Genomic DNA, 72,089 nt, shown 5'->3' with positions numbered 1-72,089 from the left:
GCCCAAGAATCTTATCGGTACCACACCCAAATTACTCTCTCAACGGCCCTAAGTACACGGCTTGTCTTGCATATTTGGTTACAACTGGTGGATTAAACAATTAAACTGCAAATTCATTTTCTGTTCGGATAACCATTCGCTTTTGTATAGGAAGAAGTAGCAAAAGATGTTTTAATGGTGCGTTTTAATGGATGGTGTGCGCAATTGAGGAACGTACACCGAGGACGTATCGATTGCTGCAGAAGCAAATGTAATACCACCACTAAGGGAATTAACAAGCATCACAAAAATGTGGACTCTGTCATTTCTGATGCTGCTAGAGCATTCAATATCGGAAAATAATCAAATATAAACACAGCAATGTTGCTGTGATACAACTCAATGTGCATAAAAACAATTTGTTCGCATGAAGCAATTAAGCGACCGTTGGATTAAATGTGTCATTGTCCTGTCAATCCATTCAGTGACTGAGGTTAGTTATTCAATTGGTAGGAGAATAGATTGTGCAAATATTCAATTCAATTTATGTTTCTTTGTAGGAATGCAATAGTAGGAAATCATGATTGCTAGAGTAGGCGCATGGGAACAAGACCAACAAAAGGAAAACGTGGCAAAACCACAAAAATCTTAACCACCGTAGAAATAACACCTTACAAAGAAATTATCATCATCATTAGGTTTCTTCCACTCGTCGAGGGTTGGAGGCAATGAAGCGCCCAGTTTCGCTGTTGTAAAATAGAAAAGAAATCACAAATGTGATAACGTTTAAGATTTCTTCCGCTCCGCCCGCATAGCTCAGTTGGTTAACGCTTCTGCAATTTTACATTATTTTACATTAATTTCTATGGCGTGAGCTGAGTGCCGGCTGCAAGCGTAGTAATATATAATTATCGCTTCTGCCCAATGACGACTGCAAATATGGAAGGAAAGGCAAGCCTTTGTAGTTCCAGATGCTAATTTCGTTGCTATTAAAATGGTGCCAGGCGACTTTTACGTTGGAATGTATTTCTATTTATTTGTTTTGTAACTGTTTACAAGTATATGTGAGAAGCTTTGGGAACATCGACGCCTTTTCTGCTTTTGATAGTGTGTCGGACAAAAGGAAAGATTTGAAACCAAAATCATAATATGTTACAGCGCAGCTTCTACAGTAGGTAAATTTAGAATTATTCAAAAAAGCGTTGTGGCCAAAACAGAACAATCTAAAAACAGTCCACAACGTTGAATGTCACGAGAAATGAGAGTGAAACAAAACAAGTCGATCACTTTCAATACTTATCTCATATTTTACATCAAATCTACTCCAAATGACGCTGAGTCATTGCAATAACGTTGTAGCCTATGCTTTGTTTGATTGAAAGGACATCATTGTCTGCGAAAAACAATTCTCGCTCTAGATGCATTCGCACCAAGTCTTATGTTTAATTTTACGCAATTTCAACCGCAAACGACAGTAACTCATCGTATCAAAGTTGAAGCTTTTCTTGTATCGACGTCGCTTATAAGCCGTGGTGAGAACAAAAGGTCCACGCATACTGTCAATTTCCTTCTCGCTGTGAAACAGTTAGGATTAACGAGACATGGGCAAAATTAATTACTTTTATTCAGCTGGTGGGAAAATTTTGAACAATAGAATATGAAATATTTCAGAGGATGTGCTGAGAAATGCCTTATATCTTTCAATTTATAACCTTTATTCGCTCAAAATTTCAGCTCAATAGAGGTGAATGAAAGTTAGGAAAAGTCAAGAAATCTCGTAGTCGCAGCCTCAGTGGTTTTAGAGATACAACTGTTGATGCAAAAAGTTGAATTGACAGCCCCCCCCAACCTTCAAAGAGTTAAGGTCCCACGACTGCACTATGAATGCTTTACAACAAAGCCAACTCATGAGATATCTGCGTCGCAGTTCCACGCACGGCGGCGCTCAGTAATCCTATTAATCCGTATAATTTGAAAACAAAAGGACTAGCTAGTAGCAAGCTAAAATATCAGAGTATGTTATGAAAATCATGTCATATCTCTTAAACTATAGACAATAGCAACGTCATTTAAAGCGGAATAAATTCTTGAATAATTTTTAGGAAAAGTCAAAAAATTTCAAGGTGTGGATTGCGTAGTTCTTTAGTAATATTGCTTTGAAAAGTACCAAATCCCCTCCGACCCCCCTCCACAGAACAAACGGTTAATATTATTAGAAGAAATCCCAGTGATAAACGAGTCACGTATAGCTTCCACTTTATGCGCAACTGCCGACGGCCCCAAAGTCAAAGGAGAGGCTCAATCGCTTTAGGGTCTGTATGAACTCGTCTAATGATTCATCTGGCTTCTGCTTCCTAGCTTTTAAAACAAATCGAGAAAACATGGGGTTAGAAACCTTTTCAAAAAGGCGCTTCAGCTGTTCGATAGCTTCATTATAATTTGTTGCCTCACACACCAGTTCATATATTGAAGCGTCTATGTGATTTAATAGCAAATTCAACTTGTCTTCAGCTAAAACTTCTCCAAGCTTTTCTACATAAATTGTAAAAGACTTGTACCAATGCACCCATTGTCGTTTAGCGTCTTCACTTTGCGGGTCTGCAGCTAAGAGTCTAGACTCTAGGGCGCAAGTCTTTTAGATCCATACTTTATTAGCGGAATAAAATGTAGTAAAACCATTTACAATTCCTCTATTAGAGAAGTTTATTCCGTTAAAATGCAGCTAGGTTACTCTGAAGACAGAAACTGCAAACTGAAATCAGACTCAAATAAACACCAATAAAAGCGACAAAGGAACTTAAGGCAACGTAGCAACAAGGCAATCAGCAACAACGTAAATTACAATGCGACTTAAAGCAATAACATGTCAGCCCTCTCATAGAAATTCATGTTAACCCCAGGGCGAAACCAATGGCCGTTCATACACCAGCGTCTAGTAGGGTTATTTGCTGACCAACCCAATAAAATTGCAAGAAAACTTTTTATGGTGTTTTCCAATAGTTTTCGGTTCAGAGGAACAACATATGAAAAGTTTACCAAAATTCGAGCGTCACAAAGGGTCTAAATATTACGTAATTCAAGATGGCCGCCATTTTACCGAAATCTTCGTAGGCCTACATATACCAAATCCAAAGGAAACACTGATTCTTAACCAATCAAATGGCAAATTTAACCATAAAGTGCATTAGCCTACCTCAGTAATCTTAATACTTCACACTACTCTAACGTTCACATTTGACGTCATCCATTACATCATCATGACGTTTTTACCTGTTTACCCAAACATTTACAATTTTAAAGTATGTGGATTGTGGAGATATTCTAAAAAACACCTTGTGCAAAAGATAGACTCACAGAAAACGTAATCAGTTTGCCTCATCACCGATGACATCAATATGCTAATGTCTTCATTCATACTTGTATTCACACTTCTCCATTACTACTGTAAATACGTTCAAAGAAGACTTTTATAATACCCAAAGTCACAAAACTGTCTTATCAGGTGTGAGTTATAAAGCAGTCATCAGTATCTTCTAGAATGGGTGTAGCCTGTTAATATTTGCACAGTTGCCGTCCTGGCAAGGACCACATGCCCTTGTACACTCATGTCCATACTTCTTACAAACCGCACCTGAGTGTATTGCACCCAGTTGAACAATTAGGCTACAGTGAACCATTTTTAGTAGCATTTCATGAACAGGATATTTGTCCGTCATCACTGGTATTAGCTTACCCCTTGAATTTCCCAACCCCATTTCTCAGCGTCCATTTGGGTACTTTAGGCGCATCCATGCCATCACGTGTAAGTAGCAGCGTAATGAGTGGTATTTCAATGCAGATTCCGTCGGAGGTAACTGCTCAGGTGTCATAAATGTGCTTGATGTTACAACTTTTTTGGAAAAGATTGACATAAAGTAATGATGCGCGCGAGTCAGATGTCCCATTGAATAATGACACTACAGCCTTATAACCAAAACTATCTACATCACATTGTTCAGAGTGTGGTGCATAAAAAATATTTAAGCATGATCGCAATACAGAGTCTCCCTTGATAACTTTTTGAAACACTGGTTTTTTTCCATCACCAAAAATTCTGGAAGATGTAGCCTATCACAGCCTGTAAATGCACGAACAAACAACAGGTCAGTGCAGACCTGGTTCCCAAGTAAATCTTTCAGAACTCTGATGTTGTAGATAGTTGGCTTCCCTTTGTCTGATCGTAAGTTATATTGTTTCAGTCGAGTTATATATTTTCAGTTATATTGTTTCAGTCGAGTTGCTATCATATCAACGAGTGACTGCTTGTTGGCATCATTTGACAGGAAGTCTTGCTTCTTCCCAACAAATCTGGTAGATTCGGTAACATTGACCTTTCTAGCAACAGATGTCTTCCGTCGTTGGTGTGCGTTATCCTTTGTACTGGGCCCTCCATATACATCGAGAAACGTTCTGAACTTAATGTTACTGCGTGCGTATTTGGCGAAAAGATAGTCTTTAATTGGGACTTTTGTCTCATATATGACTTTGGGATCACACAGTTTTTGTTTACCAATTGCGTAGCAGACCTACCTGCCAGGGATAGCAGCAGAAATCATTCCCACTTCATGGAACGTTCTCTTTCCATCTAAAGTCACTATGTTGTGGTCAACATTGTCAGCAGCAAACAGGAGCATTGTATCTTCTATGGTTTCCTGTCTACCAAGGACATCCGGAGAAACTGAGGATGTTGCATTTTCCTCAAAGCGTTAGACTTCAGAATAGGAAGATCAATAACCCATGACAGGGTGTCAATGAGGAACCTGGAGCGATAATGCTGGTGCATCTGTGCAGCAAGTCCCAGCTGTAAAGGAGCTACAACTGTTCTTGGGCGAACTGCTTGAATTATTGAGTGGCCAATACTTGCCTGCTTCTTGCGCGTGTCTCTTCCCACTAGAAGTTGCTGGAGCCTATATAGCAAGCTATGGGGAACATATTCGAGAGTTGACTCGGTTTGTAAGTTTGTGACCTTCGGATACTCGTTCAGGAAGGGTGTGACTAGAGTCTTAATATCTGAAATATATCTACACATTGCTTTACAGTATACTGTAGCCTACTTATACTGACTGCTACTAGATAACACTAACACTGTAACTAGCTTCTTATCTTCTTATCGGCAGTAGCACTTTGCGCATGTCAGTCACAGTGGAGAAAATATTGCGCAACGCTGTATGTCGTAACAATTGCTCAGTGAAACTGCTTGGTCCGAGATGGCTATCTCTTATAGGCAGACTTGGACAACTAGAATTTGTTTTGCTTTTTGAAGTTAGATTAGAATTAAAAATACAGCTATTCTAGTTTTTACAAATTAGACTAGACTTAAAATTAGAGCTAGCTAAGTTTTCGCAAACTAGAGTAGAATTTAAACTAGATTAGAATTAGTTTGACACAGTCGTCACATATATTTTTCTATTTGGATAAAAACGTTAATGCGGCACCTCTGGATCAAAGTGTCATTGCCCCATCACTGCACCAAAACCACTTACGTCATAATAGACATTGTGATGTAGGTGAATTGATGAGTTAATCGAGTTTTAATTACTTTACTACGCGATGAAATGACAGTATGACAGTTTGATCTTGATCGTTTTATTACATCTTCCTTGCATGAGGTTTCCTTTCATTTGCTGAAAATCACTGTAGGAAAAACTGGAATTTTTAGCAAATCTAAAGATTAGATTAGAACTAGAATTAGAGTAAACAAGTTTTTACCAAGTTAGGTTAGAATTTGAATTACTAACATTTTGCTCTAATTCATCGAATTAGACAACTAGAATTATCTAGTTGTCCAAGTCTGCTTATACGCATCATGACATAATAACGACGTCATAATATCAATTGCAGCACAAGCAAAATATAATGGAAAAATAAAAATACTGGACACTTATTTTATGAATTCATTATCAACAAATTATGGATAAACAGCTATGTTGGTTCTCAATTGACAGTCTAGAGAGATTTTTTACCGGAAATAGGCCATTTTTTGTGACGTCAGATTTCAGGCTTTGTGATACTCAAATCTTGGTAAACTTTTCATGTGTTGTTCTATTGAGGTTAAGCCAAAGGAAAAACCAACAAAACGTTTTCTTGCAATTTTTTTCGAGTTAGCCCATTTATTTCCTATTTTGACCCTACTAGTCTAGCCCCTTGCATTGGCAAGAAAAAGTACACGCTGATCTTCTCTGCAACGGAATCCTTGAAAAAGTCCCCCACGGAGAACCCACTTCATGGTGTCATCGCATGGTTAGCAAACGGAAACATGATGGCTCACCACGCCGTACAGTCGACTTATCTCCCTTTAATGAATTCTGCAAAAGAGAAACATTCGCACCCGAAGCTCCATTCCAGCTCTCTCATCGTGTCCCCAGAAACACTTGGAAATCGGTGACTGACGCATTGAACGGCTATCACAGTGTTCCACTGCGTCCTTCTGATCGGCACCTAACAACTTTCATTACTCCCTTTGGAAGATGGCGCTACACTAGGGCACCGCAAGGATTTCTGTCCTCTAGGGATGACTACAACCGCCGTTTCAATACCATACTAACTGATTTTGTTCGCAAAGTACGTTGTGTCGACGATACAGTGTTTTATGATAGGGAGCTGGAAGAACATTGGTAGCGAACCATAGATTTCCTCACTTTAGTGGGACGGCGGGCATTGCCCTCAACCCTGACAAGTTCCAGTTTGCCCAACGCAGTGTAGATTTTTTTGCATTCCGTATCTCAGAAGCAATGGTCGAGCCCCTCCCCAAATACTTGTACGCCAGCCAAGAATTTCCAGTCCCGAATAATATCACAAACATAAGCAGCTGGTTCGGATTAATCAACCAAGTAGGAATGGTCTCAGGAGCTGGATTCCGCATTTTCTGCCTCCAAATCGGCAATTGCTGACGCTATTCGCTATGGGGTAGAAATCTTCGACCCCAGCCGTCGAACATGTTTGCGCCCTGACTGGTCCAATAAAAGCATTAGATATTTTCTTCTTCAAAAACACTTTGCATGTGCCTCCACTATATCGGACTGCTGCTCATCAGGTTGAAAAGTGACTCTTGCAGGATCCTGATTTCTTTCATCGGCCGAACGACGTTATGCCCTTGTGGAAGGCGAAGCCCTAGCAGTTGCGTGGGGCCTGGAACAGACAAAGTATTTTACGCAAGGCTGTGATAATTTAGTTATTGTAACGGATCATAAGCCATTGGTAAAAATATTCGGAGACCGTACGTTGGACGAAATCACTAACACTCGCCTGTTTCGTTTAAAACAGCGTACACTAATGTGGCGCTTTGATATCGCACACTTACCCGGCACAACCAACTTCGCAGCCGATGCTGCCTCACGTCACCCAGTAACCTATCATGCGATCCCATTGCTGTAGCGTCGTGTGTAGAAAATAATGTAGCAAAAATGGCACTGGTTAATGCCATACAGGCAGACGCCGCCCATACCTTTGGCTTGTATGAAATCGTTCAGGAAACAGCCGCCGATCCAAACCCCAGCGAGCTAATGGTAGCTATTGATATGGGATTCACCTTTCCCAACACCGGCGACATTCGCCCCTATCGTGACGGGTTCTTTGTTGAAGACGACGTTATTCTATATCATGATCGTATTGTGGTGCCACCATCGCTTAGGCCTATAATACTCACGACGTTGCATGCTGGTCATTAAGGTGTGTCTGCCATGGAACGCCGAGGACCTGCTATAGTATTGTTGGCCGGTATGACCAATGATATCCATGCTATTCGTGATTCGTGCACATCCTGTAATGGTAACGCTTCATCCCAAGCTGCTCCTCCCCCGACGCCATGTGATCCCCAGCTACACCATTTGAGAAAATGTTTGCGGATTATTTTGACTATGGGGCCGTCACTTTTTGGTCATTGGGGACAGATTCTCGGGGTGGTCGGATGTATTTTCCACTCCATCAGGATCGAGTGCCACATGAGCAGATGCCTTCACTCAACTCTTGCGCTCGTACTTTGCCACGTTTGTTGTTCCTGAGGAAATATCTCTGCAGATGAGGGTCCCGAATGTACTGTTGCTGTCACTGAACTCTTCGGTTTTGTAAACCGCCTAGTCAGGGCCGGATTAAGGGTTTATGGGGCCCTGGGCTGAGCTGAAAGTGGGGGCCCTTATCAAGTGACATTTTTTGCTAAAAATTAATGGTAGAGTAGGGCTACGACACGGGCCCAGTTGCATGTATCTGTGGCACCGAGCCCCAAACAGCGGACCAGTGGCGTAGCCAGAAAAAAATTTTTGGGGAGGCCAAATATTTGATGAATTGAAGAGAAAAACAAAGTGTTTGATTTAAAGCCATCGCAACTTGATGTGCAGTGGCGTATCCTGGTGAGTTGAAACAATAAAAGTGGTAGGGGGGTTAGAGCGTGCCGAAAGCACACGTATTCTAGGGGGGTCCGGGGGCATACCCCCCTGGAAAATTTTTGAAAAATTACACTCAAATAATGGATTATAGCGCTTTCTGAAAACACTTTTAGGGTAATATTTGTATAACATTTATTAGCAGATAAACAGCTATTAACTTATTAAAGATAGCTCTTACACACGAACGGGCAAAAACTGCGGCTAAAATTAGAGAACACTAAAACTCAGCTACACAAAAACTCAATAACTACACAAAAACCCAACAGAGTAAGCCATTCTGAAATTGCTTCCACAAATTAGTTCAAAGAAACGTAAATCGCGTAAGTTTTGCGCAATTTACGATTTGCAAAATTTATTGGTGTCTTTCTGTGTGTCTAAAACAAGTCCTTGGTGGTGTTAATAGCCAGATGTCTTGGAAAACATGTAAATTTCTACAAATTTTATTATATTTTCAACAAAGGGCTCAACTTCGGAATCCAAACTTGGAAAGATTTTTTGGGGGAGGCATGGCCCCTTTCGCCCCCTTGGCTACGCCTATACAGCGGATCACCTTCTTGTTTGCCCTCGGCTTGCCACCCGGTGCAGTAGGTGGGACCTGTCAGTGTATAACTCCGTTGCGGAAGAATGTGTCAATCTGTGGTGTATCAACGAACTTTAGAAGACTCGATAGAAGAAGAAAAACTGCATCATATCTAACTGACCATCTTGTATCAGATAATGTCTTCAAAACAGGCAAACCATCTAGGAATTTTCGATGGACTTGCTAACGGTGAAAAGACGAGACGAGCCATGAATAAAGGCTTTGCAACAATTCACAAAGCTCAGCGGCAGAACGGCATGTTTCTACAGGACATTTACCGATTAAATTAAGTGAATGTGCTGTGCAAGGGACATAATGAGCTACACTACATTTCTCGCGCAGAAGAGCTTGAAGACCGTTTAACTTGTCACTCATATTGATAGCATTATCATAACTTTGACCCGTAATCCGTACCATTTTCAGATATGAAAGTATCAAATATGTTTTTTGTTAAAAAAAAACAAGAATAAATGAATAACTGGGGCTGGGCAGGGGTGCCGCAGCACCGCAGCACATATGAGTGAGGGTGAGCCGCCCTTGCTTGTTTGAGATACGAATTAAAGCAGTAATCTCCAGCTGTAGCCTACCACTAAAAAGATTAGTAGATTTTTTTCTTTGAGATGGGGCCCCAAAAGTGGGGGCCTTGGGCTTCAGCCCAGTCCGCCCCCCCCCTTAATCCGGCACTGCGCCTAGTCAAGTTCTCGAACCGTCACATTCGTCGTATATGGCATCACATTCGTCGATACATGGAAGACAAAGGAAGACGCCCTTCGCCTGCGAGCTGGTCGAACTGTTGAGACGCTGTCTCAGCATATTCGTTCTTTGCGTACTTTACAATGCGGCAACCGCGTATTTATCCAAAACTAAAACGGCAACTATTCTCGAAAATGGGACAAAGTGGGAATGGTTGTTGAAACGTTGCCGCATGACAAAGTGGCATTAATTTCTCCAAAGTGGCTACAGCCTAAGAGCGTGATGAAGCTGTTCAGAGTATGATCAACAATCCACAGGCATCGGGGCTGTCCTTAGAACAATATGCTATCCCAAGTGTTCAAGATAAACTCATATGATGTGACACTTCAACTGCTGTCGTTCGACCGGTAATCCCACTAAGATATAGAAAAATGTTCTTTGATCAGTTGCATTGATTTACCCTGCCCCGCACTGGTGACCCCAATCGTTCAGAACAACGCAGGGCACTCTAACTTTGCGTGTCTCGAGCAAATCCAGCCCTAAGACACTGGTGGGCTGTTATGTGGCACGAAAAGTTTGTTTCGCTTTCGGGATTTTGCTCTATTTCGGTACCACAAACCCAAGTTGTTTCTGGTAGAACGCAAGGGTCGACTACCCTTCGCTGAGCACCCCAACATCGGGAGCTGCCACTCTCGCATATAAGGCAACGTCGACCAACGGGTGTGAGGACTAGCGACCCTCCCCCGCAACGGGTCTGACAGAATCACAAAACGGAATCGACGTTTCTTGCAAGCAATTCCACATACTAAAGCATGTGCCGATCGTACCCCTTCTCAACTAAATAAGATGGCTCACCCACAGATCTTCCCATCATCCTCCTTTGCTCAACCTCCTGAAACGGACTACTGCCCTTCAAATCTCGAGCTAGGCCTTAGCCTAGAACATGAAGAATCACCGACGTTGCCTCTCGACGCAGATCACAGTTCGCTTGCACTCTCTTGCCCCACACCAGCCTCAAGCTCAAAGCTTTGTGATCCACAGCACTCAGCTGACCCTCCAAAGCAGCCGACACCTTTTGATTTAGTGGAACCAACCGAACCCATAAGTGGAGTCCTTCATATTGAAAATCGCTTGTTCTGTGCCGTTTTACGCGGTCCCGACGTCTGGCACTGGATCTAGACGCGCCTCTGGTCAATGGGTAATCAAGGGTTCGATCTCGTAAGTCTACAGATTCGATTACGAACTGGGGGGATGCACAGATGCCTGCAGTTATCATGCCTTCTTTATTACGACTCTCTCCTTTTGCCACGTAAAAGCGACTAAACGCGAACGTTTAAAGGTTCTTGGAACAGGCATAGGTTTGTTAAAAAAGTTGGCTCGATCGCAATACCTTAAGATGATAAAAAAAATATTTAAACAAATTTCTTGGAAATAAAACATTTGAATGGGATGGAATGGTTTGGATCTCAACAAAAGGTTCGATCGCTTCATTTACATGGATACAAGACCGTCGCCGTGGAAGTAGCATTCTTTGGATTGTTCAAATTTTATCACCTTATCATCAATCAGTAAAAAAGCGCTTGTTCAATTCTCACCTTATCAGGTTGGAGAAGGCTTGTTGTTCTTTATTTGTTCATCACGCTTTGTATAAGCACCCGCCCAAACGAGCAAACTTCTCAATGATTAACTTTGCACGTGTTTGGACAGAGCTCGTCGGTTAAAGTTGATGAAGCCCTCCACTTGTCTTGTCACAAACGTAGCAATGCCGCTTTGATGGAATCATTGTTGAAACCTGCGAAGCAGTGTGTTCAATGGTTCAATTTATTCACAAACAACGGAAACGATGTTTGCATTGTCTGTTTTCTTCGATTGCTTCATCTCGTAGCGGATTACATCGCCACGTCAACTAACTGGAAAATTCTGGCCTCCGCGAAATATGTTTAGTGTTGTTTGAAATGAATTGTTAGTTTTAAAAAAGAAATGTTGGTTGTTGCTGAAGGGCAGCGATCTTTTGAAAAGTAAACCTTAGAAGCATTTTTAATTGTTCGTTAACAAAATAGTCTATGCAACGCCTGTGGGTCTTAAACTAATAGTCACCCTCTAAATAGGCGGAGGGCCATGATCTAGGATAGAGCACAAAAAAGTGGATAGAGCACAAAGCCTTTAGTTGAAAGGAAATTACAAGGGCATCAAGAGAAATTGGGCCTCCAAGCATATTTTGTGCAAAAATAAGTGAGTTTTGAACAGTGGGAAAATAGAACTGAAGAACACTTTGGTTTAGGGTATGGCTTTGTTTCTGAAGGGCAAACATAGTCATAGAACGTTCCGATGAAATACTCGCAGCAGTTCTCTCATCAAATTAACTTGTGGTGTGGAAAGCCTCTCCACCCATCTCATGAGGATTCTATGCCAGGACTTTACATTGCCATGACAACTGAACAGTCGATTGCAGGTTTTAACTATTTATGACGTATGAGCCTAACCACACAATGAGCATTTGCTGGTACTTAGCATAGCTTACTAAACAAAGTTATTTATCAGTTCTGTTTTTTTTTGTACGTAATAGAGATATCATGGAATCAAAAAATATCTGCAGAATGTGGATTGCAACCATTGCGTAGTGGAGAAAATTAATGATGGTCTCGCAGCCATTCAACCTGGCTCTCCTTGTGCGTCCAGGTTGAACATTCTCTGGAGCAGAGTATTAAGGACATATTTTCCACTGCTCAATCAAGTAACCAACTTTAGAGCATCGCCAACTTGTTGGTAATTTCTCTGTGCCAATGTGGTGTCAGGTCAAGAGACATTCGCACATGACAGATGGTCTACACAACACGTTTGAGTGCTTGCAATTGCTGAGACATCTGAACAATACAGAGATAAACGTTGTAAAGGAGGTGATGCAAAAAATGTTTTTCTCATCCAGACGAACTTCTGCCTGTCATGTGTAGGCTACAGATACAGATGAAGCAGTCGGAAAAGAAATTGTTAATTAAATGAAGAAAGTTAAACGATCAGTGGTCTACAATCCAAAAATTGAAGATGGAGCTTATTTCAATGTTGAAGAGGATAGTGAGAGGCCCGACATTGATAAAACTATTTTGTATCAACAGATGATGAAGCAAAAGAAGATACAGAGGTGATAGGAAAGACATGTGACATGCCTTCCAAGAATATTAGGAAAGCAATTTTTACAAAGCCAAACTATCACGCAACGAATTACTATCATATGGTTGATTGGGAGATGGGAAACAGAACTGAAAACTGAGTCTTTGCTTTTGACATTCCTCACTGATGAGTGATGAAGAAGTATTAAACATCCTTAAAAACCCTTGGGCGTTTCGAAGTGCCAAACTACACTTAGTTAGTGGAGAGGGGAATTAAATTATGACTAAAACTTGCACAGAAGTGGCAAGTCACAAGAGGTGGTTACTAGGGTGGAGTGAAAACACTTTTTTCCTCATTTTGCTTAGCTTGGGGTTGGAAAACTTGCCAATTACTACTAAAAACAGTTGTGCAAAATTAGAATGTAATCTGACGACATCTTGATCTGCCACCAGCCACTTGAAAATTTACTATTTCCTTCTACATTAGGGTGGATCAACTTAGGGGGTATAAAACTTTTTTCCTCATTTTGCTTAGCTTGGGTAGCCAAAACTTGCCATTGGGCATATAGAACACTGTGCTAAAAGTATATTTCGATGGAGAAAATTTTTGATCTGCAACCAGGCCATTACTTATCGACCATAAACGCAAAAATACATGCAAATGTATTTGAATTTGACGTTAGCATAGAGATTTATTACAATGCAATGGAATTGGTAATATGTATCAAACTTCCTCACTTTCGATGAAATAGTCATGTTTCGATTCGAACTTGAGCATTTCTTGTCGTGATTCAATGCGTGAGCGTATAAATCCATCTCGTGAATTAACCCCGCACACCGCCGCTGAAGCTTCCGTCACCAACTTGACGCACCTTTCCACCGCCTGTGTGTGACACGGAAATCGAGGGAATAAAAGTTTTGGAGTGTCCTTAGCTGCAATCATATCTCGCAATTCTTTGTCCCCCATGTTTCTTGTCACAGTAGGCTCGGTGAGATTGAGAGCCTGCCAGTCAACCATATCGTAGTTTTCGTTGGCGTCAAACTTTAAGGGCGGAATACAGAATCGTCGCATTGTTCTCTATTCGTGATGGCTTGATCGAGCTTTTTGAATTCGCTCACGCTTTTTGAAGTCCAAGCTCACGGATATCACTACCAATGGCAAATTTAAAGTGGTAAATAAGAAGCATGCCCATGCGGTGAAGCAGGAATGCAGGTGGCTCTGGAACGCCCCAAGCGTAGATAGTCATTTTTAGCCCCCTTCAGCAACAGAGAACTTGCATTTGTCATTAAACAAGTTAAAAGTGGGAAAGCACAGGGGCCCGATAATACCCCTCCAGAATTCTTAAGGCACTGTGATCTCAAATATTCGGCATGGTTGAAAAGCTTCTATTCTGCTTGCCTGACCCTCCAGGCCATACCTAAAATCTGGCGAAAAGCAACTGTAGTAGCACTAGCCTACTTAAACCAAACAAGCCAGCTGATGATCCTAAGAGCTATAGTCTAATATCACTACTCTGCGTTCCATATAAGATCCTGGTACGGCTCCTGTTAACTAGACTCAAGCCAGTTGTTGATTCCCAGCTACCAAAAGAACAAGCTGGATTTCGGCACGGACACTGTACGACTCATCAAGCAGTCAAGCTGACCGAGGATGTTGAGGAAAGTTTCGAGAAGGGCAACGAAGCAGGAGTTATCTTGGTAGACCTCACTGCTACCTATGATACTGTGTGGCATCAAGGGCTAACCCTAACGCTTCTCCGCATGATCCCAGACAAAAAGGTAGTGCGATTTCTCGCCAACATTCTGGCAAATCGGACCTTTTTGCTGAAGACGAGTGATGGGAAGTGCAGCCGGCCCAGCCGCTTAAGAAATGGTGTTCCGCAAGGATCATGCTTATCACTTCTACTATTTAACATCTACATCAGTGACATGCCAGAGACTATGTCACGCCAGTACGGCTATGCTGATGATCATCTGGCATGTGGTAGAGGAAGCACTTACAGATGACATGGCCCAAATCGCAGACTACCTGAAGCTTTGGATGCTAAAACTGAGCCTGGCAAAGATCACTGTCACACCTTTTCACCTTTGCAACATGGAATCTACTCGCCAATTGTCAGTCTCTCTCAACGGAAACCCACTTCCACACAACCCATGCCACACCGACCAAGGAGTGAATCTCGACCGACAATTAATCTACAAACACCATGCTGAAGCCCTCCACGCTAAGCTATCAGCACGCAACAACTTGCTGAGATGCTTAGCTGGAACATCTTGGGGTTCTAGTACATCTGCACTCGGTACAAGTGCTTTTGCACTTGCTTACAGCACCTCGGAATATGCTTCCCTCACTTGGTGCCGCAGCGCACACACTAGCAAAATTGACACTGCCCTCAACACCACCATGAGAATAATCACTGGTTGCCTGCTTCCAACTCCCACAGACTTTTTGCCGGTGCTATCCGGCATCGCCCCAGGTAGACTGAGTGGGGAAAATCACGTACACAGTCTAGTTTTACAAGCTATGTCAAGGGATGACCACTAGGGTGGATCGTTTTTCAACTTTTTTTCCCAATCGCTTATTAATAGTGCGGAAAAGTTGTGCACTGACATTGTAAGCACAACACAAAAAAAAAATTTTTAAAAATTTTAATATTTTGGGTTGCCCCAAAGAAGTTGAAATATTAGAAAAAGTGGAAAATTTCCAAAAATTTTATTTTTTGTTTTAATTTTCAATCGCTTCAGAAAATTTCCGAAAATCAATATTTCCTTCGCATTGCTGATCTCATGGTTGTCTGTATCCTATTTAATAACATGAATATTCACCAACGTTTGCTGCCTTCCCTTTAGTGCGGGCCTTTTGTGTGTTATGTGTAGGTAACACAGCACACACTTGACTTACTGCAGGTTTCAAGCTGTATCTCTCTCACGCAGCTACACGGATCGCAAATCGATATCATGACGACGACCATAACTCTAATTTCGTCCCACCATACTAGACCACCTGACCTGTAGCGTCTACTGCATTGCACGACGTAGGTGTAGTAATGGTTAGTGCTGATAAAACTGGTATTGTTGATAGAAACAAAGTTTGGAGATCAAAAAGTATAAATCGAAAAGAATTGCAAAAGTTCAGGTGGGACGTTTTACTCGATTTGTATTTTGATGGCAGAAAAGACAAGACACTATTTAAAGGCATACTAAATAAAAATTTCAAACGGGAATTAAGCATTAAAATGAGTAAACTGAAATTCAGGAATACATTTCAACAAAAATTACCGAAAAAAATTTATTTTCAACGGCGCTGGTAAGGCCCAAAGTCCAATGTTTCATTTATTTTCATTTTTTTTCAAAATGACCAAAAAGTGCAAACACTACTCGAGAATACGTCACTAAAGACAGCAATAACAAAAGCCACGTTACCACATCTGATGTTTTGAGCAAACTGTCTGATGTTTTGATGTTGAAATGTGTTGTTTTGATGTACATACATACATACATAGCCTACATAGCCTACATACATATATACATACATACGTATGTACATACATACATACATACATACATACATACATACATACATACATACATACATACATACATACATACATACATACATACATACATACATACATACATACATACATACATACATACATACATACATACATACATACATACATACATACATACATACATACATACATACATACATACATACATACATACATACATACATACATACATACATACATACATACATACATACATACATACATACATACATACACACATACACACATACACACATACACACATACACACATACACACATACACACATACACACATACACACATACACACATACACACATACACACATACACACATACACACATACACACATACACACATACACACATACACACATACACACATACACACATACACACATACACACATACACACATACACACATACACACATACACACATACACACATACACACATACACACATACACACATACACACATACACACATACACACATACACACATACACACATACACACATACACACATACACACATACACACATACACACATACACACATACACACATACACACATACACACATACACACATACACACATACACACATACACACATACACACATACACACATACACACATACATACATAGCCTACAGTCAAATCGCCCGCAGTAACAATTATTACGCGATTAGCTGATTGCTATAGTCTGTAGTGACGTAACTGTACAGTCGCACGCTTCGCTGCTCAGGCCAATTTCGTTTTGAAAGCTCTGACAAAAGCACGCGCGCAATGGTGGTCAGACCGCAATGGGGCAAAATTTTATTGAAAATCGTTTTATGGTAGCAAGTTAAACACAAAGAACGTGGAAAATCGCCAAGTCAGGTTTTTCCTTTAGTACCCCTTTAAAGATTGAAGTAGACGATCATGGGGTGTTTCACAGAAGATCTGTTGTTGAAGAGCATATGTGTATTATCGCCGAACCTGGATCTCAGTATTTAACCGTATCTGTCACTGCTTCCTTTTGGCGGCAAGAGTCACTGGCCGAGACCATCAGGTCTACGTCTCTGTTATTGCTAATTACTCCGTCGGCTTATATCAAATAACAACGGGAAAAAGTATGCCGTTGGTCAAAAGCCTTATCTATCACTTCAATCAACTTATTTCGCAAAATATATTCGTGATTGTGTATTTTAGGTAGAAAAGGTGATAAAGACTCGGATTTTGACCTATTTTCGCCATTTCTTGGTCAAATTTCTCAGTTCACATTTTATTTTGAAAGTCTTTTTGCCTTGAACACAGAATTTCATCAATTTAATTTTTACGTTTCTGTGCAAACAGTATTCCATGCACTTTTTGCACTACAAAGCAATTTGTGCGAATAACAAATTACTTTCCTAATTGATGTCTGCCAGCAAAGAATGACTCATTCGAAGCGCGGTCTCTCTTTATGCAGCGTGAACGTCTGAACTGTCATAAAATGCCATATGTGAAAGTAACTAATGGGTTGGTGTCCATATTTACGTCGATTCCACGTCAAGTAATGTCGAACAATTGTACATAACCCTGTAGCAATTATTTTCGAATTGGATAGGCGATAGCGAAATTCTTCAGTCAAAAATCTCATCTTAGGTAAATTTGACATTAGTAGATGTTAAATCAACGTAACCTCTTCATTGACTTGCATGGCTGAAAGCGTTTTCCGCAAGCTAAGGAAATAAACTCAATCATTATCAGTGACAAATACAAAATGAAACCGCACGCTAATAGTAAACTGTCAATCAAGCTATTGAATTTCGGCAAGTTTCTTTCATTTCATAACTGGCTGTGACAAAATGTTTATTGAGAACTTCACAATTATCCGATACCAACATAATCGGGATTAAAAGTTATGGCAAGAAAAAAAAGTAAAAGTCAAGAAATCTCAGGTTTCTAGCGTCACTGCTTCTATGTGAAATTGCTGAATTAGCAGAGGGCGAGACCATAAGGTCTACGCAAGTAACAGATACGGTTAAGTCCAGCCGCAGGAACAGCCAGAAGCATTGTCGACTCCATAATATCAGCAGTTCATGATAGAGGAACAGACACCAGCTTAATAACAGCCGTGGGGTGTAATGGTACTGTGGTTAATACGGGTCATGCAGGCGGTGTTATCCGACTGTTGGAATTAGAGTTTCAAAAACCGCTGCAATGGTTGATATATCAACACGCAAACAAATTACCCCTCCGGCATCTTTTTGAGTTTTTGGATGGCAGTACAACTGGTCCTCGTGGTTATTCCGGACAGATTGGAAAGGCTTTACTTGCATGTGATAAAATGCCTATCCGACAATTTGAGTCAATACCAAGCAATTTTCCTCATATGGAGGTGACCGATTTAAGCACGGACCAAAGATACCTCTGGGACATTTGTCATTGCGTTTGTACAGGAGAAATTTCCAGTTCACTCGCCACAAGAAGTCCAGGTAAGCTTAATCACTCACGCTGGCTAACTGTGGGGAATCGCATTCTACGGTTGTACTGTAGCCTATAGTATATAGGGACCACAGAACCCTCTGATAATAGAAAAACGTTGGCTACCTTTGTCATGAAGGTATATGCTCCTATGTGGTTCGAAACAAAGTGCAATTCACTCTGTATCAGCGGTGCTGTTCATCTATGGCAAACCATCAGCAAATCTCACTACCTGTCGGATAAACTAAAGGCCATTGTCGATCCTGTCATTCAAAGAAATGGATTTTTTGGCCACAGCGAAAATATACCTTTATCAATGCTGTTTAACAAAGAATCACAGGGGTGTGAGCTGGGAATACGCGCTATACTGTTTGCACGAGAAACTCCCGTTTGCACTGAAATACGGCGCTTCAAACTGCCAAAATTCAATTTTACTGCTGTCAGTTATGTTTATAATGATATGCTGGCAAACCGATAACGACAAAAAATGACAACAGAGAACTTTGGTCTGTCAAAAACAGCAACACAAGCCAATATTTTCTCAATTTCCCCTGCCACACGCAAGCAGTCGAGCGAGGTGTCAAGGTTGTCACGGGGGCCTCTGTTGCAGTATGTGGTGCCGCTAACCAGCACGATGGATTCATCAGAAGTCGGCTACAATCCAGGAAAGACATGCCGCGTCTCAATACAAAACAAGATTTTAAATTATGTTCTTAAAAAGCTTGCGTATCCTATATGTACTTGCAATTCTACTTGTAAATATTGATTTTCTGCGTAAATACAATGATTCGCGGGAGGTAGTGCAGTTGCAAATGTGTAAAAATGAATTTTTTAAAATTTTGGAATTTTTTTTTGAACTTTAACCTTTGTTGCGGCACCCCAACATATTAATTTTTTTTGGAAATTTATCTTTGCGTTGTGCTTACACTGTCAGTGCACAACTTTTCCGCGTTCTTAATAAGCGATAAAAATTAAAATAAATAATAATTTTTTTGGAAATTTTCCACTTTTTCTAATATTTCAACTTCTTTGGGGCAACCCAAGATATTAAAATTTTTGAAATTTTTTTTTGTGTTGTGCTTACAATGTCAGTGCACAACTTTTCCGCGCTTTTAACAAGCGATTACAAACTAAAACAAAAAATAAAATTTTGAGAAACTTTCCACTTTTTCTAATATTTCAACTTCTTTGGGGCAACCCAAGATATTAAAATTTTTGAAAATTTTTTTTTGTGTTGTGCTTACAATGTCAGTGCACAACTTTTCCGCACTATTAATAAGCGATTAAGAAAAAAAGTTGAAAAACGATCCACCCTAATGACCACCTCCTCAACCAGATTGTCATAAACTCACACTCCCAAAAGCCCTAGCGCTTGAAATTTCGACGCCCCTTTTCCCGACATGCTGCAGATATCTGCAAGTCTAACCTCCACTTTACCGAAGTTTGGAACAGTGAATGGAGAGAAGTTGCGAGACCAACCCAATTCACAGGCCCTCCCAATACTAACACATTACATGGAGCAGAACTACCTCGGAAGGAATGGGTGAAGCTCAATCGCTTGCTGACTGGGGTGGGCCGTTTCAACAGCAACATGTTTCAATGGGGCCTCACCGACTCACCATCTTGTGCATGTGCCTCAGAATATCAGACTGCAAAACGCATTATCTAACAATGTCCTGTATATCGACCCCAGGACAGATAATATATTATATGGAATGTGGACCTCACAACGCCCGATGAACACACAATCCATTAGCTGCTGTGCCTGGATGTAACAACGTGATCTGCGGCGGTCTCAAACGCAAGGAGAAGAATCTTCTCGAACTTTTTGAGAAGATGCTCCATACACGAAGCAAGAGATTTTCCAAGAGGACCAGAAAATTCACGCGGTCCGGTTGTTAGTCCATCCAGATGTGCTAATACATGTCTCATGAGAAACGTGTTCTCCAGAGAAATGGATACTTCGCGCACTCAAAACACATTACGTTGGCCATGATCACAGATGAGAGGCAAATAATCCGTGAGCTTGGACTTAAGTGAATTCAGAAAACTCGATCAAGACATCGCGAACATAAAGCAATGCGACGATTCTGCACTCCGCCCTTAAAGTTTGACGCCAACGAATACAACGATATGGTTAACTGGCAGCTTCTCAATCTCACCGAGCCTACTGTGACAAGAAATATGAGGGACCAAAAATTACAAGACATGATTGCAGCTAAGGACACACCAGAACTTTTATTCCCTCGATTTTCGTGTCACACACAGGTGGTGGAAAGGTGCGTCAAGTTGGTGACGGAAGCTTCAGCGGCGGTGTGCGGGGTTAATTCGCGAGATGGATTTATACGCTCACGCATTGAATCACGACAAGAAATGCTCAAGTTCGAATCGAAACGTGACTATTTCATCGAAAGTGAGGAAGTTTGATGCATATTATCATTTGCAATAAATCTCTATGCTAACGTCAAATTCAAATACATTTGCATGTATTTTTGTATTTTTGCGTTTTTAGTCGATAAGTAATGGCCTGGTTGCAGATCAAAAATTTGTTCGATCGAAACATACTTTTAGCACAGTGTTCTATATACCCTATGGTAAGTTTTGGCTACCCAAGCTAAGCAAAATGAGAAAAAAAGTTTTACACCCCCTAAATTGATCCACCCTAATGTAGAAGGAAATAGTAAATTTTCAAGTGGCTGGTGGCAGATCAAGATGTCGTCAGATTACATTCTAATTTTGCACAACTGTTTTTAGTAGTAATTGGCAAGTTTTCCAACCCCAAGCTAAGCAAAATGAGGAAAAAAGTGTTTTACCCACCTAAATCGATCCACACTTGTGGTTACATGAGGCGACTCAGCAGCCGACGGATTATGCCTACACTTGAAATAAAGAAGCATTTCAGTTTCAATTATAACTTGAACCAATAAAAATTAAAGGCATCTCGATTTTTGAAAAAAAAAAAAGTGTAATACTTAAACGTCAGTTAATCGTCGTCGTCGTCGTCGTGCGAGCCTCTGAGGCCGAGGGTCTATCCTTTTTTCACCCCAGATTCACGATGCAGACCTTCCACTGTCCGCAGAGCGCTGTTGATGACATTGTCGATGTTGTGGCATTGAGAACTGCGGCACCGAACAAGTGCACACTACTCTGCTGAGGAGTAGACAACAGCAAGGGCTGCTACACGCAAAGTGTCAGCCTTGCTCCTCAGCTGGAGCCTTCCAAACTCTTGAGCATCGCAGCACGCGATGTGAGTTTCTTGCACAGTGACACCAAATGGTGGAGGTACGTGAGCGATCTGTCTAATATCACCTCAAGGCATTTTGGTTTGAGGCAGAAGGATAGAGATTTTTCGTTGTTCAGAACATTCAGCTCACAATCAGTTTCCCAGTTAAGTAGATGGAAAGCTACTGCCACAGTTTGTGGTTTCGCTGAGTTTTAGTCGCTTTTCTGGAAATAAGCTGAGAGGGTTTTCATGTCCTGGCTCAAGGTGTCTTTTAGGTTTTTCCACGACTGTGGAGTGGGAAATTGCCAGATTGTCCGCGTTTGCGTATTTTGCTGAGACCGTGCTTGGCAGGTCGTGGGTGTAGATGTTAAAGAGAAGTGGAGCCAAAACCGATCCCTGTGGGACGCCATTTTTCTGGCGTCACAGTCTGCTTCGTCGTGAGTTGGTAGTGAGGGTGAAGCTTCGATTCCTAATAGGCTCCATGATCATATGGAACATTTGTTGAACATTTGAACATTTAAAGCCGCGGTGCCAAACGGTGTCGTAGGCTGCTGTAAGATCTAAAAAGACAGTACCTGCCTTCTATTTTGCCTCAAAGCAATCCTCGATATCTTCCGTTTAGAGTGTGATCTGATCTACGGTGGATTTTCGGTACCGGAACCCAGCTTGCTCCTTCGGGAGGAGTGGGTAAATGTTTAGTTAATGTTTACAACTATATCAAAACTTTGTAAGCTATTACTTAACCTATAGGCAAAATTATACCAAAATTGATATGAAACGACGGTGAGGAAAATTAGTGCATTTCAACACAAATTGTGGCATAGATGTTTATTTTACCCATAGCAACAATGCTAATTAAGCGACCATAAACAATTAAATAAAATTGTATTTTATCATTGCCTCCTAAGAGTCTCAAGCACTCAAACAATTTGATTTACTACAAATAACACAGCGCCCCAAGCTTACCCCGAAATAAATCCAACATTTCAAAAATCAAACTTTTAGTTTTGCCGGTTTTATTGTGTGAGTTTCATTCGATGTCTTTGCAGGTGTTCAAAAATACAAATTTATTTATCAATCCCAATGAGGTTTGGACTGAAGACGACGTGGCGGCAATTGCCAGTGATTCTTCTTCTTGCTTTATTCATGGTGTTGTGTTCCTTCTATTTCCAAAAACCTAACACGACGTATCTACAACATAAAGTTGCAGCTATCCAGAGGTGGGTAGTAACGCCTTTCTAAATAATGATCAGTAGGCTATATATGCTGTAACGCTGCTAGCTGCTAGCGGTTCCTGTATTTGCAAAAATTGTTAGACTCCGGCTCTATTCCGACCGAAAACCGAGACTCCGGCTCCTAACAGCTCTAAAACACGATCCGACTAAAGTAGGTTACATATCTGCTTCACAAGGTACTTAAATAGAGCTTTTCACTATAAGTTTAAGACAAAAGTAGCGCGTAGAAGTAGCGGTGGCGCGCATAACTTTTGGTCTGATTAACGATAGCGCGCTACTTTCAAAGTAGCGGATGCCTACTTCTGCAGCTACGACAATTGTTTATAATTATGAGCTTCACTACCTTGTTGTCAATCAATTAAAGACCTGAGTTGAAGAACTACTTAAGTCAAAATACGACTTTTGAGTTAAAGTTTTTTCAACATTGTTCAAATTTTTATTTTTATGCAAGCACCAACAAAATATGTTCTAGCGAAAATAAGTCCTTTTTTTAAATCAAATTTTGCGCGACAGTCATTGACCGCCGTCATCATCTGTGATGGTGATAACTCTATTTCCACAAAATGTGATTTAACTAGACTTTGAACTCAGGTCTTCGATCGGCAAAAAGCGGTTCCATTGTTTTACATCAAACCTTTAAGAATAACTTTTAACCTGTGAATGGAATCTAAAGTCAAACTTTCAATCCAAAGTCCGACTACGCAAGAAAGCTGCACATAAAACAATGTTTTGGTCGCACTTATCATGAGCACGACAGGTGCGATAAGAGGAGTGTGTTCTATACTGAGTGAACTACATACCAGCAATACAAGGTGGCATATGATATCTCTGTCTCATGGCGACCTATATACATAGACCTTGCCGACGTATGCTTACGCTTGAGAGCAGTCAAAGTCAATCGTAAAAGTTACTAGTTTGCTTAGATAAATTAAGTTCTTGTTTGTATGTTATGTGTTGTATGTTATATGTTGTTATTATGTTATTATTATGTATATGTTATGTGATTTCAAACTACTTTTGTTCCACTGCCAGTGTCACCTTTCAAATAATGTACCACATCTTGGAACATGTACTGGAAATCTAAACAATATCTGGCAACACTGTTGCACTGAGAAGTTTGGTAGACTCTTTAAAGCAGGGGTTCCCAACCTGTGGTACACGTACCATTAGTGGTACGCGAAGGTTTTTCAGGTGGTACGCGGGAAGCTTCCGTTTTTTTCACAACTTTATATTTTGTTTATCTGGTTTTGTTTACAAAAAATTTTTTCCCCGAAACCTATTCTTATTGTTACGTATCTATTCCTGTTGTTCGTATCGTTACGATCTTCAAAATACAGGTCATGCCAATTGTCAACAAGGAGCACAGTTGCCTTGAAAAGCCGTGCAACGCTGCTGGACAGTGGGTGTTAATTATGTCAAATGATTGCTCTTGATAGATATCATCTACTGTTTTATAGCTTAAGCAAATAGCATTGTATAATACTAGATGTAAGCTAAAAATAGATCGGAATAAAATGTTCAAGAACGGTTACAAGGAATGTTCTCCAATAAACTCTTGGCTCAGTATGGCCTCTTCATATTCAACGCTAGCTTCCCATGCTGTTCCACAGCTACTGATTTTTCCTTTCTCGTGGGAATGCGCGCAGGGATTTTCAGTCATGATGAACATCAAGTCAAAAAATTGAAACCGACCAAGTGCGCCCGGAAATGACTTTCGATGCGCTGTTGGCAAATTTACACCGCGCATCGACCAATTGGTGGACAGTAAACAAAAATCTCATTACATTTAGTTGCGGCGCTTTAGTGCTATTTTAGTAGGCCAATGTTATTCTTCTGAATAAAATATGCTTCGATCAAATTAATTGTTTTGCAAGAAGTGGTACGCTTGGCAGTAGGCTACAAAGCGTACAAGTGGTACGAGATCGTAAAAAGGTTGGGAACCCCTGCTTTAAAGGGATACTAAAGGAAAAACCTGACTTGGCGATTTTCCACGTTCTTTATGTTTAACTTGCTACCATAAAACGATTTTCAATAAAATTTTGCCCCATTGCGGTCTGATCAGCATTCCGCGCGTACTTTTGTCAGAGCTTTCAAAACCAGAATGGGCCTGAGCAGCGAAGCGTGCGACTGTACAGTATACGTCACAAAAGACGAGCAATCAGCTGATCACGCAACAGTTGTTACTGCCACCGATTTAACTGTAGGCTATGTATGTATGTACATCAAAACATCAGATTTCAACATCAAAACATCAGACAGTTTGCTCAAAACCTCAGATCTGATGTTAAAACATCAGATGTGGTAACGTGGCTTTTGTTATTGCTGTCTTTTGTGACGTATTCTCGAGCAGTGTTTGCACTTTTTGGTCATTTTGAAAAAAAATGAAAATAAATGAAACATTGGACTTTGGGCCTTGCCAGCGCCATTGAAAACAAATTTTTTTCGGTAATTTTTTTTGAAATATATTCTTGAATGTTCAGTTTACGCATTTTAATGCTTAATTCCCGTTTGAAAATTTCATTTAGTATGCCTATAGGACAGTTTTCCGTGCGAATCAGCTGATTTCAGTCATGTGACTCAGCACGTGATATTCCGATCTTCTCCGATCTTCTCGATCCGATCTTCTCCAAACATTTTTGATACAAAGAAAATTAAGTGAATCTATCGCCACAGCAGCGTGGCCTAATGGGTTAGGGTTTGGGCAAGGGAATAGTCATTTCGATTGCGTGGGTTCGATTCCCACCCTCTGCTAATGTTCTTTTTTCTTCTGCAACTGAACTGAGTGCAAGAAGGATCTTAAAAACTGTAATCAATTGAGTTTATAAGGTTACAATCATAATGGCGTGAGTCACATGATTGCAAACAGGTGATTCACAAGGAAACCTGTCCTACGTTAAAGTGTCTACCGAGAAGTTTGGTCATTTTTTGTTTTTGGAGTGAAATGGTTTGGTTGTTTTGGTTTTGAATCTTTATCCTCGGACTGACAAAGCCTTGATATGTTATTCCTGGTAGTTTCGCATACTTGTAGAGGCTTTTGACGCAGGGCCGATTTCGGAGATTGGCAGAATGAAATTTTCCGATTGTTGAAGTGTTGTTGCCAGAGAATTATTCCATTCACTAGGTGCCGCTGAATGGAGAGCAGTCCTGAAATGCGTTGCTCAAGCGCACACCCCGAGAGTCGAACCAGCGCGGCGTGATCTTGAGCCGGGTGCGAAACCACTGAGCTAACGGGGCGGACGTTAATTCAAAGTTCTGTAGTGATTTAACCCTATCTTAATACGTGCTGATTTCGTACGCGGAAAGCACGTCACGGGCTATCTTAGCCCCGTGCTAATCAATCGCTAATAACGCGAGCTATGAAAATCCAGTAGCCTACTACAAATTATAATTGACAACGAAATTATACAAAAAGTAAAATCTTTTTCCTATCTTGAATATTTAACGGAAGATGGGAGGTGTGACCATGAAATTCTAAGACGGATAGAAATTGCAAGAACTACATTTGGAAAAATGAAAAGTATTTTAACCAATCAACGTTTAAATTTATCAATTTGTCAAAGGATCTTAAAATGCTATATCTGGTCAACCCTCCCAGCAAACATTGTACTTCGGCCCAACGTAGTGCGACAGTTGGTAAAATAATTCTCCTCCGTTGGCACTACGTTGTGGTCGAAGTTGACCCAACGTATCTTGCACCATTGGTCGCAGTTGGGACAACTTGTTTTAAAATCTTTGGGCCAACGTTATCCCAACTCTGCACCCAACGTAGTTAATCGTTGGTACCCTACGATGGCCCAAAGTATTTTGCACCATTCGTCGCAGTTGGGCCGACTTATTTTAAAATCTTTGGGCCAACGTTATCCCAACACTACACCCAACGTAGTTAATCGTTGGTACCCTACGATGGCCCAACGTATTTTGCAACATTCGTCGCAGTTGGGCCGACTTATTTTAAAATCTTTGGGCCAACGTTATCCCAACTCTACACCCAACGTAGTTTATCGTTGGTACCCTACGATGGTCCAACGTATTTTGCACCATTCGTCGCAGTTGGGCCGACTTATTTTAAAATCTTTGGGCCAACGTTATCCCAACACTACACCCAACGTAGTTAATCGTTGGTACCCTACGATGGCCCAACGTATTTTGCAACATTTGTCGCAGTTGGGCCGACTTATTTTAAAATCTTTGGGCCAACGTTATCCCAACTCTACACCCAACGTAGTTTATCGTTGGTACCCTACGATGGTCCAACGTATTTTGCACCATTCGTCGCAGTTGGGCCGGCTTATTTTAAAATCTTTGGGCCAACGTTATCCCAACTCTACACCCAACGTAGTTCATCGTTGGTACCCTACGATGGCCCAACGTATTTTGCACCATTCGTCGCAGTTGGGCCGACTTATTTTAAAATCTTTGGGCCTACGTAATCCCAACTCTACTGCCAACGTAGTTCATCGTTGGTACGTACGCTGGCCAAACGCACTTTGCAACTTTCGTCGCAGTTGGCCATACATATTTTGCACTAATCGTTGTAGTCGAGCAACGTTGGTGAAACTTAACCTGCAATTTCAAGTTTACACTGTCCTGATGATCCATATGCCAATACGATGACCATCTTCTTATACTGAGCAAATTTAAGTCAATGATGTAAACAAACGTAAAGTTGTTGAAAAATACATTTATTCGAATGGTAAAATGCACCATCCATGCACAATTCACAGCTACGACAAGGCATGCATAAAAGTCCAAAAACACAGTGGACTGAGGTACCTCATGCCTCATCAGTAGACTGCGCCTGGATGTAACAACGTGATCTGTGGCGGCCTCAAACGCAAGTACCTATAAAACAATATGCAACATATGTAAAGAAAATATACTGTACAGTGCAAATTAGATCGTGTTTACAGCACCGTGAAAGAACAGATTCTAATTGCTACACATCTCATGGATATGTGTATGCAATTCCCGGTTATTTTACAAAAGCAAGCATTTTTTTAATACATCCTAACATTACTCAGTATGTTATAATTCTTGTGTAATTCGTATATGATGGGGTGAGGAATGGGTATACCGTTATGTTCTATTAACCTCTAACATTAATGCACATTCGTTAATCGTGTTAATGCCGTTTGTCTTCTCTAACAAGTGCAAATTATTATTGTTATCGTTTGATAGTCGTAGTCAAGTCTTAAAATGTGTGCATATTTCTTGAAGTTCTGCTCCAGTAATAAACTAATCGCTGGTTTAGTAAATAAAAATGCTTTTATTGCCCTTATTGAGAGAATAGTAACGATTTGTGTTGTTTGAGCTTAACTGAAGCGAGCAGCGTAAATATGGAATGATCCTGCATATTTCTAGTGTTTCTGACGGCATAACTCTGAGAAGTATAATTTGCTTTCTCTTGTTACCAGAGCTTTCAGAATTGCGTTGTTGCAGTTCTGGAGTTGCTTGCTACTGTATCTGTATAACGCTTTTGTTCAGTAATAGTGTTAATAGGTGTATAGTGAGAAGCAAGGTTCAATTTTTAAGGGTGTGATCGCAGCCGCTTGCGAAGCTTTACAGCTTAAAAATCGCAGTTATTAATTATGATCATAACTGACGCTGGAGTTGAAATAACAACGAGTTTATTAGATACTATAATTTATATTATCAAGGCATTAAAACTAAACATTTTTATATAAACACTTCTCCTTGGCCTAGCAAACCTTTGGGTACTATAAAGTACGTTTAACATTGCTAATATGCAATAATACAAGTAATTGTTTATAAAGTAATATCATCAAAAATGAAAATCAGTGACGGAGAGAACAAATGAACATACCCGCAGTACTTTTTTAGCAAGACGTTTAAGCCGGCCCCCATCGCGATCTTCTCACGTCTTAAACCAGTCGCCCAGTTTGTGGTCGATTTCCTGTAGAGTGCATGATTTCGTATTGCTCAGGACAACACCTATAAGTAAAGCAGTTTTGTAAATAATGTTACATCGATTTTTATTTTTACACAATCATCTACAGGAGTGGCCAGCGGCTCTTAACCTGTGGGTAATTACTCAATCTGGGGGAGTTTGAGGTCTTCCAGAAGGCAATGAGCAGGACAGTGCAAATTGTTACCAATTTGTAATCAAACTTAAATCATTGTTGGGTTTGGCTTTGGCTATTCCATTCAATTGATTGCCAAAGACTAATAAAATTGGTACGAATGGAATTAATTTTATGCTGCTGTTTGGAAGTCTTCAAGAGAAGATGCAGAACAACGTGTTCTTGTCGAAGGTTGCTTATTTGTGCGACTTTTTCTCTGACATAAACGCCTTGAACTGCTTGCAGGGCAAATGGACAAGGTTGTGGGATTTAATAGACAAATAATAGATTTAAGATGCCCAACATGCTTAAGTGGGGTAACGGGTCAGAAAAGGTTAAGAACGTTGCTCTACATTCTGTTTCACGAGCGTGGCACGATCATCAGGAGAGCTGAAATGAAAATAAAAGCGAGGACATCACCATTAGGCTGGCGCAAAATCTCGAAAAAAAAATTTTTTTCTTTTAAATCTTTCGTCAGTTTGGAATATTGTTCCTTTTGGTAAATGTATCTGCTACACCAAATTTCACAAAAAAATATTAACGTTTGACCCTGGTTCACCTGATTTGAATTTTTTCAAAATATCGAATTTTCGCTTATCCCTGAAACTGCTCACCCGCTATCTTCTAATGCACTCTAGCATCTTAATGGACACAATAAGAGGCAGTAACACAAACTTGTAGCAAGCAAAATGGTTTAATTAGCAACTCCATGAACACTGACACATGTATTACTCTCAAAATGTCGAATTCTACCACACTTCAGACATGATTTTCTTTGTGCACTCTTCACGTAATAAATATCTACTGCTTTCAGTTTCTTGAATCATTTGACGATGTTTATCGATTTTCACAGGCCAACAAAACTTTTTTTATATAAAGACATGTGAGAGTCATTTTAAGGTATTTCGAGGCCCCTGATTCTAAAAATGCACTAAGTTTTCCCGAATTGGCTTTAGATTTTGAGTTACAGCAAAAATATTTTTTTTTGCAATTTTGAGTCCCTATAGATTTAATGTCGTGTCGTTTACTACATAGACAAAACTGGAAGTAATCCCAGGCACATTTCTGAGTTGTGTAAACGCTATTTGGAACCAATCACGCTGATTACAACCCAAACAAACAGCTATTTAACGTTTACTGGCCTAGTAACAATCAAAATATGATGTGAAGCAAGCCTGAGGATACAAGATGTAGAATATATAACTTGCGTTTTGCATTAATATATTTGTTGATTTCAACAGTCTCAGACTTACTAAGTAAGCTACTAAGTACAAACAAAATGCATACATTGTTTTGCTTAACAAACTAGAAAATAAACAAAACAAAGCTATCGATGAACAAACGCAACTCTTTATTATGATTGGCCTACTGAGCAACACCCATCAAGGTTTGAAGGCCATTTATATAATTACAGAATACAAAGTTATGTTCTTCAGTAAAGTAGCTGCTTAGAATTTTATCCTTGCTGCGGAAGAACGTAATCTTGGCCTTGGAGTCAAGAATGTCATGTTTATCGAGATGAGGAGCCAAGATTGCAGCTACCACTTTTGATAACTAAATCTTTAACTACTACAGTAGGTGGTAGAAATGGTTTTGAGAAAAAAACTTGACCTTGCTCCAAAACATTACTGAAGGTATTGAGGTTACTCTCAGTCATGCCCGTTTTCCTATTGTTTCAAGCAAATCACCACTTGAAACTAGAGAGGGCAAACAAAAAACAGAAATAGCAACATCCATGCAATGACTGCCTTGCACACTCCATGTAAACATGATGTTCCGACTTCCTTCGAACATCCTCACCGTGCAGAAGTATCAATTTTCATGGTGATTCCACGGCTCTCTTTATGCCATGGCACTCTGAACTTCTTAGCCTTGAACCCATCAGAAACGGGTTTGAGTGCAATGTTTGCATACTTTAGGAGGAACCCAGGACTTATCTTGATCACCCAGCTTCATGTCAAAGTAATAATAATAATGCTTGTTTTCATATAGCGCTGTATCTATCGCAGAATGTGTTGGTCATCTGCGTTGCCTCATGCAGCAAAATATATCTGGGTTGTTTGTACAGCATCCTACTTGTCAAAGGCATATTTTATTAGCCTATATGCCATTTATTTAGCCTATAGACCAGAAAAAAATTCTTGGCCTTAGCAAAGGCTTGGAATAAAACTTCGTTTGTACAAGCATCCATTTCAGTAGGCCTACCTTTTCAATATAAAGCTGCATTCATAAACACATGACTTTCGGGATATTTTTCTTGTGATGTAGGCCTACTGATTCACAACTGTTTTCATTGAGTATTTATGTCTCCCTTGCGTTAAACACAGTTCATTTCAACCTTTGCTTGCGTTTTGAACTTTCGTGCAATATGAACCAATTGAACTAGACAAGTGCAATTATGACATCATAATGGTAAACAGGGCTGAAAATAAGTAATTTGCTAATTGAAAGCTTTTGAGAAACGATTTCAAAAATATTTTCATTGTCGAATATCTCGAAAACTAGAGCCAATTTGAAAAAACTAAGTGCAGTTTCGGAATCAGGGGCCCTGAAATACTCTAAAATGACTCTCATCTTTTGTGCCAAAATTTTTTTGTTGTTCTATGTTATAGATTCACTGACCGCGAAAAGGCTGTAAAATCAACTAAAATGACACTAAAAGCATGCACTATTAGTGACTCTCAGACTTGGAGTAGGGTGAAGATGTTCCACGTGGAAGTTAACAGGGGAAGTGACGTCAAAATCACGTGGTCAAATTTTGAGAAATCCTCTCTTCAGATACTGCTAAACCACTTCGAAATTTAGTAATTTTTCAGAAAAATTCAGAATTTCTCCTAGGGTGAACCAGGGTCAAAGGTCAAAACCCAACAAAAATTTTTGGTTTACAAATATCAGTGAGCAAAATGGAACATTATTCCAAACTGACAAAAATTTTAAAGAACATCAAGGAAAATGAGCCACCCTAATCACCATAAGCGTAGCCGCTGAACCCGGGAAGGTCGGCCTTCCCGGACCTTTTTGCAGGGAAGGCCACCCTTCCCTGCGAAATCGGCCAGATCAACTTTCTTATCTCATCTTTTTTATTGCACACGAGTAAACAACGAGTGTTTTTCAACTGGATCTAGACTGAGGCATTAATCAGGGATAGTAAAGCAGCAAATTGACAAAAAAGATTACGAAAAAGCTAAACTTCAGATGCTGCAAAACTTATGTTATATCCAAGGTTGTTATTTCATTGAAAATTAATCATGAACAGTAAGTATTCTTTCTGGAGACGATATCATACCAACAAAAGGTGAATACAAAACTTAAACAAACTACTTACCTACGACCATCTTCTTTAAGTTTTGCATGGAATCAAAAGAAAACTTTTTCTCTCCACTTATTATTTTTCCCCTTCCGGGTCTGCGAGACGTAACTCGCGACTTCGTTTAACAGCACCTGAGGCATCAATCGATTAACCGTGTCGTATAGGCTTCTTCCTCCTATACGACACAGTTGTTTGAACTGCAATAAAACAGATGGATGTTGAAATGCATCATCAAACAATCGCGGTGCGTACCAGGCTACGAGCGTACAATAGCATGAATTTTTTTGTAATTTGGTGTGTACCATGTGGTTATGTGCGTTGAATTGTGCAATTAGCCTGTTGAGGCAGACATTAAATGGTTTAAAATTCATTCATTCAAGTTTAAACTCATTTTAAGCTAAATAGAAGAACTAACTCCCCACACATAAAACTCATGTATTACCAAAAATGTGGGTGACTTTAGATATGTAATGCGCAGTAAGAACTAAGAACATATCGTGTTCACTAACCACAATCTGATAGGTCTTTTCATTCTCCAGCATGCTGTTTACGGTTTTTAATTCTGCTATGGTTGTAGCAGGAAGAGGAACATCCTCAGGAATTGGAGCCAATTCTAGGGAATTTATCTGGGATAATCCCTCCCTTCTCTCTCAGCATAATTTCGATTTCACAGAGCCGTTTGTTCATTTGACGTTGCTCTGTCAGAATTGTTTGAAGATAAGTGAACACTTTTACAATACCCCAAGTATGTCAATGAAAAGGTGACATGACCACAAAAATCTGTCCGCCCCTTTGCTCAGTGGTTAAGCACCCAACTAAGACTAAGCGGCGCTGATTCGACTCTCGGGATGCGTTCTTGAGCAACACATCGAAAGGACAACTCTCCATTCAGCAGAACCTAGTGGATGCTGCGGGGTGTAACCTAATTCCTACCATGAATAATTCGTACCGTCAGTTCGTACCTTGAAAAGATCGAGACAAAAAATTAAAAAAGCCGTAGTCGCTGATCGTAGTTTCCGCAAACATTTTAAAAGGATTAGGGTATCGATTAAGCATCGGTATCCGCAAACAAACAAACTGAAAAGATCGAGAGAAAAAAATAGAACATCGCTGATCGCAGTTTCCGTTTTTCCGCAAACATTTTAAAATTTCCGGTAATGCAAACATTTTAAAATTTCCGGTAATGATCCTAAGAGTTTGGCGAAGTCGCTGATCGCAGTTTCCGCAAACATTTTAAAAGGGTTAGGGTTGATCAGAGTTTCCGCAAACATTTTAAAAGGGTTAAGGTTTAGGGTTAGGGTGTTTCCGCAAACAAACAAACTGAAAAGATCGAGAGAGAAAAAAATAGAACAAAGTCGAAATTGCTGATCGCAGTTTCCATTTTTTCCGCAGTTTCCGCAAACATTTTAAAATTTCTGGTAATGTTCCTAAGAGTTTGCCGAAGTCGCTGATCGCACTAGCAGTTTCGGCAAACATTGTAAAAGGGTTAGGGTTGATTGGAGTTTCCGCAAACATTTTAAAAAGGTTCGGGGTTAGGGTTGATCGGAGTTTCCCCAAACATTTAAAAATTTCTTTAAATGATCCAAAGAGTTTTTGTTTGTTTGCGGAAAAATTTTAAAATGTTTGCGGAAACTGTGATCAGCGACTTCGGCTTTTTTTAATTTTTTTCTCGATCTTTTCAAGATACAAACTGACGGTACGAATTGTTCATGGTACGAATTAGGTTGCATCCAATGCTGCGCAATCTACTTCATAAAACAATCTGCAAAAAACTCGTGGTATATACATAATGCGGTGATAGTAGCAACACTCGAATCCTGATAAAATCACTTCTCGTTGACATATTAGTCATTTTTATGCCACTTGAAAGTGAAGATACCACTTTTTGAAAAAATTGAGTACTTCTAAAAACGTTATTTCAAAACCAATAAACAGGTCGCGTAATTGCCGTAAAAAGTATTAAATAGTTTACCCTGAAGAATAGATCTGAGTCAACTGAAAACAAACCTTACCTGAGTTTCATGATAATCATTCATGATGTGGGCTGTGCTCTCATAAATGAAAACCTGAAAGTCCCCAAAGCTACGTCTAAAAATTCCTAGATTACATCAAAATTCCCTAAATCATTACATTCAGTTTCACGTTCTGAAACAAAAAGCAAGAGTTAAACGGAACAACAACACTAGCAAAAAACATTCTACATAACTCTGTTGTATTAGTGGGCCAAGTCTCACAGCAAAAAGCAGTACGGTATGTTAAATTACAGTGATGCCTAACATTACAGGGATACAGTGAAGATTTACCAATGCTTATCACATGCTAAAAATGACATAAACTGTGCACGACTATCGACTTATTCATGAGAGCTAATTCGACTAGCAATTAGTTGATTAGTTCATGTGCTTCAGCATCTGTAGCTGAACTCTTCATGAGCTCTTGCCAACTTCAACAATTTAGCTCGATCCCTTAAACCCAGTTTGTCAGCTGATAAGCCAGCTGACTTCATACCCTGGGTGTGTAGCAAACCAATTAAACTTCCTCACTTTAAACTGTTCCTGTAGTCAGTTTTAATGTCCTTCAAGCTACCCGTACTAAAAAGTCGTTCAACTGGGGCATTTGAACATGGCAGGGACATTAGGCAAGTGACTACTTTGCTATGAACTCAAATACGGAAGAAAACTTCACAAATAAACTTCCATTCATTCTGTAAGCGAACAAGACAAAACTGCTAAAATCCCTAAATCATCAAATTCCCTAAAAGTGGTCAAAAGTCCCGATTTAGGGACAAATTCCGGTAAAATGAGAGCACTGGATGTGGGCTACTTGCGTTTTCCTGCACTACGCTGTCAGCTATGAAGCTAATGCAAATGTCAGCCATTGCAAATGAAATGTTGTCACGCTGCCAGCTATGAAGCTAATGCAAATGTCGTCCATTTGGGTTTTCGCGCGTTTTTTACGATGCACGTCACAGACAACGTAGCTTATGATTGGCTCGAGGTTTTCAACCACTGGACTGCGCATCGTCATCTCTCTTTTGCAATTTTTGAAGAAAGCACTTTCAGACATCCGCCATTGTTATAGTGTACCAATTCCGCGCGTTTGTCAATGCTTTAGATATGGCGTGCTGTGCATATGGATGTAGAAAACGAAGAAAATACAATTCAGATGATAAAAGGAGTAAATAGTATTCGAAGATATTTACTAATCTCTCGGATCATGTGTTTGAATGCACCGTTACTAATAATCATATTTTTACACTAGTCTAAACTGTATCCAAATGTTATTTAAAAATTAGGTTTTACCGCATTGGTAAGGAAACCTGCAAGCAAATACAAGCTAAATTGGTTCGTAAAACGCTTAACAAAATTTCTGTCTTAACAAAAATTCTTAACAAACGTCTGCAGACGTTGAATCAGTGTAAAAATGACAGATTTTGTTGTATAGGTTGGCTGTAACAGCGCAGCTTTCACGCAAATTTGAGCTGCTAACAATGGCGAACGCCTTTTTATAATTTCTTCAATCGAGATGCGAGAAGCGCTGTCTAGTTGTTATAATATGTCTATGGTTAAAGTGCTTGCCTACGAACACATGGTACAGGAAACTGTGGTCCAATTATTCAGCTCAGTGTTGTCATATTTTTTTTCAAAAATAAAATGAAAACTTCGAAAAAAAAATGAACGGAGCACGTAAAAATTGCGAGATGAAACTACAGCTCTGATCAATTTTAAGAAGGCAGAGTATAGTTATATAGAGCCATAGTAGAACACTAAAAGAACTAGCTGCTGCTAACAAACTTGAAAAACTGCAGCTAAATTTGCGAATTAGTGTTTTTTTTTCAGAATTAGTGATCCTCATAGTGATGCATGATTTAGAAAAACATTTCAAATTTTTTTTTTACTTATAGCAATAACGTAAAAAATTGAGGGGTTACCGTAGTTCGCCCGCAAATAATGACGTTGTCTCAACGTTCTGTACAACTGCACACCAACATTGGAAAGAACGACTTCCTAATTCTAAGTTCTTTTGCATTTTCATTGTCCCATTACAATTGTAAAGGGAATACGATGAAGCAAACTTAAACAATTCTTCGAAGGTATCTTCAATTAAAATATTTCAAAAGTTGGCAAAGTTGGCAAAACTACACTACCCTCAGCCAACCCGAACAACCGTCAGCCAACGTTAGGCCAAGGAAAAATGTTTACTGGGCTATTATACAATTCTGAAATTTGGACAATGTCACAAAAAATGGAGAAACGGATCGATGCCTTCGAGCTCTGGTCATGCAGGCAAAATGTTAAAAATTTCATGGAAACAAAAGATCACTAACGATGAAGTATTAATCCAAATTTAATTCAAGCAAAATTCTCTTACAAGTAGTCAAAAGAATTGAAGTATTTCGGACACACAATAAGGCAAAACTCGTTACAAAGATCATTAATAGAAGGGAATTAGAAGGAAATATTTCACTACTAGAGTGGGGCGTCCTCATAAAACCCCGTGTACCTACAGATAGGGTTAAGATTCAATGATCATTTTAAAGAGAAAATTTGTAGGCTGCATTTAGCCTAGGCCCTAGAATTTGCAATCAAAATTACATTATCCCCCACTTGTTAGTCTTTCATGGGTTTGTAAGTTGGCAAGGTCTGTATATTGTATAGGTGTATAAGTCGCACATACTCTGCCTGTTATTTTAAACGACGTTCATTAATCAACAGTCCAACATATAACTTCGAAAGTGTTTCATGATACTATAAAGCTGATAGCAAATCATTTGTTTCAGTAAATTGGCTTCCTACTCTGACGTCAGCAATAAATATCCAATTGCGCAATCACCAAGTACTCCAATCGCTTCAGGTATCGTACCGTCAAAACTCAAGTAGCTTGAACAGAAAAAGATCAAGTAAAGTGTATTTGAAGTTAAAGGTTTGACGTACCAGCAAACAAGAATGCAGTCACGTGGCAATTGTTGTCTCCGACCTTCATTGAACGTGTTACTGGAACAACGAAGGAGCAATCTATAATTATTTGGTGAATTATTTCGGTCTCAAACTGGCAATTTGATTTCAGATTCTATTCACAACAACATGCCACGAGTTGGACAATTCGCTAGAAAGGTCGAGGGAAAGTCCGTGCAGCTGCAGGAATTGATCCAACAGCTTGTTGAAGATGTAAATCAAACGTCACTTGACCGAAAGAAGAACTCCAAAAATTTACTTTTTCTGCAACGGTAACTGAGGGAAATAAGTAATCACTTACAAGTTTTCATGTAATTGCAAGTAGGCCTATAATTGTAATTGAAACTTTTTGTTATTGTGTAACTGTAGTTACAGTATAATTGTACAATTTTGGTAGAGAATTGATTTTTTTAACCATTTTTTTTAACCATAGACAAATAAAATCTAACAACCAGACGGCATTTAAAATAATAACATGAAAATAAACTAAAAATTACAAACGTTTTCGGCCATACTCATGTTAGCCCTTTTCAAGTAACCAACTGACTGATGTTCTTCATAAATTGAAATTACAGATCTCATTTACATATACAAAAATCGAAAAAAGAAACGCATAAGAATGAAACGGCAAGGCAGAGGAGAGGCAAAATCACATGACGCCTAATTGCCCAGGATAAAACACAAATCAATGACGCAAAATTACGTGAAGACATTTAGCAGATAGGAGGCGCCTGCGGCAAACAGCTGCCTATTGAGGCGAGGATTGCAATGTTTTATGAGAAAAGCCTCATGGATTTTAGTAGGCTATCAAATTCGGTGAAGCATGTACGTACAATTTTAAAAGACTCCAGGGATGGTTTATTGTTTGAACTAGTTTGGCAATCGAGTATGTGATCTTAAATGGCACTTTTTCTGTTGAAAGCAGTTAAATCCAAATGCTCCCTCCCTCTTGTGGCCAAATATCGCGTGGACATACCAGTGTATGTATTGTACGGTCCGAATCGCGCAAATAAGTGAACTTGTACACAACATTTGAGCACGGAAAGGAGGGAGTTTCAAATTTAAGCTGAAAATAATAACCAACTTTAAATGTTTTATACACGGGAATAACATCATAGTAATACTGTAGTTGAACTTTAATTTAATAAAATTAGACATATTCTTGACAAAACGTTTGGATTCTTTACCAATAAAAGGAACAATGAGAATGTATTTTAATTCGCGTTCACCCTCCTCCGTCTGAGAGTCAGTAGAACTTGAATCCAAAAACCTTCTCAGCACTTCATTAAAAATCCACGAGGGATAGTTATTAGCATTAAAATAAGAACGTAATCGATTGACTTCATTATTAAAACGATTAGAATTGGAGAAAATGTCTCATACTCGTTTGAGCAGGCACTTAATCAATCCAGACTGATAGTTGGAAGAGCATATAGCGTTGAAATTTAGAAGGAGGTTAGTATTGGTTGGTTTTCGTCAAACACAAGTATTAAATTTGTAGCTATTAATTTTGATTTCGACATCGAGAAAGGGGATGGTCTGATTGGCTTTTTTTCCTGTAACGATTAAAGGTTATATTGGGATGTTGCAAGTTCACCCATTAAAAGCCGCCACAAGTTCCCGTTGCTTTTTTTTAAGTGATATTTCAGCCACAAAGTTGTATTGTCATAACTTTTGAAGTAGCGGTATGCTAAAAAAAATTTGGTGATTTTTTGCTTTTTTGATGGATTTTTTTTGTTTGCCTTTTAAAAGGACACCGGCCACATGGTCTAATATAAATCTCGCGATACCTTAACAGAGGCAGGTGTTTGTTTCGGTAGAAATTTGTCAGATCTTTCTTGAAAGACGTTTCAAAATTATTGTATAAACATTAGATTCACGCTAGCCATCGGCGTAACTAGTGGGAGGGTGGTCTCCCCAGTGAGCAGTCCCCCCTCCCAGGTCGGCAGCATGTGGGCGGCGGAATTGTTACACGTAAACGAAAAAGCATAGAAAAAATACTTTTTGAAACCTTCGGCTCGAATTCTATTTGCTGGCTCCTACTTCACGCGATCAGGGGTGGAAAATCGGTACCCGGTCAATTGGTCGACAGACATTTGGTCGACAGTCATTTGGTCGACAGACATTTGGTCGACAGGACATTTGGTCAACAGAACGATTCATTTTAGGGTTAGGGTTAGGGTTAACTAACCCTAACCTAACCCTAACCTAACCCTAACCCTAACCCTAACCCTTACCTAACCCTAACCCTAACCCTAACCCAAATGTCCTGTCGACCAAATGTCTGTCGACCAAATGTCTGTCGACCAAACGTCCTGTCGACCAAATGTCTGTCGACCAATCGACCGGCCACCGGAAAATCATGGTCCTCCCCAGGAGGCACAAACCCTAGCTAACGCCACTGACAGTGACACCTCATCTTTTCAATCAGTTTGGTAATTAAATTTAAATTTCATTAAAATTAGCAAGCATCATATAATGCAAATCAATACCGTTACTGTGTAATAACAATGATACGCTTGTGCTGGTAGCTCAGTAGGCCTATGCTTTAATTTGCTGTGATAAGGCACAAAGCAATTAATAAATATGTAAACCAATGTCACACTTTCTACACTTCCGCTGTACTTTCCCACTGCAGATTGCACAGCGCACTTGAGCCTTGCAGGATATTACCAGATGATTCCGCTCGTCATAACGGATTTCTGGTGGAACCTTTAATCTCACGGCAACACTTCTCTTCTTGAACGAAAGGAAAGCTAGATAGTAATGATAAATTCTGCGTGTAAAGTGCAGTAAGTCCAGTTTTTCAAGCTCTTGCTCTTCACTGACTCCACAGTACACTTGCCACCCGTCTTGCACTGACATATTGAGTAACCACAAAAACAGTGGCCACCACCATTTTTTCATGCGGATCCCGATTCGGAGTTTGGCGATGTTTTCATAAATGCGATCGACTTCGCCCATGTACTTATTGTACATCTGAATCAGATAAGGTTGGGGGATATCTATCTCCTTTTTTTCGCTTTGGCTCCATCGATGTGTCATACAAAGTGGAGCAACACCTATGCAGGATGCATGTGTCACTAAACTGTTGTAGTGCCATCTCGCAAACAAAATTCCTGATGGATCGGATGCATAAGAATATGGCTCACGTGGCATTTTCTTCAACACACTTTGATAGGTCAGTGTTGTTTTACCAATACGGTTACTCCGAATGGTTCCTGTTCCACGAATATTTATTCAAACAAGTAGTCAAGCAATGGCATCAGACCACTCACGTGAGCTTGCACATTATTGCATTATTGCACATAGCGTATTGAAGCGAGGGCCAGCGCAGAGGTCGTCTAGAGTCTTAGACTTTTTCTTTATTGACAACAGAAAAGCTGAAAACAGCCAAAAAAATTGGCCATGTGGCCGGTGTCCTTTTAAAAGGCAACAATAAATATAAAGCAAATAAATAAACAAAATAAGCACAACATTATAGAGTGTCAAAGTATGAAGAGACATAATTGGGACATCTGATTCTAAAGTGGCCCAAGTTAATTTGGGCCACTTATGAGGTTTTGATGGAATCTTGCACAAAACGATATAAGGTTGTTGCTGACAAAATTTGGAGTCTTTAGACCAAAAAAATTTTTTTTTATTAAGTGTCCAAAAGTAAACCAAGTTAACTTGGTCTCTTGGATAAAAAAAAATGTTATTGCAAGAAAGGCCCAAGCTCACTTGGGCCATTCTTGCATTTACGATACTGCAATTTTCACCAAATCAATAGAACCAAGTTATAGCTTGTAATGATAAATTGATTGGTTGGTAATACTGTACTGCGTATTTTTTTAATCTCTACTCCTTTGTTAACGAATAAGCTAACATTAAACTTAAACAATGCTGAAGAATAGTTTCATTGTTACCTAGAATTGTCTTTTAATTTGCTTTTGCAGCTGTAGCCTGCTTTATAGTAGGGTCATTTTCAGAGGATCCTTGGCCGTGTTTAGCATACCAAAGTTTCTCAGTGGATTTAACAAGGGCAACTGATACTAAAAAAATAAGCTCCCATATACCTCACAAAAATGGCGGGAAAGTTGTTATTTTAGACGTTTTTCAAAATGGCTGCCACCGCCATCTTTGAAAACTAATAAAGTTCTATTTCTTGACGTGGATGGCCAAAAATGACAATTTAGGTGTCAATTCCCACTAATTTTGGTGTCAGAAACACAATGGGATGACATATTTCATGATTCAGAGTCCCCTTAACCTCAAAATCCAAGATGGCAGACGTATGTGGTCGCCTACTGTATTAGATTCACTATCACTGCAGGACAAATATGATGCACAGCTGTCAGAATCACTTCTGCTGTCATCATCACTGTTCCCTATATATAGATGACTTGGAGTTGTTGGAAGTTCCAGGGATCGTGGAAGTGCAGGTTGGGTATAGCGTACTGGGAGGCATATGCCATTTGCAAGGTGCAATCCATGGCCAATTGGTGACGGATGATTCTGAAGCTGGAAGTTCTTCTGCCGATATGTGAGGTAATTGGTGCGCTATAAGTGTGGTCGTAGACTGTCAGAGTCAGGTAAGCCTACCAGTCTGATGACCGTCTTTTTCTTGAGTACTGACCACTTTGCTGCTCTCACCTCTCACCGACATCAGCTACGATTTGCGTTTCAAGCACAAGAGTCCTGATATTTGCCGAGCCTTGCAAACATGCCACTCTCCATGAATTGTGCTTGGATATGGGAAAGACTTTCCAGGACTGCAATGAAATCTGGAAGACATATTTGCCGATCTGTGCAAACATGCCACTCTCCATGAATTGTGCTTGGATATGGGGAAGACTTTCCAGGACTGCAATGAAATCTGGAAGATGACGTCCATATCTATCATCATAGATACGCATCCAAGAAAGCATCAACTTCAGTGAGGACTTGAACTCCATCCAGTTTCTTGTCCTTATAGCATGGATGTTTTGAGAAAGTATCTCTACCATCTCCAAGAATGAAATCCAGAAATCTGCTTGTGGAGCACCATCTAAGTTCTCGAATAGAGAGTCAACAAGCACCTTGAGATAGGCATTTGCATCATTAAGTTCTTGTTGGTCTACTGAACAGCGTTACTTACTGAGAGATTCCTGGATCTTTTCAGACAGAGTGGAACCTTCCAAAGGTTTGTCTAGTGCATGGTGGACTAAAGCTTCGTAGAAGAGTCGAAGGCAACGCACACTGCGTTTGAAGTGTTTTCCACGCAGAGCTGGATCTATGGATCCATTTGCAATGACACCTGCAGCCACCAGTACATCTGAAATGCTTGAGCCTTTGAACCTCTTGTAGACCGCATTGATGAAAGGCATCTGAATATGAAAGGGTCCCATGCATGGCAATATGTCAGCAGTCATGTCTGGATTCTCACTTTTCAATTCTAGCAGTAATGCGTAGACAGGATGATCACCGACAATAACTGCAAATGGCATCTTCTTGTCATCACTTGCCTTTGCAAGCTTGCGCAGGACTTCATACAGAATGATCTTTCTTGGTGGATCAGGATAAGTCATGTGATAAATTGCTTGACTTTTCCGGGTTTCTGGTGATAGCTTGGCCTGGAAGCCAGAAAAGGCTGGTATGGTCTGGTCTTCTGGCTTTGGTCTTGTTGGGTCTGCCTTAGCTCGGGCATGGCCACCTGGAGATGCGGCCTGATTTGTCACATTTTGCAGATTTTGATTACAGCTACTGCCAGTGCTTGGCTGATATTTTTTGAGATGTTTTTACTTTTTGCGGTTTTCTAATGACATAAAACTTTTTTGTTGCCTTGGGGAAGCAGTAGCAAATGAGAAAAAGTACGTTGAAAAACGCAAAATCAGACTGTTATTGAAAATTAACAGTCTGACTAAAATCTTCGAAATCAAATTTTCTTTGTTTTTCAACATGTGAGGATGTTAAAACCTATTGTGTCATCTGGGGAAAAGAATAAAGAAAGCGTAAAAATCTAATTTTTAGAAAAATTTATTTAAGCGTTTGCCCAAAGTTAGAAAAACCTGGAAATTTCTGCAAAATGTGACAAATCAGGCCGTATCTTTAGGTGGCCATGGCTCGGGCCAATGCATGGATGACACCTCTCATTCTTTGAGGAGCTGTGTCCAGATGTTCATCCGTTACCCTTGGTCTGATGGGTGGTTCACCACGCTTGACTGTTTTGTATGGTTCAACTCTTTGCATCTGGCTCCCAAGTTCTTTGAGACTAGCAGAGAAGTGGGAAGTCAAGGTGGTATTTACAACTGGTCTATCCTCAATTAGGGTAGGTAGATTTAACTCAGGCAGATCTGGCTGAACAAATATGACATTTGTACGATGTGATTGGCCACTTCCAGTCAAATTATCACTTTTGAAATCATCGTTGTCGACTTGACTATACATATTGCGGGTGTTCTTTCAGAAAGTTCAAATGGACACTCAGTTGAATGCTTCAGGTCAGTAACTGACCTGAAATCTCTAAGCATAAGTACATCGTTGTAACTGATTCCCAGGCCATCCTTATGTAATATGTCTACCATTTCTCTGCTCTTTGCCATACCATGTACCAGTACAGCTAGGTTTGTCTCAAATGCAGTACGTCTTCCAGTGATATAGCTGGTCAAAATAGATGCAATTGATCTGACTGGGGGGGTGTCATCGACTTCAGACTTAGTAGGGTGCTTTAACCAAGTGATGAGCTTCAAGAGGAGATCATGTAAGTCTCCATTTTCTAACTCATGTATGTATGGAGGCCAAGGAATAGTTTTTGTTTTGATCGGATCTCTGAGTCTCCCAGCTACATTCTTCACCAGATTATCGTCACTTACACCTAGAGAGGATATTGCAGCCTCAAGATATGAGCCTGCAGCTCTCGTATCATATAGGCTACCAGTTCACTCACATTCTTCTGACCTCTTTCATGAAATGCTATGTCATTTCCGAATTCCTTGATCAGAATTTCCTTCAAGAAACTGGACTTTGCTGTGGAATAGTAACCACAATTTGAAGTAATGCGTTTGTAATCCATTAGTACCCCTTGCAGTGTATGGATTTCATGACTTTCAAAGATAACTTGACGGACATGATGAAAGAAGATTGCTTGAGCCTCTCGAAGATTAACCTGTTGCAGATGCTCTGTACTTTCATCAGACAAAGATTTCTTCAGAGGGTTGCTGACATAATTGCGCCAACATCCACGATGATAACGAATTTCCAATCCAAACGCCATTCGACTGTCAGGGATAGATGCGAGTAGGGTATTCAATCTTTCTCTTATAAGCTCATCTGACAGACAAAATGTATGCAATTGGATTCGGCTTCATGCGTCTTCTGTTGACAGCAGCAAAAGTTTGGATTTCCCAGATTTACTGTTTTTTATGGTCCCTTCATACATCACAAGACGCTAAACCACTAACCACAAGAAGCTTGATGCAAGACGATAAACAATAAAATGTTTGTTTGCATTTTTTTTCAAAATATTGTTTCTTGTTTTCTGTATTAACTTTACCGACAAATAGAAGTGTTTGTTCTTGTTAGTACGTGAAAGTTGCCATTTCGATCGCAATTTAAGTTAAATTAAATGAAAAAAAATCTGGCAACACTGAAGTCGGAATCAGCCAGCAGCTATAAATCGAGTGGGAATCGCATATTTTTTGCACGCTTCTACAGCCTTGGTTTTAAAGTTACGTTTCTTTTATAGCCCGTATTGTTGTTAACCGTTTGTTCTTTCAGTATTTTGTTGTTTGCTGTTTTTTCCTTATTTTAATAAAAAGGTATTAAAAGCTCTGTTTTTCGTGTAACATAAAAACAGGCAAAAAATATTTTTTTTAAACGCAAAATTTTTGACTTGGGCCACTTTTCTGTTATAAGAAAAGCTTTTATTATCTGTACCAAGTTAACTTGGGTCGCTAGTTTTGACTTATCTAATCATAGAAAAGTGGCCCAAGTTAAAACCTACGTAATAAACGAAGATGACGTCATCACTCAGTTAAACCAAGCATCACAAACAGTTTCTTGCTCACTCAAGTTTTCTCACATGCAAGATGAAGATTGCAAACCTTCAGTGACAATTTTTATCACAGCATGAATCTTTAAACTCGATTATCTCAAAACCACTTTTTTTGACTTGGGCCACTTTAGAATCAGACGTCCCAATTCATATCTAATACTAATAGGCAATAAAACTTGCATGTTCCTCCTCACTTCACCCCTTCCGACTCTTCTCACTTTTCAATAATCTTCTAACTCTCACAAAATCCAGAAAAAGTACACTGTTCTCAAATATTTATCAGCACTTTCCAAAACAGACCCTAAACAACTACTAGCAAGTCCAAAATGATTCAATCAAAATAGGATGATGCAATACTGAGTCATTCAAAACGGCGGCCTTTTAAAAGTACACCGCCGCAAATGGGTTAAGTATGTTAAGAAACTGCGTGCAAGAATTCTCATTATCGAATATAGCAAAAATGTTGTCAAGGTAACGTACTGTAAGTACAATGTTGGATGACAATTCACATCAGTTTCAGAAAAGATTTTTTTTTCTCTACTTGCGCCAAAAATAAATTGACTAAGGTTGGACCCAGAGGCGAGCCCATTGCCACACCATCAACTTGTTTATATAATTTTCCTTTGTATCGAAACATACCTTCGGTGGCCATGTGCAACAGTTTTATAAAAAAAATCTCTTTTGATAGGTGGATGGTTGGGCTAGTCTTGCGAAAAAATACAATTGGCGATAGTGTCAATAGTTTCATTTAAAGGAACATTGGTGAACAATGATTTTACATCGAAACTCATCATTGATTGATTCCTACCACATTGAAAATTATTTAGTTTTTCTAAAAAATCATTAGTAGAATTGAGCATGTAATTATTCGGCATTTATGGTTTGATAATAGAGTCCAAAAATTTTGCCAAACGGTATTCAGGGGTGGAAACCGTAGATACCACAGGACGAGCGGGATCATCGTTTTTGTGAACTTTGATCGCAAAGCCTACCCTGGCTGCTCACAGAAGGAATTAATTTCCGTATTACGTCTTCATCTAATTTTTTGAGGTAGCCCACTTTCTCACCTAATATGCAACGGACTTTTCTTTAAAACTAATGGGAGGAACTTTGGTATTGACGTTGATTTCTTTATATTCTGTTGTATCATGTACAATAGCGTCCAATTTGGAGAAATCATTGGAAGAGTCGAGAATCGCTGTGTCCTTTTCCTATGAAGAACTTGGAGATTTTAATGTCCTTGTTCGAAGACAGAGATTTGAGTGCTTCGTGAATGGCCCGATTTCTTTTGGAAGAGCACATTTGTTTAGAGCGGCTCATGAAAAGTTTCACCATAAATTTGATTTCGTCTTTAGTTTCAGAATGTATTGAAATATTCTCATTGCGTTAGTTTGTTTCCATGATTAATTACACAGTTAAGGATTTTGACTCTTTGCCTACTCCACTAGTTAGCAAGCTTTCACTGGTGCGTCTTGATGGTTTCAGTCGCTAATAATCTTTTGACCTGTGGTGTGAGCAGACAAATTAAAGATGTTTTTTCACGGAAAGTGAGAATATTCAACATTTGTCTTTTGTGTTCCTCATACTTTCGCTCTGCGATGCGAAGCTCGCGTCGCGTTTCTTTCAACTTTCTTTTTAATAAAACTTAAAATATTTCTTGAGGATTCTTCCATAGGGTAAGATTCGGTGTCTTGATTTGTAAAAACTTTGCCTCGATAGGCAATAGGCAATCCTCGCCTCAATAGGCAGCTGTTTGCCGCAGGCGCCTCCTATCTGCTAAATGTCTTCACGTAATTTTGAGTCATTGATTTGTGTTTTTCTTGGGCAATTAAGCATCGTGAGATTTTTCCTCTCCTCTACCTTGCCGTTTTATTCTTATGCGTTTCTTTTTTCGATTTTTGTGAATGTAGATTAGATCTCTAATTTCAATTTATGAAGAACATCAGTCAGTTGGTTATTTGAAAAGGGCTAACATGAGTATGGCCGAAAACGTTTGCAATTTTTAGTTTATTTTTATGTTATTATGTTAAATGCCGTCTGGTTGTTAGATTTTATTTGTTTATGGTATAATTGTAATATAAAAAGTTCAGAATAATGTAATTGAAATGTAATCAAAAATTTTGATGGTGTAATTTTACCGTAACGTAATAGAACTGTAAACTAAGTAACTTACCCAAGTCTGGCATCGTGTGAGTCCTCCCGAGAGAGCCAATGACATGGCAAATGAAGCTTAACAAACTTACTGTTTCAGAGAACTCGTCGCCGAAGTTAAAGTGTTTGTAAAAGAACATGAGAGTGAACGCAAGAAAGAACTGAAAACTTTACAAGAAATTGTAGCAAAGAGAATTCATGATTTGCAGGTGATGTTTGAAGTGACGTCATGATTGTGTTTCTTAGGTGTTCAAGCTTAGAAGCTGCCATTGTGTCGCTGTTTGTATGTCTTAAACCAAATTTATTGTTCATCTGAAACGCAAGGTTCTTTATTTCAAGAGGTTTGGAAACTAACTGAAGCCGAACATCTATTGCTCGTAGAGAATCTTCTGAGCGACTTGAAACTCTTTTGATGGACTCTCGTGGCTCCCATTGTACCGAGAGCTTTAGCGCCAAACATCTATTGAGTTCTGAATGGACCATACAAGCTCATCATTGTGATGCTGAACCACCATCATCATTGTAGGCGGTGTTGCTGAACCACCATCATCATTGTAGGCGGTGATGCTGAACCACCATCATCATTGTGCGCAGTGATGCTTAACCACCATCATCATTGTGGGCGGTGATGCTGATCCACCATCATCATTGTGGGCGGTGATGCTGAACCACCATTATCATTGTGGGCGGTGATGCTGAACCATCATCATCATTGTGGGTGGTGATGCTGAACCACCATCATCATTGTAGGCGGTGATGCTGAACCACCATCATCATTGTGGGCGGTGATGCTGAACCACCATCATCATTGTGGGCGGTGATGCTGAACCACCCTCATCATTGTGAGCAGTGATGCTGAACCACCATTATCATTGTGAGCGGTGATGCTGAACCATCATCATCATAATCGTGGGCGGTAATGCTGAACCATCCTCATCATTGTGGGCGGTGATGCTGAACCACCATTATCATTGTGAGCGGTGATGCTGAACCACCATCATCATTGTGGACGGTGATGCTGAACCACCATCATCATTGTGGGCGGTGATGCTGAACCACCATCATTATCGTAGGCGGTAGTTGATTCAAAGCATTTGCTCTTGATCACGTTTACAGATACAATGGCGCGACTTCAGTGGCGTTTTAGTTGGCAGCTTATATTTCCCTTGAAATAATTAACAAACATAAAAATCCTTGTAATATTATTTAAGTAACAGACTCACAACTTCAAAAAACAAATTTATGAAAGATTAACCCATTAAAAGCCTCCACAAGTTCCCGTTGCTCTTTTTAAGTCATATTTCAGCTACAAAGTTGTATTGTCATAACTTTTTAATTAGATCAAAACAATCTGGTAATTTTGCTTTTTTGATGGATTTTTTTGTTTGCGTTTTAAAGATTACCGGCCGCATGGTCAAATATAAAGCTCGAGATACCTTAACAGAAGCAGGTGTTTGTTTCGATAGAAATTTGTCAGATCTTTTTTGAAGGACGTTTCAAAATGATTGTATAAACGTATTATATTCACGGTAACCATCGGCGTAGCTAGTGGAAAGTTGGTCCCCCCCCAGTAGGCAGTCTCTCCCCCCCCCCCGCCGCTCGGCAGCTTGTGGGTGGCAGAATTTTTAATTGTAAACGAAAAATCATAGTAAAAATCTTTTTTGAAACTGATTTGGCTCGAATTCTATTTCCTGGCTCTTACTTCACGCGATCAGCTCCGCCCCGGCGACACAAACTCTAACTATACGCCACTGACAGTCGTCGTCGGCTCCAGCTCGTGTCCGAGGATTGATGTGGTCGTCAAATCGAATTTGGCTTTGCATGGTGATGTCGTATGTGGCTTTGGAGCCCAGTTTATGATGGAAAAGACGTGGGCAAAAGTCACATTGAATGGAGGGTGGGGGACGTGGTAGTTTTAGCTGTTCTAGTGTTTCGTTTTTCTTGGGCTTTTTGTATTCTGTTTTTTTTTTTCGAAAATTTCTGTGCCTTCCCTACATCTTTTTCTCCATAGTGATCTGTCACTAGCAAGTTGTTCCCATGAATCCAGATCAATGTTTGCATGGTTGAAGAAGACTTTCAGCTGATCTTTGTATCTCATTTTTGGTATTCCGGGGGGGTCTTTTTCCTGTCTCTAGTTCACCATAAAGCATTATTCGTGGAAGCCTCGTTGGGTCCATTCGCACGACATGTCCTATCCAGCGAAGGCGGTGTTGCAATATGGTGGATTCTAAACTGGGCAACCTAGCGCGATCGAGGATTGCCTCGTTGGTGAAACAATCTTCCCAACGAGTGCCTATCATTTTACTCAGTTTCTCTGCTGGAAATTTTCAAGACGTTTGATGTCACGGCGGTATGATGTCCAGGTTTCACTAACATAGAGAAGGGTGGATAGAACGACTGACCGGAAGACCATAATTTTTGTGCGGGTAAATATAGCATTGTTGTTGAAAACACGATGGTTAAGTCTTCTATAGGCACAATGTGCTGCCTTTTATACGATGTTCAATATCCTTTGATAGTGTAACAAACAGCCAAAAAAAATTTGGCCATGTGGCCGGTGTCCTTTTAAAAGGCAACAATAAATATAAAGCAAAATAAACAAACAAAATAAGCAAAACCTTACACAAATTAGAGTGTAGTAGGTAGCACAATATTATAGAGCGTCAAACTATGAAGAGATATAATTCATATCTATTACTGATAGGCAATAAAACTTGCATGTTCCTTCTCACTTCATCTTTTCCGACTCTTCTCATTTTTCAACAATTTTCAAACTTTCACAAAATCTAGAAAAGTACACTGTTCTCAAATATTTATCAGCACCTTCCAAAACAGACCCTAAACAATTACTAGCAACTCCAAAATGATTCAATCAAAATAGGATGATACAACACTGAGTCATTCAAAACGATGTCCTTTTAAAAGGACACCGGCCGTAAATGGATTAAGATGAACCTCGTCTTTTTGTGAATGCGAAAGAGCAGAAAAGTTTCTAATTTAAAGCGTCAATCACAATTTAGAATCCAGCAGACTGCGAGTCAGCGCGAAGGTTGATCTGTGAGTTGGCTACCGGGCGTCCATTCGGATGTACTCTTCATTTCTACGCGATTTGCTTCTTCATGGCGCTCGGAACTAATCGGACATTGACCATTGACCTTTCTAGAGGAGGTTACGTCAACATGGATGACGTGTTCAAACCAATGAGTCCGACGTGCCCTCAAGTGGACATTTCAAATGCAATTGAATGGAAAGGTGCAACCTTGTCACAACTTTGAAATTTATAATTTGATTGCAAACTATTACAATCTTGCAGTAAAAGTTTCCAAAACTCGATTAAATTCGGGTTAGGGTTCATTGGGTTACTAAAACACTGTGTTCATTTCCACACGTCATAGTCCGTAACGCAATTATTGCGTCAAAATGATGTTTTACCAGCCATTTACGCTCCAGGAGAAAAGACAAACAACCCCACTCCTGATGACGTCAGAGTTGTGAAGGTGACCATCAGAGACGGTTCTACTTTGTTCGCCCCATTCACTGTTCCTTCAGGAATTCTTGGTAATAGCAAATAGTTTGTGGGGATTTTAAGCTTGTGGCATTGAGTTGAACGCGTGACTTTGCAAGCGAAGAAGTTGCAAGATGAAGCGTTGCTGGTTCGACTCTCGGGGTGTGCGCTTGAACAACGCATTTCAGGACTGCTCTCCATTCAGCGGCACCTAGTGAATAGAATATCTCCCTGGCAACAACACTTCAACAAACGGAAAGTCCTCTCTGTCAATCTCGGTAACCGGCCTTGCGCCAAAAGCTTCTACAAGTATACGAAACTACCAGGAATAACCTATCAGGGATTTGTTAGTCCGAGGATAAAGATTGAAAACCAACCAACCAAAAGCCGCGCTCAACCCTATGCGACACGGGGCTTTATGAGGACGCCCCACTTTAGTACTGATATATTTCACAGAAGGAAATATGCTAGAAATGTGATATTTCTTGACTTTTTGTTTTTGTTCTTTGCGAATTTTCTAAACCTATGCTGGGCATTTTTTTTACCTTCCTGCCCTTCACAATAAGCGTTTCGTCTCAGGTGAGTAGACATTTTCGTGCAATGTTAGATATATATAATTTAATGTAAGTGCAATATAAATGTTAGTGCAATTACTTTGAAATGTAAAAACGCCCAAAATGCCTTATATTTATGAGCAAAAGTAATTTTTTGTTTAGTTTAGCATTACTTTATGTTATAATTCAAAAATTTTAATTTTGAAGCTATTTTTGGGAAAGTAGAATAAAAACCGACTTTCTGACGTCTTTTCATCTCAAACGCTTTATTCCAATAAATTTGTTGGGTAAAAATTTAATTTCTATGCGCACAATACACATGGCTATTATTTTGTAAAATATTTTAGCTCTGTGATTTTCATAGCTCCCGTTATTAGCAATTAATTAGTACGGGGCTAAGATAGCCCATGACGAGCTGCTTTCCGCGTACGATAACAGCTCGTTTTAAGATAGGGTTAAGCAGCGCATTTAAGGACTGCTCTCCATTTAGCGACACCTACTAGACAGATTAATTCCCCGGCAACAACATTTCGACAATCGGAAAACTTCACTCTGCCAATCTCGGTAACTGGCCCAGTGGTTGCAAGAGTATAGGCGCTCATCGCTTTCCTACAATCCCTCTTCCTGCCTCAACCATACTTGCAATCGTTTCTTGTATTTTTTACTTATTGAGTCTGAATTGATTTAGTGAGTAGGGATAAAAAGCTGAATTTTTTTACACACTTATAATTCTTAATAACGATTACACTTAAATCCGAGTTTCAAACATAGCGCAGAGTTGGCCTGGCATATCTCTAGCTTGCTTTACCGATACTGAAACCCAACACAGAAGGCAAATGATCTCCAGAAACAACGGCTCCCGGCACGCGGCAATGCGACAATCAGAGATGAAATGTCTTGGTTGTCAGGCAAGCCACGTCACGTAGAATACAGAAACAACGCAAATTCAACGTTTACAAAATTCATCACAATTTCACAATCAAGAGGGCAATTGACCCGCCGGAACACCCAGACAACCACTTTATCTGGTCCAGATCTTTACCAGATCGTGTAGCCTAAGGATCTAACCAGACCTCTACCAGATCTGCACCAGATAAAGTGGCAGGAAGGGCTGCGCCTGTGGTTTAAACCCTCTACAAGTAAAACTTCACTCTGCCAATCTCAGTAACCGGCCCTGCGTCAAGAGCCTCTACAAGTATTTGAAACTACCAAGAATAACCTATCAAGGCTTTGTCAGTCCGAGGATAAAGATTCAAAAACAAAAAACATTTACGTTGGTAGCCTGGTTGACACCTCTTCAAATGAACAAACCTATTTTTAAAGTACCAAGCCCAATATATAGGAACTAAACACATGTTTAGCGAACACGTCTCGAAAGTTATTCCGTTGCCCATTTCAGTGTTACAGACGGACTGATCATACTAAAGTGAAGTTTGTGCATTTTAACGTTCAGTGTTTTATTTATTCGAAAACACCTCACAAAGATTTTTTCAAAAATAGCGGACAACTTTATTTCTCTTCATTTCCTTATAACAATAAGTTGCATTTTCAGAACGATTGAGCGGTTGCCATGACGACCCAAATGTTTGGTGGATCGGTCAGATCATGAAGTATTTGATGCGATTCCAGCCCCGAGTGTCTAAAATGGTCGGCGAAACAAAGCGGGCGATTGGGTTCCTGCACCCTATTGTGGGGTGCGTACATTGTGTGACCTCCTGCTACGTCATAATCATGTGATAACTACGTCATTGATAACACAAGCCAACACACTTTTTGTGTCAGCATAGTAAATGTCATTCTAGAGTATATTTTGGGTGTTGACTGTTGAATTCAAAAATCACATCAGATTTTTTGTATCACATCAAGATTTTATGATATCTGAATGCTGTTTTAGTAAAAATTGGTAAAATCGACTCCTGATCTATATTGGTAGAGTATGGTGTTTCATGGAATTTGAACCCTTTTTTGTCAACAAGGTCTGCAATAAGGTCTAAATTCATCACGATAAAGTCTAAAGTCTACCTGACCTGTTTTATTTTTTTTAATTTTTGATTTTATTGAAGTCTGGTTTGTAATGTCATTCGCTATATGTTTGAGCCAGCAAAGAAAAATAAAATTGAAGAAATTTAATAGAATAGACCAGGGGTGTGCAACGTGCGGCCCACGGTCCAAATGCGGCCCGCGAAGAAAAATTGTGCGGCCCGCAAAGATGTGCCAATTTTGAATTGTGTGCAGCCCGCGAAACGTGTTTATAATTTAATTTAGTCTGGCACTTGTAAACAATTCATTATGAAGTGGATTATTGTAGATTTCGCACCTTCTGTTAACCATTTTAGAAATCTCCTACCGGCCACCGCTAATCCATTGTATTTAATTATTTAGAACGTAAAATGTATGATCACATAAAAGGCATTATGAACAAAATACGACTTTGGAAAGTGAGAAGAAAACTGAATTTGCTGACCAACTTGAAAAATTGTTGTATGAATTTTTGGCTCGTTTCAAGGACTTCAAATCTCATGAACATTTGTTAGGCATATCCGCTTCGTCATTCAACACAGACATTGACAAGGCACCAGCAGATATAACTTGAAATGATTCATCTTCAAGAGAAAACGGATTTGAAAGCAAAGTATTTAGAAATGAATCTTGGCGATTTTTACCGAAAACATTTCAACCAAGATGACTTTCCACATTTCAAAAAACCCATGGTTTCAAAAATGGCTCGATTTGGCTCAACGTAGTTGTGCAAACAATTTTTTTTCTAAAATGGGTGTCATGAAATCTCCCTATCGATCGGTTCTGACAGGCGAACACTTGGAAAATAGACTTCGAATTGCGAGCACTTTGGTTAAATTAAATTTGGAAAAGCCTTCGGGAAAAGAAGCCAGCTGCAAACTTCTCACTGAGCTCGTTTAAAGACGGTGTGACAATAAATTTGAATAGCAGTTTTCTTCAGAAATTTATGCGTCTTAATTATTATTTCTGTAAGGAGATAACACTTCATAATGCCATAAGAATAACATGAATAACAAAAAAACTATTTTTTTGTGCCTGCAACTACTAGATATCATATGTTAAATAAACGTGCGGCCCGCGGTTTCACCCAGTTATTTATATCTGGCCCTCCTGTAATAAAGGTTGCACACCCCTGGAATAGACACTTAAAAATAGGTTTAATTCTACAAAAAAAAGGAAATTCACATGCACATTTGGGAAACGTTACTCTGGGACAAACTTTCGCTTGCATGATTTTCGTGAATGTTGTGAGTGGATTTAGGATTTCCATTGATCTATCGTCTTAGGTTTTCCACACAAGCTTTACATGCAGTTTGTGGAGCCCATGATTTGTCCTATTCACTCAGGCGAATTTTAAAGTACGGTATGCAAGATATGCTTGTTTCACAAAACTTGTTATAGTTTGCCTTTGGTTAGGGACAGTATAACTGCCACAATGTAACAAAAAACATCAGGGTCATTTTCACACTTTCTCCTTGAAGATGCCATCCTGCTACCACGACCTACTAGAACACGGCCAAATATGATGCTATTTGAGGAAATTTCTAAGAGTCTGAATTGTTGCAATCACAGCTATGATAAACCTGTCATCTTGCCATTACCAGAAGTAAGTAAAATAAGTAATATTTGCACCGATAAGCGTCGATTTTTTCTTAGAAGAGAGGAATTCTGGGTAGGCGAGAGTTTTCAAACAGATTTCATTGAATGTGTATGTTTGCAAATTCGCAATGGTTAGTCTTTCTCACAAAAACTGCGTTTAGCGTCGCTGCAGCAATTAGGCATTAATAGGTTTGATGTTTGCTTTCTTGCGCCTTGCGATCTTAATGAGCGCTGCTAAACTAAACAAACTTCTTTTATGTTTTCCTTTGCAACCTAAAAAGCGCATGACTCGTGACCTGTTTAAAGTGGCGCCTTCGGATTTGCCGCAAAATGTTCGGACAGGTGACTGCTGACTATGATGACGGAACCTTCTCGAGCCGGAAGCTGATCCAGCAGCATGCTAACGTCAAATAGAGCAGGTAGATTTCCATGGCTCATGCTTCCATGGCTCTACAACTACCGGTGCATTGCCTGAGACATTGACTTCACCACTGTCCATCCTTGAAGCACTGCTTTCTTCATCAGTGTTATCTCTTCGTTCATTCGTGCTGGACGTGACTTCTTCAGCGTTATCATCTCGACGCCTTTTGGAAGCTGGTTTTAAGAATGCGCGAATAGATGTTTGACTTTGCTTCATGTTTAACTTTTCAATAACGAAATGGCAACATCGCGCGGTGCCCCAATTTATACCCAGCAACAAGTTTGTGAGGAAAGATTTGTAAAAAGCGATTGTTTCAGTACGTCTTTAGTTTGTATCGGTTATTTTATTGTCATGTCCATTATGATGTCATATATTCATATTCCCTTACGCTGACCCGGAATTGAAGTTTGATTGTGACGTAACCAAAGTGAGACCGACCATTCGGAGAAAAGATCAAACGTGGCTTTCTCCCACCAGGGATTGCCAGCGTGTGGCAGTTGCCGTAGCAACAACAATGCAGTGAGTACCGCTTTTTTTCAACGCAGCGTTGTTGCGGAATTGCTTTGTTCTGTCGGATACCTAGCGAGAGACAATGCGCTGCAGTTGGTTGGATAATTCAGCGTTTAACAAAAACGGAAATAATTGTAACGAACTTCATAAGTGTCATGAAAACAGGGTAGGCGAAACATATTTTGCCCACCCTCATTTCACAGCAGGGTGGGCGCCGCCCACCCGGCCCACCCTATTTCGACGCCTATGCACATAGACATATGTTTGGCTTGTTTAACCGGAGATTAGGTATTTACGTTGAGCACAGTTTGCACAATAATAATGTAATATGTAAGACTTTTCAACTGCACCCTGGAGGTAGTATCGTTTGGTGCAATTGCATGTTCCATTTAACCCTTAGAAGGTTGGGCTCTCTGGAGGCTTGCTCAGTTTGGGGGGGGGCTGTCGATTCTTCTTATGCTTTAGGAGTGATATCTCTGTTATTTTTTAAAGCACGGTTTCAAAACTTGGGATTCACTTTGTAAAACTATTCACGCTGAGCATATCCGAAAATTAAAACTATGTGAGTTTTAGAATTGCTCATATACGTTGAAATGTTGAGGTGACTTATGACGTTTGGGTTATTTGGTATTTTTTGGTAGAGTAATGAAAAACATGCATTGCAATGTTGTGATTAAATTTTTTTTACATAATCTCAATTTGAATCATTTGATTAACGAATCATTTGATTAACGAGGCCAAATTAATTACTTTCATCCAGCTGGTGGGAAAATTTTGATCAATAGAATATGAAATATTTCAGAGGATGTGCTGAGAAATGCCTTATATCTCTCAATTTATAACCTTTATTCGCTCAAAATTTCAGCTCAATAGAGGTGAATAAAAGTTAGGAAAAGTCAAGAAGTCTCATAGTCGCAGCCTCAGTGGTTTTAGAGATACAAATGTAGATACAAAAAAGTTGAATTGACAGCCCCCCCCCAACCTTCAAAGGGTTAAATTGTCAAGGATTTTTTGTGGATTCTATGTTGCAAGCTGTTCATTTGATGTGTCAATTTAAATTTTAATTCGTTTGTTTTTCGCCAAGTTTAGTTTTGCAAGTAAAATATGGCTATTGGCGAAAGATCCTGCTTTACAAAAAAACCTAACGACTGTATGATGAGAATACCTCCAGGATGCAGTTGGAAAGTCTTACATATTTTACATTATTATTGCATAAATTGTGCTTAACATACATATCTAATCTCTGGTAAAACAAGCCAAAAATATGTCTAGATGCAAATGTTGCTTGTTTTACATACTTCTGTAAGTGGAAAAATGACGGGTTTATCATAACAATTCAGACTCTTAGAAATTTTCCCAAATAGCAACATATTTGGCCGTGTTTTAGTAGGCCGTGCTGCTACTTATTCACACCACAAACAGAATTAACACCTTGCTAATACGAAGAAAATTGAGTATATACATGAAAATTCAAATAAGAATGAGTTATAGACAAGTTTCACATTTAAATCTCCACGTTCGGCGAAAAAGATAAAACTGATATTATATATCAAAAAGTGGAGTGGTACTAAACATTCAGGCCAAAGTGAATGTAACCCTGTCTGTAAGGGGTGGTTTATGGATAGTTCTCAGAAAGTACATAAGTTGGATGGTCTACCATAGAAAGATGGTCTAGGTGACTTTTTTGACCAGTGGACCATCTAGGTAGGGGGCCTTCTGACTAATGTACCTTCTGAAGATAGGTCGGTCACTCCAATGGTCATGGTGTCATCATACATCTCCAAATGTTACAAAATAAAATCATTTCCATGATTATGACAAATTTTCAAACACTATTGGCTCATAAGATCTGTATAAAACGGTAACAGTAAGAGAAAATTCGGCCAAAAAGCCAATATTATGAGAAAAAATATCATGCAAAAATGTCAAAAACCTGATGTGATGGGTAAAATCTGATGTGATTTTTGAAATCAGCAGCCTTAATATATCCCAAATCACATCTTACACTGCGGACACAAAATTTTTTATCTTTTTTGTTGGCCTGTGTAATGAATCTCGTACAAGTCAGCAGTTGTGAACTGAGCAAATGACAGTTGAGCAAGTGACAACTGAGCAGCAAGTCGAAGCTTGGCATGTCACAAGTCAGCAAATTCAGTTTAACAAGAGATTACCAAGCAAGTCGGATGCTCGATAAAAATCTCACTTGCTGACTTGGACAGTAGGTGGCTGAAATGTACTTGCTGAGTTGTCGCATGCCCAGTGGTCTGACGTCCGTTGAATATACAACTTGTGACGTTGCAGAGTGCACGTACGTCGGACGAACAAGATCAGAGAAGCGAAGTACCACGACGTGGATGAATACATGCGCCACGTCGGTGAATGGTTCGACCGACACGACATGATGACGAATACCATGGCAACCAGACGGGTTTTCGTAGCAACCGATGAGCCTCACGTGATCGAGGAGTTTAAAAAGTAAGAATACTGAAGGAAACATAATTTCCTCTTCTGCGAGTCCCTCGAGACCGCGAGGCGGAACCGCCGTTACCTCGGTTTGAGTGACAGTTGGATTCCTTTCAGATACAAGAACTACACGATAATTCACGATCCTCACGCTGCTAATCGGACAATCCGGTTCCGCTATACCAACAGCGGCTTGATCGACATCATCAGTGACGTCATGCTCTTGTCTCAATGCGACTTCTTTGTCGGAACGTATTCATCGAATGTAAGAGCGTTGTGTGATGTTGCACGTCATTGTTTGTGTATAATGTTCAGGGAAACATCTGGCAATCTCTTCTTTAATAGCAGAAGTAGGCTACATGATAAATAGGCTAAATGTGGTAACAATGAAAAATTCTTAGATTCCTGCTACAGAAAAGAAACATCATTTGAAAATGTAAAATGCGAAACTGTGTGCTCAGAGTAAAGTGGTGCCAGATGTGCTTCAATTTTCCAGAAGAAATACTATGCTTGTTCAATCAATCACCTATGTTGTCTGCTAAATCTGTTCAAAATATTTAAAGTCCCACAAACATAATTTAGGCTACTTTGTGTCAGCCTTGCTAGACGCAAAATATGTTAGATTTGTCTTTTAATAAACATTAAGGGCGGAATTCAGAAGCCAGACTTAAGGCGGCTTAAGTCTGTCTGAACAAACGTCTGTCTTAAGCGTCGATTTTGCAATTCAGAAAGCAGACTTATGCTTCAGCAAGGCTTATCCTCGGCTTATAAGCCGAAAGCTAAGCCACCTGCGGAGGTAGTTTAACCCTTTGCTTTTCAACGTTTTTTTGGAAATTAACTGCTCAAGGGGGGGCCGTTTTTGGATCAAATTCAATCAGCTGTTACGTGTTATCCGCTGATGCTATTTCAACAGAAGTTGCACTGGTGTAAAAGCAAATCATTTGTCTATAAGTTTGAAAACTCATTATTTTAAAATTTTATATGTTAAACTTGATATTTCAATTTTTGCAAAGGTACCCAAAAACGACAATTTTGATTTAACTTGCCGCCTTTAATTAACCGTGCTAATCCGATTTCATGCAAACTTCTAAATAACAAAGAGCTCGATCGAACGCACGAAGTGTGTGTGCGGTGTGCCGAATCATTGCATTGATTAGAATTTACGACTTGCGAGCAAATCTTATTGTAAGCTACTCACTGATTCTAAAATAGTTACAATCAGAGTAATAGTGTTACACGAATTTGAAAAAAACAAAACTGCGTTTGTTGTCTTACATTTTTATCCTAAACTAATGCATTCCGAAACTCATGGCTAGCTTCTAGTTTTATGGAACCAAATTTCTCATAAGTAACACCTTAGCCTGCTTGAATAGCTGTTTACATCTTCGTTTGTGTATTTTAGGTCTACAATTGAGTTTGTAGTATGAATATTTTTAGTAGAGAGAAGACAATTGAACAAGTTGTTGAAATAATCTGAAATTTCTAAGTTCAAATTAGGTGCTTTTGAAATTGTGGATTTGTGTCAAGTCGCATCACAAATATCATGCAGGCCACATCATAAGTCATTTCGCTTACGGGTGTTTATAAACATGACTCATAAATTACATCCACAAAAAATACAGCATTTACATCAACAAAGCTAAGTTCGAAGCTCACTTTTTATTGAAGATTGTGTCAATCAATTTGAAAATACATTTTTAGTCAGCCAGCGTCGAAATAATGCAACAGCGAATTGAGGAACATGCGTAAACAAAGGAAATGTGAAATAACCCACAGTCAGCAAATCTACATAAATTTAACGTTTACAAATGTTGAATCAATGTAAAAGGACTGGATTGCTGACTGGGTCCTTATTGTTTGAAGCACTAAAAATACGCGTAAAAGCGACAACGTCAGCAAGGCAGTGATTATGTTTCTGGCCAAAAAAAAAATAACGTTTGACTTCAAAGATAAAAATGATTATAACGAAGCTTCAAAGTTTGTCGTAAAACATTTTACTGAGATACAATAAACATAATCATTCTGTGCCAGATTGTGAGAAGACTTCCTAGATTCTTTCCAACCATTTGCATGATTGCAAATTATTTTCTATAACTTTACATTGCTAAAAAATGGCTTCTTTGTTGAAACAACGTGGCTACAATTCTATAAAAAATTCTTAGGCCTACTACATTGAAGTAATGAAATTTTTTTTGTGATTTTGCTGATGACGTTTTACAATATCCGAGAAGTAAAAAATAATAATGATGAATTATTTTACAAAACCGTGGTTTGCAAGTGCTTCACAAAAAATTGTTGGGGGAAAATTTACTATTAGACGTAAAACGTTTGTAAAAGAAAATTGTCGGTTTACGTATTTATAATGTTTATTGCGCTGTTATCGAATTATAAACTGCCTGTAGGCTATTGTCTACCTTTGTGGTTGCCGGCCAGCTTAGAGCAGCATGCAAACTAAGCGTTTGTGGTATTTGCATCGTGTTATGATTCTCGAAAATTTCCCACAAGGTCTTTATTTTTATCGTGATATTTTGTGCCTCTTCTGTCCTAAACTTGAAGTTATTGTGCAGCACTATCCACATCGGTTTTTAGACTCAGTCTTCATTGAAAATCTTTTGTGTGGTGCATCATTTCAAGTAGTGTCTTCCCCTAAACTGTTACACAAATCGCCCAGAACCAGGTTGATTATTATGTATCTTACAGCAGTTGAGAGCCCGTTATTGTATGTGTGGAATTATTACTGTAGATGTCTGACTAAATTCATGCCAAAGTCGAGCAAATTCTGCTTTCGGGATCCTTGCCGTTATTTACTGTATTTTTTGTTGATAAGTTTAGGCAGCATTTTTCCAAGATAAATGAAGACATCGGTATTGTTCGTCACTTAGATTTAGTTTTCTCAGCATTATTTATTCATTCTTTGATCCACTAGTTTGTCCCACTTTTGGTATAATCGGATCGTTTATAAATGGCGGGTCTTCACAATAGCCGGCCTCTTATACATTGGCGCAACGTATTCAGATGTTGAATCAATGATGAAGAAAGCTGATTTGTTGTTTGTCTTATGTGACGCCTAAATTTATGCCTCGTCTACAGTACAAAATATTTTGTAATGTACATTGTGTACATTGTACATTTTGTTTGTAGGCCTACATTACAAAATATTTTGTAATATTTTATTATCATCTTTTGTAATATTTTATTATCATCATTATCATTATCATCTATTATATTATCATCTTATATTATCATCTTATTATCATTATCATCATTTTATTATCATTATCTATCATCTATCATCTTATCATTATCATCTTTATTTTGCGCTCTTTGGAACAAAACACAGTGCACTGTGAAACAAAAATACAGGACATAACAACAAGTAGGCGACATAAAGCAGTGAAGGGACGCCATCGAGTTAGCTGCTACGTGTAAATGGAGCCTATCTCATAATTTTGAGTGTATCTCACAATTACTGTTTGCAAAAACGCTATTTCTCCGGCTTCTCCCAAAAGCATTTGCAGTGATACATTTCCTCAATTGCAAGTTTTGTCAATGAGAGCATTTCCATAGAACGTTTATTTCGAAACCAGGTTTTCGTGTCTTTATCCAAGAGAAGATTTCTTATTGTAACGTTTTTTATTCGTCAATGAATATTATCTGCTTGAAACAACTGTTTTGAATAGTTTGTGGCCTCCATAGCCTACTGTTTTGATCGTGGATTGCTATTCTTCTTTGTAGAGCTGATAACGCAAAAAAGCTTGCTATTATTGTTTCTAATTAACAGCTTTGCGATCACTGGCTTTTCTTTGCAGCATAAGAAATAACGCGCTTTGTATTATTGAGGTCAAACCGTGGCCTGGGTCAAACCAAACAAAAGAAAGCAAGAGGATGCTTCTCTCTGCTCGCGCATATCGATGCACGAAGCAATTATGAGCTTATGGCTTGTCATCGCAATGTAATCCATTTCACGCTTTGCTGGAAGTTAGCTAGAAACAGCAAAAATTCACCAAAATCTTGAATTTACAAGAAAACTACACAACTTTTAGCATCAAATTTAATATCATCAGATCCGCCTGGCAATTTTAGGAAAAGTCAAGAAAAACCAAGTGCATGGCGTTACTGTGCTTCAAATAATTAAAGGAAATATGAGGGGGGGGCCAAATCTGGCCTCCCTTTGAGGAGCAAAGTGTTAAAGCCTCTGTTGAAAGAAAAAGTGTTTGGCTAATACTGGAGGTATTAAAGGTAGGAGGTTTGTTACAGCATTTTTTTTTAAATAGACCATCTGGTGCAAAAGCACGAGACTTTTTTTATACAAAATGCATTGTTTTGTTTGCAATGTGTGAGAATTAAATCGAAAATCGATAAATAAAAAGGTGGTAGATATTGCCTGCATTAACGACGTTTCTTACCGCTATTATCACCAAGCCAACCTGACATCATTGTATCATGCGGCCGCTAAGGTTTGACATCGACTTCAGCGATCATCGCATGTTACGTAATAAGAACAATTATATATCCTACACGCAAAAATACAAAAATAGATCTCTTAAAACAGCTCTTTCTGCTGTTTTATCTCGTGAGCTTTGTATATTGCTCATAAGTGCATAAAGTTTAGAATTGACAAGAAATCATTAAATAGACGTATTCAAAATTTTACTTCAGCCGACGGACGCTATTCCGCAGTCTACGTCGGCAATGATTTTGGCACAGCAGCGTTCATTTTGAAAACTGCCGAGCAGGAGACAACAGCTTGTCCCGTGTATAAGTTGAACCTGTCTTTTTGAGGTGAAAATCACTTGCGAAATGCGAACATCTCGACCTATACTCGAGTATATACGGTATTCGATAAAAGACTATAAAGACTTTCAATAAAAAACAGAAAACATTTAGCCCGTTGTTAACGCTTCGAAAATAAATAATTAGCAAAACGAGCGAAACGAGGTTACGGTAATAAAACTGTGATGGTGAGTAAATGTTCACCCCTGCTCTAGCTCATCAAACAAGTAAACATAGGACAGCGACAAAAAGTAGTCTGCTTCTATATATGCGCCAACCTGGCAGGTCTATCACCAGCGGTCGATGATTAACTTGGCATTCCTCGCAGGTGGGAAGGATTGTGTATGAGCTGATGCAAGCCGACGCAGACCGAACCTACGATGCTGTTTCTGTTGACAGAATGTATCACTTCATCGGAGGACACAGCCAAGTGTTCGAAGCAATACAAGAACATGATCCGCTAAATGGAGAAATAGCAATGAGTGTAGGTGATAGAATTACATCACACGGCTTCCATGATTTCTCCTGGGCTTCCAGAATTGGTCGAAATGAAAGAACGGGGAAGAAAGGAAGTTTCCCCGCACATAAGGTCAAAAAGATTCTCATCCCTGCTGATTACCCTGGAATACCGTAACCCTCCCATGTGGAGCAGAACCCCAGGTCAGGAATTTCCACTTTGTGTAAAGACGCTCAACACAACACGCATCAATGGCTCGGGTGCTGATCAGAAGAAATAACTGCGTGTTGTTTGTGACCTCACAATCACGTTACTCCTTCAGGGTTCCAACAAGAAATTCAAGTGAATTTATGTAATTTGTTTATTTTGTTTTATTTTATTATTTTGTTTCAATAGCGCCACATATAAACAAACAAGCAGAGTATATGAAAAGTAAAAACAATGCATTGTAAGTTGCAGCTGCAGGGGTATCTATAACTACTAAGTAGTTATAGATATCCCTGTACAGCTGTTGATTAGATGATGGCGCATTCAGGAGGGTAGCGAAAGAACATAAGCGATCATCTGGTCAGCCAACACAACATAACAATAAATCTAACTCCACATTCATGCACACATGTGTAATGTGTATAGAAGCAGGCACACTACTCCAATGAATAAAAAAGTTTAGCCACTGACATAAAAAGAAAACAAAAAAACAAATGCTTTTGGTTTGAATTTGCATCCCCAGATTGAGAAAACCGATATTAAAGATTCAAAGTAGCAACCAAGATAAAGCCAACGACCCATCCGTAATTGTGTGCTACAATACAGCGTTGGCCAAAGTTTTACTAAAATATAACAGGAGAAAAGCGAAAAGGCCACCATCACAATGTAACAATTATTATGGAAAGCAGACATAAATAGAATGATTTGGTACAGCTGTAGATGACAAAAATTAAGAAGAACGATAATATTGAGAAAAGAACTCCTTTGCGAAGCACTTTAAGGTGTTAAGGTGTGGGTATATATCCATGCAAGAGTTGAACTTTGACATTTTTTTAAAACGATGGAACGGTAAACTTTTTTTGTCGTGAGAAATGTCACTTCACACTTGAACACACAAGAAATGGAGCGTTTTTGCCAAAGTTGGTCTCAAATCTGGGTGTTTTTAGCCTTATGTCTGGTACTATGTATGATGTACGACATCAAGCTTAACAATGTAGCCAGAGAAACAAGCTGTAAATTGTTTTCATATTTAAACATGAACTGTGCATATCCCAGCTTTGCAAGATCATCTAATTTTAATATTTGAAATTTGTTATACAAACAGAATGTCGAGGTTTTCCTTTCACTAGACAAGCTTGCTCGAACAAATTTATTTGAATTATCTCCACCTTGTGTAGTAACGTTATGTTGGCTCTACCCCAATTAATTACAGAATATTGAAGATGTGATACAGTATATTAACCGTGATGTTCATACTTGATCAGCTTGTTAATGTTTTAAGAAGAGAAAGAAATATTTTGCAATAGAAGGAATTCTTCAAATAATCATAAAATTGGTTTTAGTGTACTTGATCGATAGTTTGTTGGTTCTCATCCATACATCAATCTTTTTTAAATCTTTATTCACTTTTTGTTCCAGGCAAGTCAAATTGTGGTGTGTCATGTTTGTGCCATCCGCAAAAGTAGTAATCCTGAAAGAGGACGCAGTAGTTAGATCTTTCACATATAACGGAAATAGTAAAGCGCCAGGGACTGACACTTGGGGAATGCCCCGTTTGACATTCCAAAAACTTAACGGCTTGACGTTAAGATTGGTGCATTTTTGTCTGTTGGTTAAGTAGGCTATGACTTCAATAACTTCCCCATTCTTCCACGTAAGCCATAATAATATAATTTATTCAATAAAATATCACGATTAACAATGTCAAATGCTTTACTCAGGTCAAGAAAAATGGAACAGGTAAAGTTACTGTTGTGCTTTGGAGTAAATCATCATATATGAGAGTCATCGTACATTTATTGCTGTCGAAGCGTCTGGCGTATAACCGTGTTGATTTGGAGTTTAATACATTGTGTTTTTATTCAGAAATTTGCATATTTGTTGTACAATAGCTTTTCAAGAATGTTAGAGAAGGTTGGCACAAGAGATATTGGCCTAAAATCGGTTAAAGCGGTAGGGTGAGATACCTTTGGTATTGTGATGAGTTTAGACAGCTTGTGGATCTGAATAGGTCTCTTGAGCAAAGCAGTTATTGCATAATCGAGCAAGAATGGGTGAAATAATGCAGTTGGCAAAGGGATTGATGAAAGAGACTTTAAAGATTAGGCTAGCTGGATTAGCCGGATTGTAAGTTGAGTAGTCTTTCAAATCTATGACACAAACAAAAGAATTGTGTTTGGGGTGTAGCGACACGTTGCTTGTTAGCATGCCCGCTCTTATAGCCTACAGTCGTCGATGGGACGACAACACTTATGTGCATGGTGAATGGTGATGGCTAAGTGATCAGGACACGATGATCCTCGCTATTGATTCTTTTATTGATTTATTTCAACTTAATAAACTTGACATTGAACGACAGAATCCAGGCAACAAAAGCACCAAATAAAAAACCACAACACTATGTCGTCCTACATTGCCAACTTGAATTCAAAAATAAAGTGCTTTTCTTGAGCAAGAGAAATGAGAAAAACGATTGAGTCAGGGTTCATGGTTGTAGTTACTTTAAAAGGGCCCTAGTGTTGATTGGAAAAACGTTACTGTAAGCATTGCAATCGCTGTACACAACCACACAATGTAACATAACAGCAAATCTACGTGTGTATGAAGCACTAGGAGGAATGCGATTAGGCATTTTTACAAAAATTTATTGCTTACAATCCTCTAAATTCAATTCCTTAGATTTCTAAGCGGGACGCGGGATTGTGCTAAAAGCACGCGATGTATGTAAGTAGTAAAGAATTGGGATTCCAGCTCAATTTAAAAATGTTACTTTTAATTTGTTGAAATATCTATAATTGCATGCATCCCGCACGCGTTTTTGTGGATGTCGAGAGAGAGAGATAGAATAGATTTTTTTAACAATCCAAGAATTGGAGAATTTGGCTGGAAAACACTATGTAACTAGATCAATCACAAGTATGACTTCCATGGTGTCCTTTCGCGCGAGCGGGTGAGCGCTTCCTGAGTTTTAGACGGACTTTGACATGTTACTGGTGCTTCTCCCACAGTTTTGGAAATCCCCATGTGTTGAGGAAATGCATTACATCGATTGTCTTTCTTTCAGAGCGTTGATTTAGCATAAAGTTTTTTAACCTGTTCGCAAAATGGAAAAAAAAGTAAAAAAAAATGAAGTTTGTTTAACTTCCCTCGCAAACCAAACAGTGTGTTTCATTTCTCGTTGGTTTCATTAAGTGTGTCTCAGCTGGACCTGGGAAACCAGCTGTTAAATTTTTTCTGGATATCCCTTCCGCTTTACCAAGGCAAGCTTCATTTTATTATCCGTACGAACGATTCTTTCTATTCTAAAACTACTATTCTTGGGGGTTTGGTTAGTATTTAAGATATCTTGTTCATAAAACGATCCTTTAATTGGTTCACATCTCAAGTCTTCAATCAGGAACGTAGCCGAACTTGTGTTTTCAACTTCAACAATTTAAAAAATTTCTTCAGTCCAATTAGATGTTTAACCTTTGTGGAAAACCTTTCTTTTGTATTTACTGATTCTAACAAAGTCACCTAAGTTAAATTTTGGCTTTCCAGCAAGGTCTTCATGATGATCCATGTGTAAATTGTAAGCAACATGACCTGAGTTCTTTTTTAAACTTGCTTCAGCCGGTGTCATTTTTATGCAAGAATGCTTTGTGTTGTTGCAATTTTGTAACAATTCAGGAAGCCAATCCACAAATTGTGTTGAGCTTGTTTCAGTAAATCGTTTCCACATTTTTTCTTTTATTGTTCGAGTCCATCTTTCAACCACATTCGATTTTTCTTCATTTTCTGTTGTGTAAAACTTAATTTTTGCTTTCACATGTTGATTGGAAAATTCTTTCCCTTTGCCAACCCACATCAATTGTGGTCTCCTAGATTTATTTAAAAATATTCTGAAAAGCTTTTGCAACTGTTTCACCTTTTTTATCTTTTAGCGTTTCAATAAAACTAAATTTAGGAGACACATCAATTACCATCAACAAGTACCTCACACCATTGTTCCACTTGGAAAATTTTTGCATCATGGTAGCCGGGTGATGTAATTCTATCACCTACACTCATTGCTATTTCTCCATCTAGCGGAACATGATCTTGTATTGCTTCGAACACTTGGCTGTGTCCTCCGATGAAGTTATACATACTGTCAACAGAAACAGCATCGTAGGTTCGGTCTGCGTCGGCTTGCATCAGCTCATACACAATCCTTCCCACTTGCAAGGAATGCCAAGTTAATCGTCGACCGCTGATGATAGTCTATAGACCTGCCAGGTTGGCGCATATATAGAAGCAGACTACGTATTATCGCTGTCCTATGTTTACTTGTTTGATGAGCTAGAGCAGGGGTGAACATCTATTCACCACCATGGGCTGCATAAATTAGGTTTTTGAATGCAATACAGCAAACATGATCAAAGCAGCTGAATTAGGCCATAAAACCATCATTTTAATTAAAAGACAAATCTAACATATTTTGCGTCAAGCGAGATAAGCTGACACAAAGTAGCGTAAATTATGTTTGTGGTACTTTAAATATTTTGAACAGATTTAGCAGACAACATAGGTGACTGATCTCACTCTGAAGAAGCATAGTATTTCTTCTGGAAAATAGAAGCACATTTGGCACCACTTTACTCTGAGCACACATTTTCGCATTTTACAATTTGTTATTTTTTGATGATGATGATGTCATAGAGTTAATTTTTGGTTTGGCGAGTGGCGGTTGTTAGGCTTTTTTGAGTGTGTTGCTTGTCAAGTATTATTATTGAATTTTCATCCATAAAAATGTCTCCTTATTGTTTGCCATATTTACTTTTTATTTAATTTTGCATGAAACACTGCGCTCTATCCTGAGGAGCAGAGGTGTACAGGAGCCAGAGGTGTACGGAGTCAGGTTTTATGGACTCCTGCCGCACTCCGACTTCTGCGACTTCAAATCCACTCCTGCTCCAAATACTTTGGAAATATTACTCTCAACTCCAATCCGATTCCAAACGCAAAATATAAACCACAAACCAGATTTTTAACACTTTGCTCCTCAAATGGAGGCCAGATTTGGCCTCCCCTCATATTTCCTTTGATTATTTGAAGCACAGTAACGCCATGCACTTGGTTTTTCTTGACTTTTCCTAAAATTGCCAGGCGGATCTGATGATATTAAATTTGATGCTAAAAGTTGTGTAGTTTTCTTGTAAATTCAAGATTTTGGTGAATTTTTGCTATTTCTAACTCACTTCCAGCAAAACGTGAAATGGATTACATTGCGATAACAAGCCATAAGCTCATAATTGCTTCGTGCATCGATATGCGCGAGCAGAGAGAAACATCCTCTTGTTTTCCTTTGTTTGGTTTGACCTCAATAATACAAAGTGCGTTATTTCTTATGCCACAAAAGAAAAGCCAGTGATCACAAAGCTGTCAATTAGAAACAATAACAGCAAACGTTTTTTGCGTTATCAGCTCTTCAAAGAAGAATAGCAATCCACGATCAAAATAGTAGGCTATGTAGGCCACAAACTATTCAAAACAGTTGTTTCAAGCAGATAATATTTATTGACGAATAAAAGACGTTACAATAAGAAATCTTCTCTTGGGTAAATGCACGAAAACCTGGTTTCGAAATAAACGTTCTATGGAAATGCTCTCATTGACAAAACTTGCAATTGAGGAAATGTATTACTGGAAATGCTTTTGGGTGAAGCCGGAGAAATAGCGTTTTTGCAAACAGTAATTGTGAGATACACTCAAAATTATGAGGTAGACTTCATTTACACGTTGCAGCTAACTCGATGGCGTCCCTTCCCTGCTTTATGTCGCCTACTTGTTGTTATGTCCTGCATTTTTGTTTCACAGTGCACTGTGTGTTGTTCCAAAGAGCGCAAAATAAAGATGATAATGCCTCATCTACATTACTAAATATTTTGTAATGTAGAAGAGGCATAAAGCTAGGCGTCACATAAGACAAACAACAAATCAGCTTTTTTCATCATTGATTCAACATCTGAATACCTTGCGCCAATGTGTAAGAGGCCGGCTATTGTGAAGACCCGCCATTTATAAACGATCCGATTATACCAAAACTGGGACAAACTAGTGGATCAAAGAATGAATAAACAATGCTGAGAAAACTAAATCTAAATGACGAACAATACCGATATCTTCATTTATCTTTGAAAAATGCTGCCTAAACTTATCAACAAAAAATACCGTAAATAACGGCAAGGATCCCGAAAGCAGAATTTGCTCGACTTTGACATGAATTTAGTCAGACATCTACAGTAATAATTCCACACATACAATAACGGGCTCTCAACGGCTGTAAGATACATAATAATCAACCTGGTTCTGGGCGGTGTGTGTAACAGCTTAGGGGAAGACACTACTTGAAATGATGCACCACACAAAAGATTTTCAATGTAGACTGAGTCTAAAAACCGATGTGGATTGTGCTGCACAATGACTTCAAGTGTAGGACAGAAAAGGCACAAAAATATCACGATAAAAATAAAGACCTTGTTAGAAATTTTCGAGAATCATCACACGATGCAAATACCATAAACGCGTAGTTTGCATGCTGCTCTAAGCTGGCCGGTAACTACAAAGGTAGACAATACAAGCAGTTTATAATTCGATAACAGCGCAATAAACATTATAAATACGTAAACCGACAATTTTCTTTTACAAACGTTTTACTTCTAATGGTAAATTTTCCCCCAACAATTTTTTGTGAAGCACTTGCAAACCACGGTTTTGTAAAATAATTCATCATTATTATTTTTTACTTCTCGGATGTTGTAAAACGTCATCAGCAAAATCACAAAAAAAAACATTTCATTACTTCAATGTAATAGGCCTAAGAATTTTTTATAGAATTGTAGCCACGTTGTTTCAACAAAGAAGCCAGTTTTTGGCAATATAAAGCTATAGAAAATAATTTGCAATCCTGCAAATGATTGGAAAGAATCTAGGAAGTCTTCTCACAATCTGGCACAAAATGATTATGTTTATTGTATCTCTGCAATATTTTTTACGACAAACTTTGAAGCTTCGTTATAATAATGTTTATCTTTGAAGTAAAAAGTTAATTTTTTTTGGCCAGAAACATAATCGCTGCCTTGCTGATGTTGTCGCCTTTACGCGTATTTTTTGTGTTTCAAACAATGAAGTCCCAGTCAGCAATCCAGTCCTTTTACATTGATTCAACATTTGTAAGCATTAAACTTATGTAGCTTTGCTGACTGTAGGTTATTTCACATTTCCTTTGTTTACGCATGTTCCTCAATTCGTTGTTGCATTGTTTCGACGCTGGCGGACTAAAAATGTTATTTCAAATTGATTGACACAATCTTCAATAAAAAGTGAGCTTCGAACTTAGCTTTGTTGATGTAAATGCTATATTGTTTGTGGATGTAATTTATGAGTCATGTTTATAAACACCCGTAAGCGAAATGACTTATGATGTAGCCTGCATGATATTTGTGATGTGACTTGACACAAATCCACAATTTCAAAAGCACCTAATTTGAACTTAGAAATTTCAGATAATTTCAACAACTTGTTCAATTGTCTTCTCTCTACTAAAAATATTCATACTGCAAACTCAATTGTAGACCTAAAATACACAAACGAAGATGTAAACAGCTATTCAAGCAGGCTAAGCTGTTACTTATGAGAAGTTTGGTTCCATAAAACTAGAAGCTAGCCATGAGTTTGGAAATGCATTAGTTTAGGACAAAAATGTAAAACAACAAACGCAGTTTTGCTTTTTTTTCAAATTCGTGTAACAATATTACTCTGATTTTAACTATTTTAGAATCAATGAGTAGCTTACAATAAGATTTG

General features: G+C 39.1%; 1 protein-coding gene across 1 annotated transcript; it reads left to right on the top strand.

Moving 5' to 3' along the window:
• Positions 1-20,865: 20,865 nt before the first annotated feature.
• On the top strand, positions 20,866-66,125 carry LOC145771259 (alpha-(1,6)-fucosyltransferase-like). Its single transcript, XM_082582994.1, has 12 exons — positions 20,866-21,207; positions 22,361-22,446; positions 23,059-23,229; positions 37,415-37,488; positions 37,702-37,861; positions 47,855-47,963; positions 50,775-51,006; positions 51,205-51,312; positions 53,366-53,507; positions 58,664-58,837; positions 58,943-59,090; positions 63,927-66,125. Exons 1-12 carry the CDS (start codon positions 20,866-20,868, stop codon positions 64,230-64,232), a joined length of 2,052 nt encoding a protein of 683 aa, XP_082439120.1. The 3' UTR covers positions 64,233-66,125.
• Positions 66,126-72,089: the final 5,964 nt, after the last annotated feature.

The sequence above is a fragment of the Aplidium turbinatum genome, chromosome 5 (genome assembly GCF_918807975.1).
Source record: "Aplidium turbinatum chromosome 5, kaAplTurb1.1, whole genome shotgun sequence".
In the NCBI taxonomy this organism is placed as follows: domain Eukaryota; kingdom Metazoa; phylum Chordata; class Ascidiacea; order Aplousobranchia; family Polyclinidae; genus Aplidium; species Aplidium turbinatum.
This window is presented reverse-complemented; position numbering and strand designations above follow the sequence as displayed.

Coding starts and splice junctions, on each gene's coding strand:
- LOC145771259 (XM_082582994.1), top strand. CDS start 20,866: ATGCGACGATTCTGCACTCCGCCCTTAAAGTTTGACGCCAACGAATAC. Junction 51,007..51,204: donor AAATGCAATTGAATGGAAAG/GTGCAACCTTGT, acceptor TTTACGCTCCAG/GAGAAAAGACAAACAACCCC. Junction 53,508..58,663: donor TTCCTGCACCCTATTGTGGG/GTGCGTACATTG, acceptor GTGACGTTGCAG/AGTGCACGTACGTCGGACGA.